General features: G+C 38.7%; 1 protein-coding gene across 1 annotated transcript; it reads left to right on the top strand.

Annotated features, from left to right (window-relative positions):
* The first annotated feature begins 41,479 nt into the window (after positions 1-41,479).
* Positions 41,480-70,671, top strand: hs3st1l1 (heparan sulfate (glucosamine) 3-O-sulfotransferase 1-like1). Its single transcript, XM_007566801.2, has 2 exons — positions 41,480-41,763; positions 69,389-70,671. The coding sequence occupies exon 2, from the start codon at positions 69,562-69,564 to the stop codon at positions 70,501-70,503; it is 942 nt and encodes a 313-aa protein (XP_007566863.1). The 5' UTR covers positions 41,480-41,763; positions 69,389-69,561; the 3' UTR covers positions 70,504-70,671.
* The last annotated feature ends 1,418 nt before the right edge of the window (positions 70,672-72,089 follow it).

The following is a 72,089-nucleotide window of genomic DNA, read 5'->3' as shown; positions in this document are numbered from 1 at the left end:
AAGCTTAAACTTTTGCACGTTTAACCGTAAAACACAATACATATTGTACAGCATTATTCAATGAGTGTTAGAACGAGGTACAAGAAAAAGTGCAAATGAAAAGCTAATGTGAGCAAACACTTTCCCACACTGAGCTTTATGAAATAGTCACGTGAAACACAAACGCTGTAAAACATTTGAAGGTGGTCAAACTTGAAAATGAAAATCCACCTGCTGCCTTGAAAATGCAAGAAAATTGTTTTGGTTTTACCAAGAAGAAATAAGTTGTCTTGAATTGAGTTTTGACTTTTAAACCAAATAAAAAAATTACCAGTTAAAGAGCCACATTTCTATATTATTTCACTCACAATATCAAGTTAAAATAGCCACTTATTTTACTTTAGAAGAACTTAAATTTTAGTTTCACTGCATGAACAAAATTTCTGATCTGATCATGAATTTTATTAAACATCACAGTAAATTCTGCTCAGACATTTAGTGAGAACAGGACATAAAAATGAACATTTGCCTTAATAACACCAGAGTCAGATCAATGTAACGCACTCAGGATACAGAAACACACCACTAAGCATTCTGGGAAATAGTTCCAGTGTCTTTTCTTCTTTCAGTCTTTTAAAGTGCTAACCTAAAAGCTCTTGGAGGTTTGACATAATTAATAAAAAAAATATCACAACTTACTACTGTTAAGTTTATCTGCCACTAACTCACATATTTAGGTTCAAAATGTAAAACTCGCTGAATTTATTTGACTTAAAGTGTAGAAGACGGTAACTGAATGTGGCTGAAGCGTTTTACAGTGAACTTGTGTGCAGACTCTCAGGTCAGAAAGCCTTTTTTTCGTGAGCACTCATTGTGTCAATCCCGTTGATTGCTGCCTGCTAAATGGATGTAAAAGAGGAAACTGATGTTATAACTTGGAGAATCCCAAGGCATCTTTAAAAGTCAATCTGGCACAAAATGAGCCCCTGTCCTAATTTATTTGACTTAATTTATCAACACACTGGCGTTGCGTTCACATGGGAAACGGCAGCAGTTGCATTAGTCTCTGCCCACATGCTGTTACACTTTGCTTTTAATAGTAATCGTTCTTGAGAGCTGACGAGACACTTCTTCCTGCTCCATTTCATTACATCCATTCAGCGCTGATCACAAAGTAAAGTGTTATTTAGTCCATCAACTTCAACGCAGCCGATGTTAGGCGGCAATCAAACAAGAAGGCCGACATGGACCAGACACAGCAGTCTCAAAGCTCCCACTCATATTTTACTTGTCTTTTTTTCCTTTCATCTCATTTTCTTTATTCTTCTCTCTGTCTCCTCTAATCCTTTTTGCAAACACAGATTAGCCGAGCAGCAAGAGCTGATAATATTTTGCTTGATGCAGTAATGGCATCCTCAAATCTTTGGCTCTTCAAGGGGACAGAGCAAACATTTTCTAATGAGAGGGATTTTGTTTTTTACCAGCCCTCTTTGACAGTTATGGTAACAGTAAGTATGGATGAGTGTTTCTCAGTAAATGTGTGTTTATTTTTATGTTTGAATTCCATCCAAAGTTGAAACTCCCCACAAAACTGATCCAACATTAAAAGCAGAAACAATACAATTATTTTGTGTACAAGGAAGGAACGTTTCTATAAGGTGGAGATTAAAAACATTAATTTCACATGGAGATCAATGGGCTCAATAACTGGAGTCTTGGAGGGGAAATCAAGAAAACACACAAAAGTCATGTGGACGCCTCGAACTCCTTCAGACTAACAGGAAACACCAAGAGGTCACTGGTTCTGGTAACTGTTAAATCATGTTTTCAGTCGTTATAAGTAAGCCATGGTTTGTTTTCTAGGATCAAACTTAGTTAAACACATTGTGGATATAGAGATAATGAACTCTTAAAAAATCTTTAGACTTAAAAATGCTTTGTGCACCAAATCGATAGCAGAAATGAGTAGTTATTGTTCCAGGCGAGCAGTAAGGTCTCCTTCACTTTGTCTTGAGTGTCGCTCTCTCTGCTGATGTTTCAGACTGAATGGATTGTTGTAAATCTAGAAATGCTGCTGTGCTCTTAATACTCGCTAAATATGTTTCTCTGCTCCTTCCCATCACAGAAAAACAAGGATGTCTACGTTACACCATAGATGCACATTTTTTTTGCCGTGGTTGTTCTCTTTCCTATGAGAGAATTTCTCTGCCATAATTTGAGAGCACACACAGGATTTTCTAAAAGCTTTAGGTCACGGTTTATCCCTACATCCAATGGGCGGTGCAGGTTGTTACAATCGATAGTAGCCACACAGGCACACCCACTAGAAGAAAACAAACGCACCCTGTATAATGCTTTCATTCTATTGGCTGAGAGGTTGCCAGGCGACAGCTCTCTTGTTCCAAGCCAGCAGAAAATTATTCACAAGTGAGCAGAGAGGTTTGCAAGCAGAGCTTTGATCCAAGTAGAGACAAGTTTTGAGAAAGCACCGAGAATATTAGAAAGAGACCAGAAGAACTTTTGAGAAGAAAGACATGAAGTTCTGCTTTCAAACTGAAAATGTGTGTTCTCGAATTACGGCAGAGAAATTCCCCCACACGTTTCCAGATATATGCAATTTTTATGTGATCTGCAGTGTAAAAAGCAAACAACCTAAACGTATTCTGCATGTGCAAGTAGAGGACAGAATAAGGTCACACATAGCGAGTGTGCTCAGTGTTTGCAGAAGTAAAATTATTTTCTGGTTTTTAAAGTTGTTATCCAACCACAGGCATCACGTCAAAAACTTAATCTGCATGATCGTCCAAACAGACTCAGGTCACATGTGAATAAATCAGACGTGTCAGATTTAGATCTACATATCCAAGTGGCCTAAGTCGCATTTGTAAAAATCAGATCTGTTTTGTTTAGACTGTTATTAAAGTATCAGACATGGGGGGAATAAGAGCAAAAGAAAGTTGGATTTGGTGACTTTATGCTGCAGTGTGAACGTAGCCTCAGATTAGCATCAGTGTCTTTGGTTTCCAGTTTCTTTGTGTTTAGTTCAGCTCGTTTTGTGTTAATTATTCACATTCAGTCTGCCTGTTTGCTCTCCTCTCGTTCTCCACTCTTCCTTCACTGGTTTTCTTTTTGGATTAATTCATTTTCATTGTCATCAATAAACAATTTTGTATTCTTGGAATTTGGGCTGCTTTGTTTAGTGCCAAGTTATGAGGACGTTTCTCCATTACATCGTCACTCTACCTTGTCACTTATCATTAATAGTGTCTTTTATGTCTGCTTTTGTGCGGCAATAAATTCCTTTACAATAAACCATAAACTTCACTCAGACTCATATTTCTTTTTTACAGCAGCAATGTTTCATCACATAACTGTCAGATTTTGCTCAGCCGTAAAGTTTTGTGTCATGAACGCACGCCTCTCAAACTAGTCAAATTGAAACTTATGCTTTGCTGTTTTTGTGGTTTTTCCTTCCTGGTTTCTACAGATTATCAGAGCTGAAATAAAACAAAGACCATGTATAACACACTGTAACATGTTAACACGTATAAATACTTCCTTGAATCCCTCGGTAAAAACACTCAGTGGCAGATTTTCCCACTCAAGAACAATTGATCCTTTTCCTCCTTTCAAAGCTATATATGTGCTTTTCTCGACTTCTATCCGTCATTATAACTGTCATTATAACCCTTTGCACATTACGGGCCCTTGACTGTGCGTCTGCAGGCTACTGGGTGACAGCTGAAGGTAATTCACTTTGCCTCGTTTAGCTTGCTGTTAACAGCTCATGGGATGATAACGGGAGAGCAAGAACTTTAATCATATTCCTCCGCCTTCAAGAGAGATATTGCTTTTGCTCGGTATATTGAGCGGATGGGGGTATGTGTGTGTATTACAGTAAGAAGGCATGGCAGAGTGGATGGTGTGTGTGTGTGTGTTTGCTTTGTAGGTGTCATGAATGGCCTGGGGACATGTATCATTGATCCGTTTCTCCAGGCTTCCTGTACATGGACTGGCATTAAAATGATCCATGGCCCCTTTCCTGGGCTAATACCGCTGATATTAAGATATCAGCCTGCTGCTTTGGGTGGACAGGGGGAGGGTTGGGGGCCAGAGCGAAGACACAGAGCAGGACAGGAGATTTCTCAGGTAACAATCTAACAGGGACGTCTCGTTCTCGCTTTTATCTGCGTTTGGAAAACAAAAGCTTTCTCCAACTCCGGGCTCCCTGCTGCCCCTGTGGCGGATAAACAGCCAGGCAGCAGCAAAACGAGTGTAACATACACCATCTGGCTCTGCACCGGTGTCTGCCGCAGTCACAGAGATAGGCAGGAGTCGTGAAAGGAGGGGGAGGCGGTGGATGAGCTGATCAGAATGGCATCTCCTCCTCACCTCGACAGGGATGCCACACCGACGCCAAATTCCTACTAACACAAAACATGCAACTCTTGGATGCTTAGCAGGGAAGTCAGTGGGTTAGTGAGAGTTCATTACAAGGTGTATGGGGTACATCTTCTGCCATATGTATGATTACTGTTGGCTGCAAATCAAATGAGTCTCCGTAAATCTGTCCACAAGCAGGATGTGAGCTGGCAGCCTGCTGCCCACATGCAGTGGAGTTTTCCACATTTGTGGGATTAACCAGGTAGCTCTCCTGCTGTTTTGGCTGAAAATAGAAGCTGGAAATGAAGGATTTGTGTTTATTTTTGGTTTTCTCCCGCTGCCGTGTTCCCTCTATTTCTACTCCATCAAGTCGCACCACAGAGAAGCAGCAAGAGCTCACTGTTCCCACCTGTAATTGTCCCCTAACATCATCTCCCTTAAATATGTTACCATGATTGTTGCTCATCACTTAAATCCAGATCCATCCCTTCAGCAGAGCATGTTCCACATGAAAACTTTCACCCGTAGAAAGATGTGATATAAATTAATCAAATCACGCTTTTGAGGTAACAACCTTGTTATTCTCTCACAGCCAAGTGAAATTAGAATCTGTTTGTGTTTCAGGCTCACTGGATGTAGGAGAGCAGACATTATGCACAGGTATTGATCATATGTGAAGACAGGAATACATTGTCAATACTTGCAGGTAATGGCTGCATCCTGTAAGTCTGCCCTGACATTTGTGCTATGTGAGAGCTTATCTATCCTGTTTAAATTGCTTGTTTGCTTTGTTTGCCTCACTCATTTACAAGGACGCTGCATGCAGCCAATCGTATATAAATAGAAATAAAAACCTATGAATACAGTGTGTGAATAGAGTGAAAATAGCAGAGACTTACAGTTGTGGTCAAATATTTACATCCACTCATCAGCATGATGAATGCCGTTATTTTAATAATTTAGTTTAACCATTGCCTTTCGTTTTTCAGTTGTTTAACCGTGAAAAAGTTTCTGTCGTTACTCTGAATATTTGATCACTCTGCATGGTATTAGCTAAACATCTTACAAACTTTCATCCCTTACAGTACACCAGCCATTACCACTTTGTCTTTATTTCTCAATCTGACAGATTGTATTACTGATAGAAAGTGCATGTAAGCACTCTCACAGCTTTTCTGAAGCATTGCAACCCCTTACATCTTTATATTCAGCTCAGATTTTTATCATATTGCTTAAATCAGCCAAGCAGGAAAAAAAAGAGACTTCACATCCTTCCACACTTTGGGTAAAGAGCTGCAGCTGCAACTTCTCCTGGGTGTCTATAACAGGACACAGCCACACAGCAATCAGCAGGGAGGAGGCAGTGCAGACAGCACATTTAGCTGAAGTGAACATCTTTACCAGACTCATCACTGGAAGTGCTATAAAAGCCTCGCTAATGAGAGGCCAGCCCGAGTCCTTGGAACAACAAACTGGAAAGAGTAAATAAAATAGTTTTAACTGCTGCTGCTACCTTTCAATCAAAGCATAATTAAAGTTATTATTATGATCTCCACTGGGAGTGTGAAATGCTCATGGGAGGACACAAAGGCATCGTAGGAAATTCGGCGCAGCTGTTTCTTGGAAAAAGACCATGAAACAGAATAAGTTTGTAGCAATCACAGCCTGTGGTCTCAGTGAATGCTTCCCTGGATGAAATCAAAACACCTTCTGAAGACGCTGGAAAGAAGGTTTTATTACCCACAGTGAAATTACTCTTTCACTGACACGCGTTCAAAGGCAACTCAGCAAGGAAGAAGCAACATGGCCAGATTACAGTCTGGGAATTCAGACAGAAAACCTTTCATTTGTGGACTCATGTCCTGAACTCTGATGAGACTAAAACTGAAGTGTTGGGCTTGATTTAAAGAAAACCAGGTGAAATTACACTGTGCTAAATGGAGGATAAAGCTAATTAAGAATTAAATGTTCATTTTCTTATGTGGAAGCAAAATACAAAAATTAAAAGGCATGGTCTACCTTCAATGGAAAGAGAAAACTGTGAGAAAACTGGCAGCAGTAGTGCCGTGTAATTTTTATTTATTTTTTATCAATGACACAGACACAGCCAAGAAATGCTGATTCAGGCAAACCTTCTACGGAAAGAAAAACCTGTCAAAAATAACACACAATTAGTCCTTAAACCGAGAATAGACGGGATAAACAAATTTAATGAAGTATGATTAAAAGTAGCTGTTTTTTCTGTAATTAAAGCTATCTTTAAAACTAAATGAGAATTCTCAGCAGATTCTGTTTTAGCTGACTAACACTGTAGCGTGTTGGTGATGTGTAAATGAAGATCTCACTAGTGTTACGGTTTTAAGTACCAAGATCATTAAATATTATTTGTCGCTGGAGACTACACAACACATCTCTGTACCGAAATAAAAGCTCATCCAAACATCTCCCCTCTGCATAACCTTCTGTGATTCAGTTGTGTGTCAACATAAAATATTTATTTTTGAATGTCATTAAATGTACTTCTACACCGGTTACGATATATTTATTTATTCATTGTACTGTGACTTTTTAACAGGTTGAATTTCTGGGTGGCTGGTAATGGTTTTGAACATCTTTTTGTTGTGTCATGACCGATGAACAGGGTCAAAGGTTAATGGGCAGTGAGGGCGGGTTCATAACATGCCCATTAAATTAAACTCAGGGCAGAAATGCCTCCATAATTAGCAGTAACAATTTTAGCATGTAATGGTTTTTTTTTTGACAGACTTGTTAAATATTCAGACGCTATTACAACCCCTGGTCCCTTTGAGTTATTCTGCTTTGGAATAATAAAGTCTTTATTCTGGAGTTTGCAGATGTGAAAAGGATAAAAAGAGTTGCAGTAGTGCAGAGACAATCTGTTTATGTGACATGGTTTTAACAAGTTTCACTGCAAAAGGAAATTGCATTTACTGAAACATAAGAAATGCAATCCATCATCCTAAAAATCCACTTTTACATCAACAATTTCACATTTATTAAACAAAGATCTAATAGAAAAGATGTGTGAAAAACAAATTACATTCTATACCTCAATAGATCATAATAACTTGTAGTATTTTTTTAACTGTTGGCCTTTTCTATTGTTATGGAGGAATTTTGGCTTTATCACATTGCATCAGCTCATATTTTTTTGCTCTCATCCAAGAAAATTAGTTATTGTAAGAATCTGAACTTTGACTGGGCCATTACAACACACTGATTCTTCCCTTTTGAGGCATCCAGTTTTAGATTTGCTGCTGTGTCCTGGATCATAGTCCTATTGGTGACCCAATTCAGGCCGAGCTGCAGCTGCTGGACAGATGGACTCACATTTGCCTCTGGAATATGTCGTCATAAAGAGAAGTTAATGGTTGGCTCACTGACTGCAAGGCACAAGGTTCTTATGGCTGCAACGCAAGAAAAAGAAGAAAACATTATTTCTTTACAACTGTGCCTTATTGTTGGAGATTTTTCAAAAGTCTTAACCGTCATTCAGGTGCAAATCTAAGTTATTCTGTTTTATTCTCTTTATGGATATGTCCACAAAAGTTCATTCATGTAAAGTCCGTTTCTAATTTTCTTCACATAAACTGTAACATTTCACATGATGTGCGAAGAAAAGAATTAAAGATTTTTATTTTTTATTTTTGTCATTTCTCTGAATTCTGGCAGCTGTCTTGTGGTTTCTACTTTAAAAGTAATTTTTCATTCTTAAAATGATTGATCAAAATTGTTTTGTAATGCCATTTTATCCACTCTCAGATTGAGTGGGAACAACAGGTCTTTACTGATGTCTTTCTCCTTGGGATTGTGTTAGTACACATCTATATGCTCCGTACCAGAAAACTGAAAAAACTCCTGCCTTTATTACACAAGTCAAACTGAGGATAATCATTTATGTAGTGTATATAATTAACAAAATGGTTCTGTTCCTCTTGAATCCTATACAAGAATACCAAGGGAAAAAAGAACATATAATGTATTCCAACAATAATCCCTCACTTATTAATTTTATGTATGCATTTTATTGATTTATTTAATTTCATTGTCTTTCGTTTTTATCCCGAAATCATTATTTAAACAAGAGCTATGTAATAATTTTGAGAGTTTAGTTTTATTTTTGCGGTCGTAATCTGTGACGTCACTTCCTGCTTCCGATCGAGGCCGTTACGGAGGAAAGTGAGTTTCTCGCGGAGCTTCAGTTGATTTGCGATCTAAATGTTGCAGTAGGGAAGAAAATATTTTACAATCTTTTAGCTAACGTGCTTGTGGGATGTTCGTTTATTTTTTTTACATATAGTTCGGTGGAGAATGGAATGATTTTGGCCTTCCTGCTGAAGCATGTGTGAACAAGCCGCTGGTTGCAGGTTTTTATGTGGTTCCTTTGTCATGGGCAGGTCAACTGGTGCTCTAGATATTTTATTTTAACAATATTTCAATTGTTAATTACAGATATCAATTGGTGGTGATATCTTTTATTTTTATGTGTCAGTATTGGCTGTACTCCAAAGAACGAAAATAAGTAAGAGTGTGAATGTTAGCTTCTGTGGTAATGCCAAGATGGCTTCCACTGGGCGCCATCTTTATGGTACATTTGTTGTTTGAGTTATTAAATAAAATAGGTGGCTATAAGCATTTTTAGAGGGGCTGGCGTATTCACAGATTGACACTAGTGGATCCACTGTACTTAAGTTTTCCAAATGATAATTAACAATTTAATTTTTAGTTTGGTTATATGTACAATTAGTCAAGATAAATCTGAGTCAGTGATTCATAAATCTTGAAGTTTATATAACAGGTGTTAATATCTCATTACATCATCAAGCTAGTCCTGTCGCAATAAGCAATACATCAATTAATCGCATGATAAATTAAAACTACCTCAATCATTTTTAATTGCTTAATTTATCATTTTTCTCTTTTCTCTCTCTTTCTACCAAACACTGGATGACAAAAGTCTTCAGTCTGGCAAATTGGTCTTAAAATTGTCCAAGTTTGTTTAGAGACTTCATGATTCATTTTATTTGTTGTATCTGTTGTTTTGTTTATTTATTTTGGATATTTAAATTGTATTCCAGTTCCAGTGTTAAATATCAATCAGAATTTAAAGTTTATTCATCTTGCCATAACAATTATATCACAAGAACATGGTTTTAAAGCAGCAATTTTATCATTTATTTAGGTAACTTCTGGAACAATTTATCGTCCAGCAAAAGTTGTCATTGTCACCGGCCTACATCAAGCTGTACCTGATTCAGTCGCTCTGTCCTGAAGAGATCTTTAACAGATCAAACTTGCAACTTGAGACATTGAGATAATAATATAATTTATGAAGAGGTTTAATAAGTGACACAGATGAATCGTGCCTGTAACTTGACGGGTGAAAACATGCTAAGATTTATTTTCAGCCGTGTAAAAATCAATTTACATCATTTGAGCTGCTGCAGTTTGATTCCTTTGGGGACTCATGCATCCAGTTAATATTGCTCAAGTGTCGGTGCAAACGAATGACAAATTTCAGTGGCTTCCGAATTAATCAAAGCTTGCTCGTCTCACTGGCTTACTCAAACCCAACTCTGCAATATTACATAGAGAAAATACACCAAGTCCTGGAGAGGGAAAGACTCAGGGGTCTGTTTATGTGTTTGATTTGAGGCGATGAAAATGTAGAGCGATAAAAGAAAAATTGATATAGAGGAGATGAAGCAGAGATTGAAGGAAAGCACATTCTTGAACATGGAGTGTTTGGACTCTCCAAGTCATAATACTCTATAAACAGTGTACAGTCAGGAAGTCAAATATTTATCACTAATATTTGCATTCCTCTCGTCTTGCTGCTGGTCAATTTATTTTATTGCCAGAAGAAGAAATGACAGGAATGTGTTCGGGGTAGGTGGGTTATTAACATCACCTGTCTTAATGTTATGTCTGATCAATGTAAGTTTTTATTGTAAACCTCAGATGTGAAGGGAATTACCTTAAACTTCACATTCTTCTGTGGTGACTCATATTTTGAAGGATCTGGAGTTACCCTGTTAAATTAACAGTCAGAAAATAAAGATTGCTCAAAAGTATTCATTAACCAGCCATTACAGGCTCCAGCTAACTCAAATTAAAGCAAGAAATAGGAATAATTAAGATAACTATGCAGCTGATGCACCTTAAAATATCATCAGGCACTGAGCAGATCCATTGAACAAATCAATGCATTGATGTGCCATAGAAACAAAACGGAAGTAATTATTTTTGACCTGAAGAGGAATAATAAAGAGTCAGCTATTACAACTGGAAACTACTTATCAAAACTGACAAGAACTGATCTGGAAGGAATGACTTGAATCTCCAGAGACACATAAATACAGTTACAAAGTTGGCCTTCTGTCACCTGAAGAACTGTTTGACTCGTTTGTTGTTTTATCTTCTAATTGTGTAAAGCACTCTGATTCCCCTTGTTGCTAAAATGTGCAATACAAATAAAATTACCTTCCCTTGACTGTAAGTTTCCTGCAGCTGACTAACTGTTATGTATGTGTATGTGCTGCTCACGCCCTCCGTTGTGCTCTCTGTTATGCTAGCTCCCCAAAATGGAGCCTGCAATGAATGCTGGGCTAGTAAACATGGCCACCAATAAACCGTGTTCCTGTCAGTTGTTTCTCCACCATTAATAAATTGATTGGCACTGGGAGTAGATGGAGGAGCTTAATGTTTTTTCACAGATTATCTGTCTCAAATTGTACTGTCACGACATAGTTTTGTATAAAAGTAACAAACTGCAACTTTAAAGTTGTTTTACATATCTTTTTTCAGGTAAAGTAATGCTGGCACATCGGTTTGTATATTTTCCTTATTCAGATTAGTGAATATCCACGTACTGTGTGTCTCCACTCTCGTATTTTGCCTGCAGCTTTTCCTATTCTGCCTTTTAGGGTTTCCATACCTCAAGCGAGCATCATGAATCAGCACCCATGCCTAGCCCACCTGCTGTGTTCCCTCAAGATGCCAGAGGCTGGGAAAGTTACTTATATTTGAAAACGGTGAAGGGATGACCTCCATTTGCAGGAAATGTCTCTGCAAGGAGAAACCATTTTGTAAAGCAGAGCAGAATATTGGAATGTTTGTAAAAAGCTGGGAAGTTTTTCACATTTTAGATGAGATCCAATGATCCAAATGTACACTTATGAAGTATCAATGTTAACAGGACCAGTTGTGTCTGTTTGTTGATAGGCGTACGTAGTATAATCAGAATAAACCCAATGATTGCTGCGCTAAATCCCCCATCTACACTTCAAGGAGAAGCAGGTATAGCAATGAATGAATGGATAATCGGATTTTCTCTCAAGCATCGACTTTGTCGACTTTGTGAGTAAGATGAGTAAAGGTTCTGGGAAGTAGGAAGGAAGAAAAGCTCGTCTTTATCTCCTAAACATAGTGGTAGTGTATACAAATTTATGAGTATTTTTGCCAGAATAAACTGCTATTTGAATTTTTTATTCTGATTTTGAGTTCTGCATTAGATAATTCTAGTCATGACATACTTTTGCTCAAACAGAATAGCTTTCAGTGACGTCTTGTTATATTGAAAATCTCACAGCCAGTTTCACATTTTTGAAAATGAAGATTGAAGAAATTAACACTTGAAGCAGATTTACATATGGAAAACTAATTAAATTCTGCAAACACACTTGCTGAAACTTTGTAATTATGTTTAGGCAACAGCAGTTTATTTACAAGTACAAAAGATTACATGACTATGAAGCAAATCTTTTCAACAATAGATTGATTGAAAGAACATCGTCTCTCAGCAGTGACTGAGCCCCTCCAGAACTTTCTCACACTATATTTATCTTTGTGCAGCAGAGAGGATTTTGCTGCTGCGACTGTGTATTGTGACATTAATTCAGCAGCAGTATACTATTTAAGTGGAATAATTACATATTTGCCTGTCAGTTTGACCGGCATTAGGCTGTCCACAGACATTTTTAGGCTTCCTCTGCGATTCTCAATGACGCTTTAAATTCAGCAACATTGTGGGAGTAGTGGTGTTTTAGGTAAAACTGTTTTCTAAACGAAGAGTGTGATGTCCACCTGTGAGAGCAAATAGCTTCAAACCACTTAAAACGGCTCTTTTTTGGTTTGTAAGTTTGTAAGAGTCCATCCAGAAAAGCTTTTTCTTCAAGTTTTTAAAGAAAGTGTGTCTGTCGACAGCAGAATTATAAAGACTAAAATGCATCCACTGGCTCCAGGATCCAGGGAGAAGCATCACTTATCACTGCTTATTTTAATATTTCAAACACTAAATATAGCTTAAAAATGACCCATTATGCTTCCTTGAACATGTTAGGATTGCTCTACGGGTAATAAAAACCTGTTCATTACACTTTTGTGATCAAAAATCATTCTTAGCTGATGAGATTTCAGTCTGCTCAGTTCTGCTTATGTTGAGCTCCCTTCAGAATGAGCTGTTTTAGGGCCTCCTGTCCCTTTAAATCAAAATGAGCTGCTGCTGGCCATTCCCCCACAATTCAAAGTTTACACTCAAACTCCAAAATGGCTGCAAACAGATGCGCGATTATGTAATCGTTTGTCTCCTCCTGCACCACCAACAAGAACGCATCAAGTGATTTCAGCATGGTAAATTAATCCAGCAGCCGTTGTACACCACATGCAGCAGTAAAACCTGCTGTAATTCTGCTTGGGTTGCTAGGTAACGGGGCAGTGACGTTACATTCAGAAGATTTTTGAAATTTCTCACTTTCCAGACACCAAAACTACTGTAGATGCCGAAAGCCACGATCCGCCTTAAACATCTTCGTTTAAGGCGGGGCTAGTTCCAACGAGACGTTTTGAACAGCTGAAGGGTTGCCACGGGATATTAAATATTTCTCCACGCTTGGGGAAATATCTACAAATTGGTGGATTTTCTAAGACTAATTTATACCTTCCACAGAAAAGATAAGGGGCTGATAGTTGGGTAGCCCTGATCATTGTGCATTGGTGTTGTGCTAGCCAGGCTGCGGACAGGGATGTTGGCCTGGAAAAACTAATTCCATTATCTGGCTGGAAAAACAATGGCTCCAGTAATTAATTGAGTTGTATGATGTTTAATTCACTGTCTCACTGTCACTTTTGTGGACACAGCTTATGGTTTTATTAACTGCTCAAAGATATTACAGAGTTTAAATCTGTTCATTGTTTGCAGTACAATATCTGCTAAGCCACACCATCAAATGTCCAATTTGCTGGGGATGGAAAGCAGACTGAAATTACAGCCAGACAAGAGTTGAGACTTTAGGTCAGCTCTGTTGTCTTGGCTGAACCTTAGTGCCAGTTTGTGCAGATGGTATGCTGCCATATACACAGAGCAGTTCCCAAGGAAAATACCAAATGTTTTCCAAAAAATTCTGAGATATAATGTGATATTGCACAGACCTGCACTCTTACTTTTTCTTAATTTCACATTCTCTGTCACTGGATATGGCATAAGTTTAAATTAAGGATTTTGTGGGAAAGATAGACATAGGAAGATATCACTTGATTTCTACAACCAATAACAGATGGTATGTTATGATGCAATTATTAAAAATTAACGTCATGTTGCACATAGTAAACAAGGACTCCTTTGCATTACAGTCAAGCATTTCTTAAGATTAGCTTAATCTGTCGTCATGAGCAACAATCTGTGCTTAAAGAAGTAATTACATTAATCAGCCAGTGCCTTTGATCCAACCCCATTTAGCTCCAAGTCCATCTTGTCCAGGAAAAACATAGGCCAGAGAGAGAGAGGGCTTCAGATTACGGTCACACTGAGTCACATGACCATTTTAATATTACTGGATGACAACATATTAAACATAATTTCAGTGTAAACACAACTATTCTACTGCTCTCTTAGGTAAATAAGTTTTTGATCATCTTATGGCCACCAGTATCAGCATTTATATCTGCAGTATGAGAGAATTGAAGAAAGTGAGTTTTTTTTGCAAACATTCAGTAAAACATGACTTTTTTGATATCCTGGTGAGCGAAATTACAAGGAATAGTTCACATCAATCAATATTTGTTTTTCTGGTATCTGTAATCCGATCACTTCAAGGTTCTAAAGCCTGAAGTGCTTTTATTTTAAAGATTTTGATAGACTCTAGTGGCTTTTCTGAAACTTGTCTTCTGAAGTGATCACATTCTTCCTCTATTAACCCTTTAACAATGTTTTTACCAGTGCTGAATTTGCTCGCATAAAGAGCTCGGCAGATATGCAGTTCCAGCAGGTATTTGCTAATTGCTTCTAGCTAGTCTGAAGGAGCATGAAAACTGCAGCTTAGAGGAGGAGCTGCGTCTTGAAGGCGGGGCTAGGTCCAACCAGGCGTTTTGCACAGCTGAATGCTTGGTTGATTAGAAGATTTCTCAGACATTCATGAAGGAATCAAGGCAACACTCCAGGTATGTTTTTAATAAGGGAATAACATTATAACTAAATATAAAGTTAAAAATGCAGATTTTACACAATACTGCCCCTTTAAAACTAACAAATTTCTTTCAGTATATCAGTAACCATATGCTGGAGCTTGGACCCAGACATGCTGCCGCACTGGAACATCATGAATTTTGAGCATGCTGAAAACAGTCAGGTAATTTTCATTTTTTATGTTGAGGTGTGAAAGGTGGTGGAGGTATAGACACAGTACTACTGCACCATAATGTGATCCTATAAACTTCAGGCTCAAACTGTGTGCTTTGTAACATCTTTTTTGTGTTTTTCTAAAGAAGGTGTGTAGAGAATCCAACTATTTTAGCTGGAATGCTTTGGGAAGCAATTAAGCTCAAAGGCCAGCTTTCCTTTTCATTGATCCAGAGCCCCTTGTGCAAGCAGGCTGCATTGAGTTGTATAGATCTGGGTTTTGTTATTTATAGTTAATTTGCGTCAAAGTCTTCTCCTGCCTGGAGAAAAAAAATATGTGCAGGGATATAGCAACTTGATTAGCCATTGTCTATGTGATGGAATCCAGACTAATTGGAACATATTTTTGTTCAAATTATAATTTACACTTTCCATGATTGCATCAGTCTTGTTTAGTTACTGAAAGGTTTAATTTCAAACTTGTTCAAAATTAAAGCAAATAAACCGAGCCTAATCGAAATATGTTAAATATTCCTCTATTGAACCGTTACAGCATATAAAAGAGGATGAATATATGATGAATTTATGGTTAAAAATGTCATATTTTTAAAACATTTGATCATTCTGCCCTGCTGCTTGGTAATAACATCTGCCACTGTGTTAGACTCAGATGACAGAAAGTTGAACTTCAACAAAAACATGCCTACTCAGCACTGTCTCACTAAAGCTAAAAAGGAAAAGAGAGAGAGATATTTCTCAAGGGGAATAAATGGGACTATCTCACTGCTCTTGTAGAATAAGGGCCTCATACTGTTAGTGCTGCTGCCACTTGCTGGGACACTCTTGTAAGAGAGATTTTTAATCTCACGGCGTTTCTTTTTTTAATATATTCTGGTTAGATAATGGTTGATGATGATTAGGCACATCTTCACTTCTGTCTAATGTGGTTTGGATTGAGTTCATATAAATGTAGAGCAACTCCAGGATGATTCAGAGTGATTTCACCCTTGCACTCTCCATTTACTGCAGCTTGTGTGGACACCAAACAATGATTTAATGTGTTATGTGCTGTACAGAAGAGCTTCAAGTAAATAAATTGTGCAACTGTGTAATACGATGCATATTTGCCTGCGATAGAATCTATTTGTAACTTATCTTAATGCCATGAACATGTCAGGGTCAAACAGGAGTAAAACATACCCAGGAAGGAAGTGTTGGTAAGTATTTATTAAGGCCTTTTTTATATAAATCCTTTCCTCTGAGGGTGATTTTGGGGATTTAGAGTCAGCTTTTTCCTTGGTACATCATCAAAAAGTGGGGAGAGTTACTGCTGAGGCTCTCAATCTCTTTTAGATTTTTGCACTTCTAAAAGGAAGAATGATAAACAGGACTGCAATTAAGGATGCAATTTGCTTGCATCCCTCGGCCTGTGATCTCAGAACCAATCCCTGGTGCCTTCCACACATGTATAAATCTATGTACAAATATTCATCAAAACTCTAATATTCTCAGTCTGCCACTCTTGTTTGCATTCTGCAGCAGCATGCTCTGGGACCTTGGTTGACCAAGAACACTCCATGCACAACAAGAGAAACATCATTAAATCTCCAAAGTACATGAATTATTCACAACTGAAAATAAGCCTCAACAGGAAGTCATTGTCACTACATGGGTGTATATACAGCTCTCTGTATGTGGCTCTCTGAGTATGCCTATATGGACATCCTTATGGTCATATTCATGTGTACCTAATGGAGCCTGATTCATAAGGTGGGAGTGGAAACTGCTGTGAACATACATACAGTCTTATTTTAATCTTCCACAAAAGCCAAAAATCAAAAAAGCACGATGGTGTTATGTTTCAAAATGAACACCAATTAAATTGGACATTTTACATGTATGTCTTTAGAAACCAAACTTTGCTAAATCTATATGCATATAGAACTCAGTAAATTAGATTATCAACAAAAAGCGAAACGTATATTAAATATATGTCTACTGTAGTACCCACAGAGAACATGCAGAAATACACCAGGCTGGGGTTTAAACGCAGGACCTCCTTGCTGTTTTCAAAACAAAAATGACATGAACAAAAAACAAAAAAACAAACAAAAACTGAAAATGTTGTATCTCACAGACTGTCACAGCTAACAATACACGTGGAAGTTGACCTTTTAAATGACCGTACTAATATTTTCTGCATCATAAATTGGTTTATAAGTCTTTATTCTTCTTCTGCAGCAGTAACACAGTAATGCTTTTATTTTGAAAGGGGATTTACGTCAGGTGTCGTAAATCGATTGTCGCAAACTTGTACAGCAGCGACGAGAACGCCAGTTATAGACATAATATAAGAATATAAGCTCTTATGTTATAATATAAGATTATAAGCTCTTATATTATGTTATAATATAAGAATATAAGCTCTTATATTATGTTATAATATAAGAATATAAGCTCTTATATTATGTCTATGCTCATAGAGAAGGAGTGCTCGACAGTTAGAAGTGGAAAATGATTAAGTTAAGGTGCAAACGGTTTCTTAGCACCTGGTTGATGGAGGAACAAGGTTGGTATTTGCGTTTTGTTACATAAATGTATATTTATGTATATTTCACGGAGCATACAAGTTGCTATTAAATGTAGCTGCTACCGTTTTGGCCTGTAGAGGGCGCTCATGTTCTCTGTTAAGTTATTTATGCTTCGTCAGCAATACAAAGGTTCACAAGTTTCAATGTTGTTTGCTGTGTAAAACCACAGACAGTTGGAGTATGATTTATTTCATGGTACAGGCAATGTCAGCAGAGGTTTGATAACATGATAAATGCATGGTAATAGCACTCAAAGTAGTGACTGTTTAGGATAAAAGGCTGTAAGATAAAGAATGAATTCATGGTAATTTAGTAAGTCAAATGGTTAAAGGGGTCATACATTTTGTGTTTTTATGATGGCATTGTTATTTTTTAGCAAATTGATTGTTTCAAACAGTGACACATGCCGGTGTGTTCACATTCAAGATTGTTCAATAAAAAGATTGTGAACCATGGGTTTGAGAGACCGTCGTTTCCACTAGGTCTCTATAGACCTCACCATCGTCCAAGAGGTAGTGATTTTCACCCCAACTAGGAGAACCACACAGTGCAATCCCTAAAGAAGTTGGCTGTTCAAAGTGTGCTGTATCCAAATATATTTCTTGGAAAGTTAAGTGGAAGGACCTAAAAAGTAAAGGAAGATGAAAGAAAAGAACAAAATCAACAAGGATAAGTGTAGCCTTGTGATGATTAGCAAAGCCAATTCAAGAGCTTTGTGCAGATACATCCAGGTTATGGTCAGCGACTGTAACATTCTTCGTATTAATCTGAACCACAAATATTGTTAGATGTGTCCCATCTGGGCTAATGAACAAAAGGACTTCTGCTGTTGGTCCACTGTGTTTTATGAAGTCCAAAGTTAGGGCAGCTGCATACCAGGAAATTTTAGAGCACTTCATTCATAAACCCAGTGTTGATCTCCTCAAGATGCTCTGAAGACCCAGAACTCAGTAATACATCGAGAAGGGTTAGATTTTAGTGTGCAGTTATTAGGTTGTTTATTTTACTGCTTTCTTTTTCTCTGACAGATAAAAGTTTTTTTTTTCCTGACACCAAGAAAAAAAGGAGAATTAATCAAAGTGCAGTGTTGTGACAACTAGTACTGCTTGATCTACTGATATGTCACTGAAAATTTAAAAATGAAGAATTGTTAAAGATTTTAATACCAGAGATGTTAAGAGAAGATGGCTGTGGGACAATTGTACCATTAAAAGAGACACAAAAATCAATCTGCTGCAGCCTCGTTGTCCTTGTAACGCGTTTACTAGACATCACTAAAGCATCTATGCTGGAAAACCTTTAATCAGACAGGCTTTTCAGAGCGTATGTGCTCTTTCTGAGAAAAGTCTAAAATAGAAAGAAAGGAAGAGGATAAGCTATTTATCTTTGGCTCATTACGGCTCCACTTTGCCTGTCTTCATCTGGCAGAAAATCTCTTCTCTTCACCGAATCAGAGAGCCATTCATTTTTAATGGAAGACCTTCAAAAGGAGGAAAAAAGCACTTCTGTATTCCTCTCTCCTGTGTTCTCAGAGCCAGGCCAGGAAGAAATGGAAAATATGAATAGATTAGCTACAGGAAGTTTTATGCTGTACTGTAACAAGAGACAAGTTTCTGTGGCGCTGAGAGGACCCTGTGATGGAACCGAACAGGCAGAAACAAAATACCACCCATCAAAGGAGTATGTGAAGAGATGTACCACTGATAAAATGACTGAACTCTGCTCTCATGTTTGACTAGTGAAACTGAAAACTTGAAAAGGTATTTGGATGAAAACAGGTATGGTTTTAATTCTTACCTTAGAGAGGAATGTTTTCTGACTGAAGCTGGGAAGTACATATCTTGCTTTACATTCTGATGTTTTGGTTCAAAGGTATTTCTGCCAACTGACTTTGCTTAAACCAGATACAGTCAAAGCTTTGCAGTGATAACACAGGAAGCCTTGCAGTCATTATTCACTTGATTTCTAATTAAGTGGCTCAAGGGCCACTTAATTAGACACACCTCTCGTTAAAATAAATGGTGAATCAGCCAATCAGATGCCAACAACTTAATGTATTCGTGCTTCTAGATTTGCTCAAGTTCAACCCAAACATAAAAATAAGTGTCTTTGTACATAGTTGTTGGTGTAAGAGATGCAAGTGTGAGAATTTCAGAAACTGCTGAGGTGATGGGACTTAAAACACATTAATTGTCCAGTGAGATGCAGTTGCATGGACAAAAAATTAAATGGCTTTTTGATTTCAGAAGTCAAAGGAAAATGAGCATACTGGTTTGAGATGACAGGAAGGCAACAGTAGCTTTAAAACTACAACTAGGCAATACCATCTCTGAAAGCATGCAAACATTATTCTTGACTTTTTAAATGTCCACAGCGTGGCTTGAATCCTCCATAAACCACTTTCTAGCTGCAGGTTTGGGGATAGAAGTAATTTAACTGTCCGCAATTTAAATTTCATTGAACAAACACAGTCCAATGTGCTGAAAAGTGCTGCCAATACCTCTTTTGGTGTGTTTGTAATACTCAGTGTTGTATCAAAATTACCTGTAAAATTTTCAGCTAAACTTGGTTTCATCAGACGTTTTTGGGAGATTTTAGCTCATTCTTGTTGCTTTGTTTGAAAGAAAAAACTTATGGTTTGCAACTTTACTCGTTAGCCTACATGTACAGAAAGTACAGGCGCTTGCTGAAGCATGGGGACTGCAGCTGTTTTGTTTCTGTGTATTTTGGATTCTCCTCCAGGTTTCCGTCACCTTCCTTTCTGATTCGCTGCAAATCAGAACAGGCTTTGATATGGGACCAAGACAACCAAAAATGTTAAATGTCCAAGATTTTAGATCCTTAAGATTGTCAGAAGACGGCAATCGGGACGAAAATTAGCATAAAAATCTTGCCGTGTGAACTAGGCATTACTTGTAGATGCACCTGCTTCCTGTGGACTTGCAACTGTAAACAATCCAACCTGTTAATACTTTTGCAAGGCACTGTATATTTGTTATTGACCTTTGGCAGCTTTGCAACTATATTTCATTACCTTGTCCTCAGACAATTCGTACATCCTCACGTTTTTGTGTCCAAAAAGAAGAAAACAGTCCAGAATCTGAAATGTATTCTTTTAAGGATGGCTCTCCTTGCCTCAACCCATTGGCAAACTTCATTTTTCACATTGACACCAGCTCATGCCACAGATAGGCTTGTCTGACACAGAGGTAATTGTCTGGCCTCTCATCCAAAGGGAGCAACCATAAAACTCTGCCTAGAGCTCAGAAGTGACAGGCAAGGTGCTGTTAACCCTGACACGCATTCCTGCACTGCAGTTTCAACCAACAGACCAAATGCAGACGTTACGGTTTAACACGCTAATTGCATTTCTGAAAAGCCAGTGAACATAGTTAATGTAAATCAGTGTGGGAAGAGTAGTTGTCCCACAAACAATTTCACCTTTATGTTACATGTTGATGTGCCACTGGGCAACTTAGCCTCAAGTTGACTGTGGATCTGTGTCGGTTCATGAGTGTTTAGGGATTTGTGAGTGCTTTGAGTGTTCAAAACACACTATTTATACACATAAATTCAGTCCACTTTCCATATTAAAAGGCAAAACCACAATGGTGGTGTTAATAGAACACCATTGGACATTTCTGTATAACTTTATGCTTTAAGGTTGTGGAGAAATAGAGCCTTGCAGTGCAGCTTTTACTTTAAAAAGGTTATGAAACCTAATCTCTGCTAGAAGACAGAAACACCTGATACAATTCAGTCTCAAAAGACTGCAGAAATGAAAAACCTACAAAAAATCACACAACACTAACTCAGGTTTATGTTCAAAGTTTCTTTTAAGTTCTTTAAAGATTTGCTATTATTTTTCAAGGATTTTTACAAATATACAGCTCTATTAATTCCTTGTTGAAGTGATACCCAATTGTTAATTTGCAGCCATGAATAATAATCCAAGACGAGAAAGATCAAGCAATGAATATGTGCTCATTTCCCTCTGCATCAAACCACTAGTTTCCACCGCTCTCTACTTCAGTGATCAAAAAACATTGTATGTTGTGCAATTTGGAAATGTTAGCTGAAATGAGACCCTGCTGTGCAAAAAGATCCGCCTTCAAAACAGTGAAACAAAACTACTGTCAACATTTGCTACTCCTAAAATCTAAACCACTTGCCACCTAAACGGCAGCTTATTATGAAAAATCTCTTCGCTTCAGGTTAATTTGCTGCCATTAGTGCCGATTGGAGCTGGATCTGATAAATAAAATCCTGCAATCACTGCAAACCAATAAGCATGTAGACTTGCTCGAGGCTCACCACTCTTCGCTCAGCTTCTTACTAAAGTCTCCCAATCATCTCAAAGCATATTCCTTGTGTTTAACAGCTTTGAGAGGTAATGGTTTTCATTCAGTCCATTTTGCATCCTTCTTGGTTTGCTGCCGTCTAGAATCACTTTGTCAAAGTACTGAGGAGGAAAGCTGAAAGAGTCTGTTGAATTGTCTGTTCCATTGCATTCTGCTCCTAGGAAGTTATGTCAGATCTTCTGTAACCAATAAGATGAAGAGATGGGCAATGTTACAAAACTCTATACATTTATTTTAGAGGTGCACCGATTGCAGTTTTCTGGCCGATCGTCGATTACCGATCTTTTAAAAAGCCTAACTTACCGATAACGATTTTGGCCAACGCCATCTTTTTGTTTGAAATATTGCTCAATATATCAAGAAATTTGCTGAATTGGCAACAATGGCTTGTTAACTGTAAATGTGCAGACATGACTGGGTCGGTCAGTCAAACCTCTCATGAGAGAAATGAAAAGCAAAGTGGTTGATTGTTAGACCTTTGCCAAGGTTGATAACATCGGTGGATAAGATGTAAAAATCGGCCGATCACCATTCACCCAAAATTAAGGAAATCAGCACCGATATTTTATCTGGCTGATAAATCGGTGCACCCCTAATTTATTTAAACATTTCTGTTTTTCAGTTAGTTTTTTTTACTTTGAATTAAATTGCTGTGTAGTAATCAGTCATATTACACAGATGTGAAGGTACTAAATGGCCTTAAGAAGACTGAGTCTGTTAAGAAAAATATATTTAACGTAGGGGTTTGTAAGTTATACGGCTTTTCAGCAAATGCAAAGACTAATGACCACAAGTCATGTTGGATGCAAACACTATTTCATTTTATGTTTGTCAAGGATTAAGTCTCATTGTCTAGTTTTTCAACTGGACAAAACATTATCTGATTGGATTTAATCTCCCTTCTTCATTGCTCAAAATTTCAATAATTTCCATTATTTAAGGTTTTTCTAGTCAAGGCTGTGCTTCATTTGTTGGGTGAATGGTTTCTAATTGGTCTGATAAGTTGATGCATCCACCCACTGAGCAGTAGCTCTGATTTAGATGTGGATGTGTGGATGGAGGTCAAGCTGCTTACACTAAATAGTCTGTGGAATATTTTAGGTTTTAAAATGCATGACAGAAAAGTTCTGACATTACCGTAAAAACAACTGTTAGCTTAAAAAAACATTGATGATCATTTAAATCTCACTGAGCTTCACAAAGACAAAATAATGTGGCTTAAGAGAAAGAGAGCACCATATTTAGTTCACACTGGTGTTTCTTTTTCTTTTTCCATGGCGGTATTAAAGTAGATTATTGATGTTGTTGTTCATCAGTTGGACTCTATAGAAACCATCAGCCTGAGTCAGAGAGTCTGAACAGTTTGGAAAACAGGCTGTCATTTATTAGATGCATGATTTGGAAAATCTGTCATGCGGCTCCAGCTTTATGACCTCGTTTCTTTCATCAAAGTGGCCCTGGATGCATAAATGTGGGCCAGTTGCGTTCGCAGAACGGAGTGCATCTTCGAAGAACTGGACCCGCATGAGCAGGCAGCACACAAATTATTCTGACATGGATGCTGAGGCGCATTCACACGTCGGTGTCACACAGAGTTCAGCTCCTCGCAGCGCTGTGCAGGTGGACTCAGGAACCTCCACACATCGCCCGAGGGCTTATTGGCACCTGCTAATTTGAATTTGACCATGTTGGTGTCTGCATGAGCTGCTTTAAATTGTTGTGGTTACTGTGAGCAGAGTAACATTTGAATTTTTGTTTGAGAGTACTTCAGTGGATATGGCATGCAGAGTTGTGTTTGGTTATATTTCATAAATACGTTTTTATGCAGTTGACTCACATTTTAAACTCTAGTCCACTATCAAACAGAAACAGATTAAATAACTTTTATCCAAGTTTGACATGTTTATTTGCATTTTACTAAACATATGCAGTTTGACAACAGGATCGATGACCTACAGAAAACCTTACATGTTTTAGTCAATGTGTAAGGCTGAGAAGATTTATATACGGATACAGCTAATGTATATTCATGTTGTACACACTGCTTCTCATTATAATAACTCAGCTTGTACGATCAGGAAGTGCAGTTTAAGGTGTATTCACAGTGCTTGATTTTTATTTTTTGTTTTTTTTTTCCCCCCCACATTTTGTTACATTTCATCCATATTTCAAATTTAATTTAATGAACCTCCTATTCTATACATCAATACCTCATTATGAAATTGTGGAGAAACGTTTTTGAGATTTTTTATTTATTTATTAAAGAAATAGAAAACAAAGAAATCACATTTGTGTAAGTATTCACAGCATTTTATTATCACTTTGTTGATCCGACTTTGGCAGCTTTGTCAGCCTCAAGTCTCATTCAATGGTTCATTCATCTTTGCAGCTCTTCTCCAGCTCCATCAAGTTGAATGGGAGACATTTGTCAGCCACTTTCTGATCTTTTCAATCAGATTCAAGTGTGGACTCTTGCTTGGCCACTCCGGGTCGTTCCCAGATTGGTTCTGAAGCCTTTCAGATCTCCGTCATGTGCTTCGGGTCGTCGGCCCAGTCTGAGGTCAAGATTCTCGGGAACTGATTTTCATCCAGGATGTCTCTGCATTTGGCTGCATTCATCTGGCCACTCTACCATCCAGACCTGATAGCTCCAGATCTGGTTGTCCTTCTGGAAACCTTCCCTCTCTTAAGACCTAAGTTTCAAATCTCCTCCTGGATATTTTTGCTTATTTTATTTGTACGCACTAGTTCTTTAAATGTCCTGTGAGTATGTATATTTGCCCATTTATCCATAACAACTAGAGCTTTCAATATCTAGAAAGTTATTTTCGCAATTTACCGTCTATTAAAAGTGCCCTTTAGATTAATTTCACTCCCTGGAGAGGGGGTGAAATTATCGTAATAACCTGATATTGACTGGAAAGCGCAAGCCTCCCCTTTCAGAAACTGCTGGATTTTCTAGATGGCGCAAACTTTGGTGGAATTTCGGTACTGCAAAGTTGGCTGTATTGTCGCCATCATGTTTTGTCTGGAAAGGTTAAACACCTGGCCAGCTCTAGAAAGAGTCCTGTGGGTTTAGTGATGGATGACGCTGAACTTACCGGGAATTTAAAAGCAGCAGAATAGTTTCTGAATCCTTCGCCAGATTTGTGCCTCGAGATAATCCTGTCTCAGGTCTACAGACAATTTCATGCTTGGTGCTTGACCTCTGACCTGCATTGTCAAATGTGGGACCTTATTTATACAGGTGTGTGCCTTTCCAAGTCTAATTAACTGAATTTACCACAGCTGGATGCTATTTAAACTGTAGAAATTACAGGGGGTGTGAATACTTACATAAACGTCATTCTTTGGGTTTCTTCATTTAAAAAATCCACATTGTCTTAATTTACATTTACATTTTTAAAGTTACTATATTATGATTGATATTTATTATATTAGGGGCTGGAAATACACCAGCAATGTGTCTCCAGTACATTGCTGGGCTAATGCAGACATATTGCATTTCTTTGGCATGTGATTTGAAATGAGATCACCTTCAGACAAAAGAACTGCCAGAACCTCTGTGTCACATTAACACCGTCTACCATAGATCATACGTTTTGTGAGATTTTCTTTGTCTGCATAGTTTCTTTTTGATAGTCTCTTTCTACTTCAGTGTTAGTGTTTGAACACCAAGCTTGATTTACATCTCTTCTTTTTTCATCACTATATCCTCTTTGATGTCTTATGTTTCTCTTTGAGCTTCTTATCTCATGTTTGCATTTAAAGCACTTTTACAACAGCAGGTATTATAACAAATGTGACACGTTAAAATAAAGATTTGCATGTGAAAATCAGTTTATCATCCACAATTTGTTTTAACTCTAAATGTATGAGGCTTCAAGTGGCAATAATTATTTTCTGAGACTGTGTGTCGTTTAAGTGCTTTGTTTAATAATCAGTTGATAAGCACAAGGACTTTTTTTTCAACATTATTTTCGCTCCAGTTTCATCTCTGGTATCAGAATGAGTCAATCAACAATTTAACAAAGCATAATTTAATATTTTAAAAGTTAGAAGAGGATTTAGGAGGATGTTAGTGTGACAATTTGGAAGGAGAAACACAGTTTCAGTGGAGGTAACAATATGACTGATGAAGCTCTTTGGATCTTATTTTACTAATAAATCACATGGTTGATTTAGTTCTGCAGCATTTGTTATAGAAAAAACCCCACAGTGGTTGGTTAATACAAAATAAAAAATGGGTTGCTGTAGGAATAATCAATCTAAACAATTTCAATATGACTTGAAACCAGTTTGCTTGGAATATAACCTGCATAGCAGGTAATCTGTTTTTCAGGAAAGACAATCTGACTGCACAAACTACTGCTCTTGTCACCACTGATGGTCAAAGTTATGATTTTAATTGGTTAGATTTGCTGAAATGATCTGTTCTAATTCAGTTATTATTACTAGAGACTTTATGTTCTGTTTGTTTGTGACATTTTCCATGAATGACAGGTGACGGAGCAAAGGCCCTGTCAGGCCCTGCCTGCTCGATTATAGATTATAGAAACTATATGTAGAGATTATAGTCTCTACATAACAGATGTGAAATATACACTGGGTCGTGTTGTTGGGTTACAGCTTTATTTAAACTGCTTTTTTTGGGGACTTAATGGTCTATTAATAAAACCGAACTACGCCTAATGTTGAATCACAAAAACAAAAGGAGCCTATTATCAAAGAGAGATGGGAGGAGAAACGTCTTTTGAAATCCGTTCAGGTTTGAAACAAAGCATAAACACTAGTGTGTGTCTGAGGTGAGATTTGCAAAGTGCAGCAAATTCTTGTTTTAGTTTTATTTATAGATTTCCTTAAAAAGGGGGTGTTGTGGATTTTCCTGGCACATAATGACATTTCATAGCATAATTAAGTAACCATTACCTTCAGGTTTTATAAAAAAATACTGTATATATCAAACATGACTTAAAAGACATTTGACTTCTTGAATCTGGGCCACCGTCTCTTTAAGAAGCTCCTATTCTTTCCGACGCGCTGTCTTCAACACATTATTTTGATTTCCAACTTCGGGCTTTGCACAATATATTATCAATATTGATATGGGCCGATGTTAGTCATTTTTAAGTTATCACTATGAGTCCAGTAAGTAAAACTGGGCCGATATGAACAGCTGGTGTTTATTTCTACAGGGTCCCCTGAATGGTTGCCACAGGAGAATGAAGGATTCCTCAAACATGCAGGAGAGAATCAAAGTAATCCTGCAGGCATGTTTTGGATATAAAGCTTAAAAAACTTTATTTTCACATTATAAACTTTTCTTTTATTCCACTAATGTCACACATTTGATCAAAATGAGGGAGACCCTCTAAACCTTGACCCTCTAATTAGTTACATTTTTGTAAAAAAACTAAATAGTTGTGCACCTTAATTTTAGATTTTTCCGAACGAAGAGCTGAAGAACAGTTATCCTTCATGTTTTACTACATTGAAATAAAATATATTAAGCAATGAAACCAGGCATGTTTGTTCTTTGGTCTTACAGCAGAACTGATATTGTAAACAGTTTCTTTAATGCAGCTGTAGATTAAGGAAGTGAGATTGAAGCAACAACTGGCTGTAAAATGAAGGAATCGAACAGAAACTCGGCAATAACGATCATGACGACTCATCTTTTAATTTCGGTGTTTGATTTTCTAGTAAGAAGCAGAATGGTGATTTCAGGTAGAGAGTGTATTGTCTATCGACCTGTTTGCTGATGCTCACTTGGTTGTGCACATTATGTTCCACTTCATAATGTTGTTGTTAAGAAACTGAAAGACTGAAGAGGTAGTTAAATAAAAATAAAACCTTCATGAATGAAACATGAATCCAAACACGACATTTGAAGCAAACAAGAAAAAACATTTGACATAAAAACGGTATGTGACCATAATAAAGAACCAGAGGCAGATCTGTTGTTTTTTTTTTAACTGGAACTTAATATTTCAGAGACTGAAAGCAAATCCAAATGAGGAAAGTAGGGACAGAAGCAAAACATAAAAGATAGAGGTACAAAACATAAACTTGGCAAGACCAAATACCGAATGCATTTATCTTCCGAACACATTTTGTCCTTTCCCAGCTGTGAACAAGCAGAGTTCAACCTGAACAGGCCACTGCAGTGCCAACACAAAATCCTGAAAGTTAAAGCAAAGCTTCTACAGCTGCTGGAAGTACAAATTATATGAAAAAGAACAAAAATAAGAACAAACTCACACCAGCAAGAACGATTCACGGTTATTTCTACAACCAAATGACATAGTTATCAAAGCACTGGGTGACGTTGGAAATTCTTGAATGTCTTTCAAATGGCACATTTGAAAAGACATTTGCCATTTCACTGATACTTTTAGAGATACAGAAATCTTGTTGCTTTGATACCACCCATAAGCTACTGATTAAAGAGGAGACAATTGCTTCTTCTATATTGACTGTATTACCCATAATATTCACTCTAATTTTATGTGGTACTAAGGATAATTGTCCTAACACTCTATGCATTTACAGAGAACAGCACAGCACTTTGGGGGGAAAGAGGCCTCTGCTTTTCACAGCTCTAATCTACTTTGGTAGATCCTGTCTACTTACAAGACAAAATGGTTCCTCTGCAAACTAAAGTTGATGTTTTCTACTCTGGAAGAAGTACAGTACATTCACCGTCCTTCAAAGAAAGCTGAAGTGTGACAGGCATTTCTAACGGACTCACCACTTTATTCCGTATATTTCGCTACGACTGGATTTTCTCTGCAGTGACACCTCAGGTTAGGTAGTGTGACTGCAGCGAGAGTGATTCATAAAAAACTAACAGTTTGCCAAAAGCAGTAATTTGATTTCATTGTGTACATTGAGGTACTGGGGCCACAATCAGTGGTAATCATTCCTGGAATGATTCTAGTACCTCGATTATTAAAATTCCTCAAGGAAAATTACCTGCCTTGAAGCTTTGTTAAATTATGTTTTATTATTTAATGCAACGTGTTCCAGTTGGCAATTATTTATGTTGCGCAATACTCTCATCTCCAACTATTTGTTGCCAAATGCTAAGTGTTAGCAGCATAACTCCCCAACTGGGGTATTTTATTGATTGATGATAATGTTTGGGTTTTTATTGTTTTCAGGGGACCAGTAAGCATCCTTAAGTTGACTGCTCAATGCCTGGAGTACGGCAGCCTGTCTCCTCCCAGAGCTGCTGCCTGGTGGCGTTGAAGAGCAAACGGCGGTGAAGTGCGCGGCGGGTGTGTTTGGTGAGCGGATAGACTCAATATGGCTGTGCTGTAGTTGATGCTAAATGTAAGTGGAGCTTTATGGACTTACCAGAAAATAAATTTATCACCATCCTGGTTGCAACAAATAGCTGGTAGATGCGTTTCTGTTTGTGATGAAGGAACCAAATCAGTCGTTCACATGGATGTAAAAGCTATAAATGGCTGGGCAAGGTGAGAGTTAATCTATTAAATTGACTGAAAATAAATACATAAACTGAAGACTGGAGTTTAGACATTTTTTCAGAAGTGTCTGTGAACCTACTTCTTCATTATGAAATTGAATATAATTTCAGGTTTTTGTATAATTTTTGTCCAGGTTATGTTAGAAAGTGAGCTATTATTGTTACAGGCTAATTTTCTAAACTTCAGAAAAGTTGTTAGTGATGCACAAAAAATTGGGCCAATGTTTATATCCAATAGTAACACTGCTGTTGTCGTAAAATTTACTGATATTTTATTTTATTGATTGTTTTATTTGATTACTCGATTAATCATCAGAATAATTGATAAAATACTTGATTACTAAAATAATTGTTTATTATTCACTAAGCTGAATGAATATTAAATGCAATATACCATTATTACCATTATAATTTAAAAAAATTGATGGGTAAGAAGAATAATTATGACAGGATGTTTTTCAGTCGAAATGGCCTCTGGGCCCAACCCTACTTGATATGATTTAATCTTTGTGACACGGTCCATTATCCTACATATGTTTGTGTTAGTGACTGGTTATCTGTACCTCTGTTAGCTTTCTGTCATCTCAAACCAGTTTGTCCAGTTTGCTTTAACTTCTGACACCAGCAAAGCTTTTTAACTGCTGTTCACTGGATGTTTTCTCCCTGTAAACCTGTGAGAGGATTGTGTGTGAGGATCCCAGCAGATCAGCACTAAGAGCAGTCTGTCACGCACAAAAAGTGTACATAATAAAGTTGGCAGTGAATGTCCTTTCATTTTATTTCTTCTTCCTACAATAATTTGATTTACGGTACAATAAACTGCACAATGTAACAACTGCAGTTTGCACATACAGTGGACTAGCTGTGATTCCCTGAGGCTCGACAGCCATCACTGTGTTTGAAATGTGCTGCACAGCATAAAAAAGGCTGAGAGGAGAAACAAAGCACAAAAACTAAATCATACAGCTCAGAAAAAGGCTATACAATTTTGCTTTGCCTGCAGATAAAAATAACTTCAAAGATCTGTCAACGAAAAAAATAAATAAAAATTTTGCCTCGTCTATTCCTTTATTTTTAGGGGCGAGGGCAAACCTGAAAACTCTCATGTTTGGTGATTCCTCCGCAGTCATGAAATCAGAAGTGATCAAAGTTGGTGTGAACAGCTTCTGGCTTTGCTTTGTGAGCAATCTGACTTCAGATAGTGAGGCAGCGACGCGCACCTGAGGCGATTTCCAACTGAACCAACTGGACTTGGCCACGTTTTCCCTGGTTCTCCCAGCCTAACAGGAGCCAGTTTAACTATGATTTTTTATTTCAGTGAAGATGAATATAAATGAAAACGACATTTAATTCAGAAAGTCATCTTACAAAATACACAGTTATACAGAATGTTTAAATGTCAATTTTGGCTTTTATGATTTGCATAAATTCACTTTTGAATTTCTTTCTCGTCTACCTGTCTCCTTCACAATAGTACAGAGATTCTCTGTTTGGTTTAGGTCAGGTTTTTCCCATTCCTAGGTCAAAACTCCTTATTACTTTCAAACCAAAATCACATAACTCATAATCAACATTAATTCATAGTGCATTTAAAACAAGGATTACATAATTTTCAATCAACATTAAATCAGAATACAAGATAACTTGTTGCCTCTAGGTTTCTGTGACCTGTTTTCTGTGTGTCCTGGAAAAATCTAATTCATTCCCAACCAGGTTTCACAACAACATCAACAAATGTTTCATATTGTCTCCATCTGTTTTCTTCTTTTTAACATGCAGATCATCTTCAGAGAGAGAGAACATTAACATATAGCAATATCTAACCTAACAAACAAACATTATAACAGGACCATAAAATCATTTTCCAACACTATTTTGTAAACTCATATTGTAACCTTGTAAGCTTCCTTTACTTGTAAGCTTCCTTTACTTGTAAGCTTCCTTTACATGTAAGCTATAATCATCTAAATAAAAGTTGTTTTAATCTATATTAGCTTCACTTTTGAATGTAAATGACCTAAATTCAAGCTATTATTACATTCCAGTTGATTGAGGTTCACCTGTACCAGAAATACTCCAAACTGCTTTTCTGTTTGTTCACATTTGCACTGTTGTGTTTCTTAGGCACTTAAATTATTGGCCAAAGAATGGATTCCCAGAAAGATGAGTGATAAATGTACTTGTAGTCCATTTGCAAAAGTAGATACTTTGCATAATCAGAAATTTATTGAATCCTCTGTGAGCCATCAACTCTGCTTTTTGCAGAGCCTTAAAAGCAAATAAATATGCACACACAGCAGATTTATATAAAAAAATCCTCTTTACATACCATTAAATATTCAGAAGCTCTGCATAAAACAGTTGCAGACTATGTAAACAATACACGCCAACACACAAGCGCCCACGCACGTATCTACAGTCATCTATACTTTCATTTCCATTCCAAGCATTGCATTAAATCAGCAGGTTTTTATTCATGTAATAACCTTTCATCCTCTTACCTGTTTGGTTTCTCTTGATCTACACTCTTACCTGTCTGCAAAAGATAACATCACCTTTGCCTGCAATGTTTGATTTTTGTAATATACACATCTAATCTGAACTTGTATTAAAGTAGAAGTCAGAGATCGCCTTTCTTTTTAGGAAATCTTATACGTCTCACATGTTTCAGGTGAACTTGTTCTCTAACTTATTTTTTTCTGTTGTCTGTTATTGATCTATTAGTTTTTTAAACAGCAGCAGTGAAACAGGCCTAAGCAGATCTCATTTGTTGACTTTAAAAACTCGGTGCATTTGCTGCGTAACTGGGAACTAAAGAGGCAACGGAGCAAAAACAGCATCGCTTGCTGAATGAATCATCTAGAAGGTTTGCCTTTCACATTCATTTTGTTTGGAAATCAGAATACTTTTACAATGAGGCGGTGCTCTTTTAACATATCTTTGCCCTACTGTGTTGATTACTAATCGATCAGGAAGGAGACATATGCTGTAGTCTTGTCAGATTTGCACACATCAAACATCACACTCCTGTCAACTCCTCTCTAGCTTAATATTAGATTTTGTTCAGGGTTGTATGAAACAGACTTCTGCAGATGGAAGTTCTCAGTGAAAATTAAGAAAACATCTTGGCTTTGTCACGAATGTAAAGGCAACACACTGATCTAATGAAGGTTACAGCTTCAGTGATCAAATGCTTTGTTTCAGATTCCTCATGGCAATTTAATGATACGACTTCAGTGAACAAATACATGTCTTCCAAAGCTGCTCCTCAAGAAACAATTATTTTCTGCGTCTTCTGTAAGCCAGTTAGCGTAGCATCTCTGACACATAATTGATGATAAAATATGAAACAGAATTTCTCTGAAAATTGAAAGTGCAGATGCTATATTATCACTGAGGGATTCACAGGCAGCAGCTGTGGATGTGTGAACAAAAGCACAATTATAACTTCGCCACATCACCTGCGACACATTACCTCTGCTGATATTTCTCTGTGCAGGACACAGAGGGGAAGTAACAGCTTGGAGAAGATTTCTATCTCACAAAAAGTGAGTCATTTAAAGAACACACACACCACTGTGTCACTATGAAACATTCGAAACACAAACATTTTCTCTTGCTCCCACAAATGCGTGTTTTATTCTATTTCTCATAATTTATTAGCATCATGGTACAGATTTGACGTACTTGAGCATTAAAATGTTAAGTTCTCAGTTATACTTTCAGCATTAATGTGAAATAAAATAAAAAGTCATTTCTCAGCATTCTGTCTGCTGATGAACTAAAATATGTTAGCATGCAGCCTACCTTTATCTTTCAAAATAGTTTTAATGTCAGTTATTTTTTTGTTTCAATAACTGTGATATTATGCAATATGTTTATATATCAGCTAACTCGGATAGACGTTATCCTAGCTTAGCTAAACAAGACTTTTACCAAGACTTAATTTGAAGCAACTTAAATTATTTCCTTTGAGGGACTTTAAATATTTTCCCTAACAAAACCAAGAACATGAAGAGTGAGAAAAGGGAATTTTAATGCTTACATTTTCAAGGGTAAAACGCATTTGCTACATATTAAGTAAATAAATATGGTCACATAAACTGAATGCAACAGGTCAGGAAATGTGGTTTTGTTAATTATTTTTATCTAACTCTTCTTCTTGGCAACAAATCAATCCATTTTTCACTTGAGGATATTCCAGAATTGTAAGGAAAATGCATTTCTCAGTGTGTGTGTGCTGAACAAACGCTCTCCGTCAAAACCAAACACTTTCTGGTGGATGCAGTTTGCCCATATGTCAACGGTTAGGGAACAAACTCTGTCATTCTTCCTCCAAGATGTCAAGGGTCAAAGCCCAAAGAGCAAGGTTTATAAGAGACTGCTTTCAGGATGTCAGAGTTGACCCGTCTGCGGTTCTGAACCCTACTGAACCCTTCTGGGGTCATCTTGGCCACAAGAGTGTGAAACAAAACTGGTGTCTTGTTTCTTCAAAATTCAATCATCCAATCAAATAAACTGAACAAAAAAAGAGTCAATACTAGAAAAGGCACAGAGGATTTGACACATTTTTCATGGGTACTACCTGAATACTTCGCTGCTTAACCCAAAAAGTGCATTTTCAGTGAGGAAATATTTACCGGTGAACAAACAGTATAAGATTTACTGCCAAGGAGAAATGTAACCTCAGAGAAATAATTGACTAAACACGTTTTCTTTTCTCGTCTGTTTGATCGGACTGCAGATACCTGTCATGGTTTCACCGCTGCTCTTTGTTTGGACCACTTGGCGGATACTGATCAGTGCTGCCTGGGAACACCTCACTCTGCTCTGACCCCGTCATCAAGCCCACACACTAGCAGACTCACTCAAGTCCTTGGTTCCCCATCCCACTTCTAGGTCATCAATTTTAAGCTCAAAATGTTCAGTTGCCACCAAATATATTACACCCACCAACAGGTGCAGTAATGAAGAGCTACTTAGTGTTGCACACTTTATCTGTCACTGGTCATAATGTTTGCCTGATGGGTGTATTCCTGTATTGTTTCTGTGAACAAAATGGGCGGACATTTGTGATTAACTGATTTGAAGACGCGTGATAAATAACATGTCTGCTTTTCATCCGTTTACAGCTCAGCCTTCCGACGCTCATTCATCTGGTTGGCCAGGTTTGTCTGCCTTTTCATTCAGACTTTTGAATCTGAAAAGTTGAGTGGGTGGTGACAGCTCTCCACACTGCTGGTCAGGCAGGTAGCATATCTCAATGCAATGTCAGTGTGGGATATTGCAACCTCCTTCCTCTGTCACCATGGTGATTAAGTCACCTCACGCCAGGTGGTGGCTTTTGATCACAACGTTGTTCTCATACTTACTAATTAGCCCCAAACAATCACAGTAAATGGGCTGCAGTATCGACTTTATGTCTTATAAAGACTTTTCTTGAAAGGTCATGTCCTTCATTATCGCAGTTTCACCATAAATATTACAAAACAACAGCAGATAAAAGCACATTGTGTTATTTACGATGCGTATGCACTAACATCTGCCTTCAGGTCTTTGTTTCTGAAATAAACTAGTCAGAATAAACTATTCAAGTGAACAGATCTACCTCTGCCTTTTTGTCATTTGCACTAATGACCAACATTTCTGATTCATGTTTCTTATATCTTGTTGAAATGAGAAGCTGAGGCTGCAGGTGAAAGGAAGTCCAACCCAGTGCCAGCAAGGCGTACCTAATTTAGTGGCTGATGAGTGTAGCTATACATACTGGAGGATAATGACAAAATGCATTACAGGTGTGGAATGGAAACCCACAGGAAATGAGCAGAATCAAAACCACTCGCAGCATCTTGCAAGGTGAACTACTGCAGCAGAAAGAACAGGGAATCAAAGAGCCACATAACCTTCTTCAGGGATCAGACTACGACTCCACCTTAGCAAAATGAAGTGTGGGAGGAAGTTTTCTGCAAAAAGTAGCTAAAAAGTCCTGAGACAGTGAGGTAAGTGTCTCCCACTTAACACCACTTTTTCCTAGTTTTGTGAATATTTTGTTTTTGCACTTTATCTTGGATTTAGGCAGGAATATTTCATTGTTACTTATAAGAAAATAATCTAGATTTGAACTAAGCATAGTTGTGTATTTCCAGGTGAAGATGTAAACTGGCTGGAGTGGCTAAAAACATTTAGTTTTTTTGGCTCATTAAATATTTTAGCTTCTGTCTGAAGAGATTGGCCTCTTTCTGGGATTGTTATTGTAATTATCTGTTAATGGTCCAATCTGACGTTAAGCAGTCAGAAGTCAACATTTCTTTGCACTAAGCTGATAAAATTACATGAAACATCTTTCCAATCTGAGGATTACTTGTTGATAATCCATGTAATATTTATTGAAGACACCAGCTGTGTTTCCATAAACAATATAATTTTGCACAATGGAATTATGAAAATAAATTCACTTAATGGAAGCACTTTTTTGCATCACAAGTCATGTGATCAACAACCAGATCCATCCATCCATCCATCCATCCATCCATCCATCCATCCATCCATCCATCCATCCATCCATCCATCCATCCATCCATCCATCCATCCATTTTGCTGGTGTCCATCTCCAGCTAACGTTCCTGGCGAGAGGCGGGGTCACCCTGGTCGCCAGTCTGTCGCAGTACCGGATGTTACTACTGGTGGAAAAGATGAAGAAGAGAACAGGAAGTGGTAGGAGTATGATGGTGCAGCCTGTTTTTAATGACTTATTACATGAGCATACTAATTCTCGTAATTTTAATTGCCTTTCTTATTTAACAGAAACATCACAATTGCAGAATTATGTTTTTTTCAACATTAGCAGAATATCGATAAAATTTTGCGCACATTGCAATCTTCCCAGGAGAAGCCAGATGGCCAACAAAGCGACTCCAAAGCGTCCCCATCAGTGTTGACCCTAAACATCATGCTTACAGTCAAACATTATGGTGGTAGTTTCATTGTCTGCGGTTGCTTTACTTAGGAAATGATCTGTAAATATTAATTCTGCTCTTGAACAGAAACGTTTGAGGGAGAATGTCCAACTATGTTTGGATAATGCAGCAAGAAAATAATCCAAGACAAACCAGGAAGTTCACATCCTGGACGGTCAACAAACGCAGGTTTTCATGTGGGCTTATGAAAGTTTAGATTAAACCAAATGAGATTAAAAGAAATCACAAGCACAGTTGGATTACCATGCAAAAATCTTCAGGCCAAAATTCCTCCACAGCGATGTAAAACATCTTTTTCTCTGCAGTGTCTAGACTTACACACCAAATGATAAATTAACCATGTGTGCATGTATCCACTGGGAATAAGCCAGAGTATTCAGATTAAATTGGACCTCCTCCTGTTCACGGTTCAGCATTCTCTGATTTTCATGAACAGAACTCAAAATTAATGACTGAAAATTCACTTCCTTTTTACATTTCATCAAAATTTTGTCACATCAAACTGTCACCAGACAGACAATGAAATATTCTGGAGGAACAAAAAAAAAAAGTCACCTTTTCTGAAAGCAAAATCTCAGTCATGTAAAGCAAAGCCCCCGGATAGCAGGGATTTAGAAACAGAAAAACTTCTCGCTGTGAAGACATGGAGCTTGCTTTTGGCCCCTGATCGGATGGTGTCGGCACTCGCTGATGCAACTCTCTGGGGAACCATGAAACAACGCTCAGCTTTGTCTGCTCAATAAAAAATTAATCAGTGGGAGTCTTTTCCAGGCCACGATGGGACAAGTGTGAACAGCATTGATGCAACTGTCTGGATGTGCCGCAGAAAAAGGCTGACAAACGCCATTCACATTAAAAACAACATGAAATGGTCTCAAAGTATACACTGTGTGGTGAGCATCGCATGTGATCCATCGTCCCTGGGCTAAAACAAAGCTGAAATATGAGTAAAATTAAGACAAAGGTGACACGGAGTGCTTAAAATTAATGATAATTTAAGCTGCATATTTAAGTAGTTATTGTTTGAGGGAAGGTGAACAGTGATAAATGAGCCTGAAAGAGTCTACTGTTTGATTCTGCACCTTAAATTCCTTTTTAGCTGCAGCCATTGTGAATGAAAGTGTCTTGCTTGCTTTGGGCTTTAGGTTATCACTTCTGCTCCGCGCAGACACCAGATAAATTATCAAATACATCTGCACACTGCCACAGTACAGCCTGCAAGTTTTCCCATCTCTTACACTCCAGCACTCCTCAAAGTATGCAGAGAAGCCCCGAGGGTTTCAGATTTTCCATTTTCAAACATTTCCCTTTTTTTAATCGAGACACAGTGCTCTCTTGTATCTAGAAGGACAGAATTTCCATTTCCACTCCTCAAACTGTTACCCTATCATTTTAAAGTCCTCTTTTGTGCTCAATTAGAGCTTAAGCCTTCTTCATTTAGTCACATTTTCATGTCAGCTTCAGTGCTGAGCTGAGTTATTCAGTGTCCCAGAGTAAATATCTACACCCAGCTGCCATATTTTGTCATAACACACCATTCCTTTTTAAGCCATCACATATGATCCCTTTCTGTCTGTCCTTCCACAAACCCACACTGAGCAAAAATAAATATGCCCTTCACTTGCCCTCTCATTGGCTCTCATTTTAGGTATATCCGGCAGCAGCAGCCAGAATTATGAGACAGCCTCCTGCAGGTAGCCCAGTCGATGGGGATGTTAGACACACACACTGTACACCTCCATTATGAATGGGGATGTTGCTCCCAGGCATATCTGACCCTTTCTTTGTCTTCTTCCAGACACTATACCCTACCAGCTTGATAATTGCTGTTTTTATGCAAATGGTTAAGCTTCGACCTCTTCTCCTGCACAAAGATTACCTTATTTTTTTCACTACAATCACAACCATGGAAGTAAAATGTCACTTTTTTTTTTACTTTTGACGTGTTAGAGGCACACCCCAAAAGATCAGTGGTTGGTTCCATCAAAAGGTGGATGATGTGTACAAATGCACACCACACCTTTAAAAGTTATATTTATAAAATCACTCATCTTTTATCTCTCCGCTCCATAGATATGTTTGTCATCTAAAATAGTGATAAAATTCATCTATGTTTGTGTTTTTAACAAGACAAAATGTGAAACATGTGAAAGGTTTGAAGCCCTCGCAAAGCATCGTATTTCAGTGTTGAGTGTGGGAGTGCTCTGGTCATTTCCCAATATTACAGAATAAAATGAGAAAATTAGAGGAAAACTGCAGGTAATAAAGACTGTAGCCTTTTCCTGGTATGGATTGGACCCACATTAACGTTGTCTATAATGATAATGATGATTATACTGCAGAAAAGCAACTATACTATATTATCACATTTCCTCCCAGCACATTCAGCACATTTCCTGGTCACAGCACATTTCCTCTGTTAGAGTCCCAAGGCATCTATAATGAAACATTCTGTAGAGACAGGAAGCATGGTTTGATGTATGTGCAAATGTCTTGAGTCACAGTCTCTATCAGTGGCTGGAATGATGTCTCACATGCAGCCCTTCAACAACATCATCAACATAACAAAGTATGGCCACCGTTTGACTACTAGACATCTGAGTTCATTTCCTCACTAGGCTATGGGGCTGACATCTTATCTCATCAAAACCAGCCTTTATGCTCGTTTTAAAAACTTTTCATGCTGATAAAAAACTGTAACAGTTCAGTTTACAGCCACTCTTTTAGCATTCTTGTATTTAAATGTTACATTTTTTCCTTTTCCTTCTGTGGTTGAATGGCTTTAAGATGTAGCATTAAGAAATTCACAAAACAAAAAATGGCAGAAATATTAGAATTAATTAATTACCAGTCTTTCTAGCATTTTCTCTGTCATACTTTTAAAAATGACTTTAAACTGGAAGGTCTAGTGAAAAATGAGTGGAATTGAAACCACAACTTTTTAAAAAGTTTACTTTAAATCAGGAAAGCAGCTCATGGCTAATCTGCAGTGAACCCAGTTCATAACTTCATAAACTGGGACAAACAATAAGACGCCGCTGATCCAACATAAACACCTTCAACCTCCACTGAAATTTGCAGCTGCCTACATAGAGCAGAGAAATGTCTGCTGGAGAATAGTTTTATGGTTTGGCAAAACAAAGATGGAGCTACTGACACGTTGCATAGAGAGGACGGAATAATGAATGACTTTCCTTTAAATCTTTGGATTCTCCTTAGTTTAACAAGTTAAAGGTTGAAACTTAAACTCAGCTGGATGTTTTAACAGGATGTTTGGTCAAATACTAAACCAGAAATATGTCAGAAGTTTGTTGACGGCTACAAAAAGAATGAGTTAGAGGTGCAACTTGCTGTTGGATTTCATTTTTTGTGGGCGTGTATGCATATATTTTAACCCAAATGATTTATTTTGACCCAGAGGAAATGAGTGAAAATCCACAATAAATTTTAACCCTTTTGCTGTTTGTAAGATCAGTGAAGTTGTGCTGTTAATAATTCATGTAATGCTGAGATTTGGAAGGTGAGTGATTACTTTTGTCCCCTCCAAAAACAATATAATATTGTTTTGCTGCAGTTAAACACTGAAAGGCAAAACATGGCATAAAGGAAGAGATGAGCATTTCTGTTTTTTATATTCATGGTTGAAAGATTTTTAGTTATAGACACATACATGTGATATAACTTCTAGACAAACAGGAGATTTGATGTTCTGAATCCAGTTCAAGAATCCACATGTTTCATGACAGTACAACATGAAAATGCCTGAGTCATCATTTAGAGGCACTATTCATTTGAACAACCAAGCTCAACGAGCTGAATGAAATGATCTGTTGTAAAATATGGCTCAGCTTTGGTTCAGTCCCGGCCGTTTGGAGCGGCTCTCAAAAATCTAACCTGTGTCACATACAAGCTGCTCAGCAAGGCTGTCTCATCTTTTTCTATTAAAAGCCTTTCCACAGAATCCCCTGAGCAAGTATTTGATCTGTAATGTGAATAAAAAAAAATGAAAGTAGAAGCCTGATAATGCAGACAAAAAATACTCTATTGCATTTTTTCTAGCTACCTTTTTGAATCTGATAAAATTTTAAACCCACTTTTGAAAAGATTTGTTTTTCATAAAATCACTTGTCAGTACATGTTACAGTAAAGAACTTAATGTATATGAATCAGTTTTGTCCTGTAAATGGAATAGCATTTTCACACGCTGATGGTGGGAAGCTACTGGACGGTAGCCTGAGCTGCCCGGGGCAGTCTGACCTCTCCAGAGCCACAGGGTCATGCAAAAGGAGCCCCGAACAAATACTGCTTAGTACATAGATACATTTTTCAGTAGACATGGTTCTGTTACTACTTTTGCTGCTGAAGAACTGAACTTTTAGACTTTCACGCGCTCAAAGCCAATCATCAAATCAACAGAAATAAACTTAAAATGTTTTGCTCTGTAATAAATCTACAGAATCTCTTAATAGCCAAACCCAAACTTTGGAAAAGTGCTAAAGGCGATCTGAGGGGTTTCCAGTCTTCTAAACGGATGAAAGTTTAAAATAACTTAATAAAATTTTGTGTGTCACATTTCAGCAACACGCCAGTTTAAAGTGCTTCACATGTTTCCACGTGTTGGTCAGTGTTTCATTAATTATGTTACAAAAGCAACTCTAACCAGGTGGGTTTTAGTCTAGATTTAAAGGATCTGTGTTTTTCTTTACCATTTTCCGGAAGTTTGTTCCAGATTTGTGGTGCATAGAAGCTGAATGCTTCTGTATGCTCACGTTGTTTCACTACCAAGACATGTGAATCTACAGAATTTTAGATTTACTTTTTGAATTACTCGTACATAACTGTTGCAAACAGTTTGGACTCGTTGGTGGGTTGCGATGTACATAAAACCCAAACACAGAACCTTCAAACAAGCCGCACAAACTATTTCAGGAAATACGAAAGACAAGCTGAGCAGAAACGGTTCTGCTGAGGCGCATCAGTGAGGGGAGCACCTTGCCCTGATCGTCAGACGGGAAACGGCTCCTCCCCGCTTCCCTCCTGTCTGCCACGCAGCGCTGAGGCAGTGGCGTGGCCACGGCGCTCCTCCTGAACGCAGCCTCGGAGACGGAGTCGAGTCATCTGCTCTGAATGAACAAGCGCTTCGTTCTGGCAGCTGGTAGTCTGCTCGCTTCCGAACCGACTCAGTGATGACAGTGGCCGTGGGAAGGGACGGACGCGTTTGTTGTGCGGGGACCGGCGGGACGCAGGAGCGCGCTCCGGTGTTCAGCATCATCTACATCCTCCGCTCCTGAGAGCAACCCGACAGGCAGGCGCGCTCAGATCGGCACCGAACCCGCCGGAAGAGGTAACCAATGTTTTATTCTACTTTATCTATGTGAGAAGAGACTCAGCGATGCTTCCGTGCAGCGTTTGACTAAAAGACAATTTAACATCTAATGTGCAGAAATAAAATTCCAGTTATCCGTTTTGGGGTGAGCTGCGTCTGTTGTGTCTGAGCTTGTCTGTCACTCAGTTGAGCGCTTTGTCTTCTCTCTGCAGTTCACGTTTAAACCCTCTGTAATAGAGTATTGATCAAGCTAATTAAAATGCTACATTCAATAAATTAGCTCAAGAAGCTGCGAGGAGCACATTGCTCTGTAGGATTATCCCCTTTTCAGTGTGGCACAAACTAGTTTCTTTAAAAGTTTTCCCTGAAATTCGTGAAGTTACGGCATTTAAAGATGAGGCAAAGTTCTTGATCCAACCCTGAACTGCTGCAAGTATAAAAAGTGACTAATCTCATGCTGTAGTTGCAGGGTAGACTCAATCAGACAAGAGCAGCTGATGATAATTACCACTCTCCAGCTCTTGGTGGAAATGTGGCCCTGCACACACTGCCTACCCTTCACAGCATCACATCTCCTATATCTGATGTCAGACCAAGCCAAGTGAATTTCCACTGGATGCAAATTGCCACAGGCTGTGCAACAATTCACCTTTGATTATGAGCATGTGGGTGTTGGCTTTATTCGAGCCGGTGCCTTCAGCTCGCTCAATTCCTCAAAGGCATTAGTTGGTATTTGACTGGAATAAGTTGTGTAATGAAATTTAAATGAAACATAAGGTGCTGTTTATCAGCACCAGCCTGATCCTGTCCTGCAGCTAAAAGTCGTTTTTAATTGGTTTGTATTTAAAATAGGTTCACCCTTTTTGTAGCTGTTCAAGCTGAAGCTGCACAACAATCCTCCAGAGGAAGAAGTGGGCTGATGATGTTCTTGCAGCTCCTCATAGGTTCAGACAGCTCATTACTCTCAGATATGTTAAATCTAAATGGTAATTCACAGCTTCTTTTGATCTGTACGAAACTGACTTTCAGTTATGTTGCAAATTTGTCAGAATAAAAGTCTCTTGTTGTGAGTGTATGCACAGAAAGATGCATACACTACAAAATATCTGGCTAAATATACTAACGGCATCTAAAGCCTCCCTTAAAAAGATGCAAAAACCCTTAAAATGAACTAGAATAAAAACATTGTATTGTGGTTTATTCACACAGGACATTTTTATTTGGGTGGAAAAAAAAAAACATGTATAGAAATAAATGTTTCAACCAAAATCACTAGTGGCACCGTTATTGGTACCTTTTAATTAACCTCTAAGTAAAATGAAACTGAAGCACTATTTTAATTTATACTTCACTTTTTGAGGATGTTAAGCCTCTAGGAACTTTGGATTAATAATTTATGAATTTCTGTTCCTCTTAGATATAACATTTCCCCAGGGATGCCTCCACAAACTGATTCTAATTCTAAACTGGCCCTGAGCTAGCTTAGCGCCGTTCTTTGTGTTTCCTGCTGTTGTGAGTTCTGACTCTGGCACCAGTGGTAAATGTTTGAATACATCTAGATCAGTCGATATAGTAAAGTTTGACATTTAGGCTCTGAAATCATCACTGGCTGTGGTGTTCAACCGTAGGAATGAGAGCATCTCTGCACCCCTGAACATTTCTGTCTTCTGGGTTGTAGAAAGTTGATGGTCTCTGACCTCAGAGCCTCAGAAACGAGGAGAATCTCCACATGATGTGCATCATGCTTTGCATCTCAAAACGGCCACCCAAACTGGTTATAGAGTCTGAAACAGCAGCACAGCTCGAGTTCACTGCCTAAACTATCTTCCATTTGTCACCTCGTTGTTGAACGCCAAGTTTGAAACTCACAAGTTAGTCCAAATATGAGAAAAAGTTAGATTAGTTGTGGAGTAACATGAACTCAGTCCTCCTGTTTCTTTAAATCCTCACAGAGGATTTAAAGAAAGACCAGAGCGTTCGGCTGATGTTTTCATTGTAAATCCTGCAGTGAAGGCTGTCTTTGTTTGAATGCTGCTTCCTTGCAGTTCCACCAACACAAAAATACAAAATAAAACAGTCACAGATTATTTATTATATGGTACAGTTAAAGTAACCGAGATGCTTGTTGAAAACTAGTTCTTTTATAAAACCAGTTGCATAATGTCTCCAACATCACCATGGTCCACCGTTCTGACCCAAAAAGCCGATTCTTTTTATTACTACCACCACTGGTAGTAATAAGTGAAAGTCAAAGTGAGCAGGATGTAAGGAAAATTTAAAAACCTGCAGCATAAAGACACAAAGTGCCACCAATTATCCAAAACCAATGTTAGACATAGCGTCTGCCAAATAATTGTTTGAGTTGTGATTCTGTAAAAATAGACAAAAAAAAGCACTAATGAATAAATGTTGTGCAGCAAAAATAATAAAGTTTGATTCCATGAATTTTTCCAGTGTGAGTTTATACTACTACAACAAAATATTTTAATGCTTTTTACACATCCTGATGTTGCAACAGATGAAAAACTGTTTTATAAATGAATAAAACAAAAGACTTATGTAAGAGGAAATAATTTGGTAAGAAAATGATTTGTTTAATGAATGTAAAGGACAGCAGCTCATCCTCATTATTTTTATACCAAACTAATCAACCTGGATGGATAAAGTGTTTCCTCTCCTTAACCAGAAACCCCCCCACTTTCATTTGTTTTTATTTTTTCCTGAAGCTAATCGTTAGAAGCAGGACTGGGGGTCCAGAGATGACAAACTGACAGTAAGAAAGCGTTTCTGATTCTGGCCGTAAAGATGGCAGCGGTGTGAAGATGTGTTATGATTTCCAAATCCCCCCGGGAATCCTCGAGGTGTCTTTGTGATGTATGGCTGGACAAACACGGCGGGTCAGTGTACACAGCAATATGAGCAGAGTTCCATATGGGAGTGACAGAAAAGAGAGCGAGAAGAAACCATTTCTTGTGTACAACATTTCGTTATTAGGTTTGTGTTTGATGGAGTTTATCCAGTTGGCTCCACTTGAGCGGAGAGGAGGGGAGGAGGAAAACAAAAACAAAACAAAAGTGCATTTTCTTTTCCACATGTTCTCCTAATCACAAGCAATCCAAACTAACAAGAGAATGGGATTAATATTTGATGAGTTTCTGTTTGCCGAATTAAAGGATGAAAACTATTAGCTAGGGCATACATGAGATTTGTTAAAAATGCAAATGAATTCCAGAGTTGTTCTCTTTTCCTTATTGTGGGGGCTGATTAAGATGCCTTTATGGAACCAGCTCTAGATGCTGTCAAAAGTGCACAGTAACAATCTGAGGTAACGTTAAGATGTAGCTGCAATAAATAGAAATGCAAATCATATGTGGCTGAATGCAGAGGCAGGTAAAAAGCTTATTAATTATCTGGGTCAGATAAATACATTTGCATTAATTATTTGTGTGTCTTTATACATCTGGCACAAAGTGTAATGTTTTCTTTCTACAAAAAGTTGGGGAAAAAGTTATCAAAGTTAAACCTCTGACATCTGCAGCTGAATTAATGTTAAGCTTTAATATCACACTATCTTTGACAGGTGATACCTCCTTTCAACAAACGGCCACTAGTGACACCTAGTGGTGAAACTGTAGATTGCAAACAACAGAAAACAGTCCACCTCAACTGTAGGACTAATAATGGTAATATTTTGGGCTTGTCTTGAATTTCAGTGCCTTGCAAAACTGTACATCACTAAGTTAAAAACATGTGTCGCCTTAGCATACGTAACAAAACTAACAGGCAGGAGTTTGAGGTCCTCCAGATGAGAACTCATGAATGTTGTACCACTTTTTTATTTTTAGTGTGTTTCTGGGCGCAGCATAAAATGTTCACATGAGGAAAATCTGACACTGATACAGAAACAGACAAACATTCAGCTAAGCGTAGCGACGATGATGCAGCTCCAGAGATCAACATGGCAACAAAATGACTTCCCGTGATAAAAACAGCAAAGAGGAGAATAACAGGCAGAATACACAAGAACTGATCAGAGACGAATCAGGAGTGATGAGGAAAATGTTAATACTGTTGTCAGAACACTGTATTAACACACATTATGTTGGTTAAGTGAAATAAGACGAACATTTTGTAGCTGTTCAGAAGAGAAGTAATTTTTCTTATGGGGACTTTGTCTTAAGATTATCACAATTAGCAGCAGATGCTTAGGTAATGAAACAGCATGGGGTTTCCCAGAGGAGCTCTCATTAAGGTGTCACTTACAGTTCTTAAACTCTTCCCCACATAACAACAAATCTAATCACAATGGGCTAAGAATGTTTTTGTCCTAAACTGTTAATGAGCTGAATAATGAAACAGACTGAAGCGAACAATCTGCAGGACAACAGATGTCAGCCAGCTTAGAGCACAAAACGTCCTCAGCGCTGCTAATGTGGCTCCATGTTAGCTTCCCAACGTAATGTTTGTTTTGCGGTACAAATCTGATACTTTGTTCCCACAAAACTTGGCTTTAAACTTTATTATAAATACTTTTTGATAGGTTTTGTAATTCTTCTAAAAAACATCTCACTAAAACTCACTTAGTCTTCACTTTGTAGCGACGTCCACACAGAAGAGTGTTGCTGTTGGCACGTTTGTTTGTTTTCCTTTGACTGGCTGATGAACAGTTATTGTCTATCAAGCTGAATTTACCTGCTTCTGGTCTTCAGTCTGTTTTTGGGTGCATTTATTCTGCTCTGCTTTGAGATTGTGTGTGGAACAGGCATCATGTTTGTATGTTTTGAAATTAATACAAAAGTCGTTATTAACTTCACTGTTAACAAAACATTGTTTTAATAAGTAGAAATCCAAGTACTACAGTGTGTAGGTTCAGTGTGAGTGGTGACAGTTTAACTACAGCTGTTAAATAGAAGCAGTCTGCTCCCATGTGTCTGATAATCGGTTGATATTCTTCCCAATATTCATTTAGGTCACTTTTAAACTTCTGAATTTAGTCGTCACTGCTCTCTTTTCTTGCATGATGCCATCAGTTTTTGCTCCTTGCCGTTCCTCCGTTGTGATGGCCGTTTGTTTTGGATGTACCTCTGTGATTAGGTCGCCCAGGCACATCCCTCACCCACCCAGCATTGTGATATTCATGTCATACAGAGGTTATTTTATTTGTTGACTGGATCTTCTGTCTGCCTCCCCGGTGGAGTGATTACTGATCAGACCAGCATTTTCATATCAGCCCTGTGGGAGGAAATTAGAGGATTAGCAGCAACTTCTGCGTGTTCCCTGCGTATCTTCCAGGCCTCCAAATCCTATGGAAGCCATTGTTATTTTAAGTAGCTTGGCAATTGAGTGTGGAGGCAAGCTTGCACTCCCCCAAGCCTTCAGAGGAACAGAGCCACAGAGAGTTAGCATTTTTGGAGCTAGCTTTTCCTGCTTTACATGTCCTTTCATGATGTGAAAATGAGCAGCTGAGAAAGGGCTGTGAAGCTGGCTGCCAGGACCTCTTCACTCCCGTCCTTTAGTTCATGCATAATAGATAAGTGACTGCAACTTACAGTACCAGGGTATAACTAGGCTAATGCTCAGATTTGCATATTTGTGCCAAATTCCATAATTCATGACTGCGCAGCAATCCACGGTGCAAAGTCCCACATTTGTCCATGTGATCGTCACCATACATCACCGGTCATAATTCAGCGTGACGGCTAACAAAAATGTAGGAAAAAGGTAGCATACGGTGTGAGTGTGACACGCCGCTGCTGCTGCTGCTGCTCCTGTGTCCTCATTATCAAAAGCCTCCGTGTCTGAGCTCAGCCTTTAGGGAAAGGCTTATTAAAGACACAAAGAGTCTGATGACGGCGTCATACAACAGGTTGTTTTCTGCTTAATTTACTGCCATTCTGGAAGTGAAGGGACGGAGGACTGGAGTGGGCGGACGAGGAGACGGGAGAGAGTGCAAGAGCCTTTGAGTGAATAGATCTCACAAGCCACTTTTTCATCAAGAGGGCGAAGAAAGGCTGGATGCAGCCTTCGTTGCCTTGTGTTATAAAGTGGATTTATCATTCCACTTGATGATGGGCAAAGTTATTTATTCATTACTTTTGTTCCTCGCCTGCCGCAGATGAGACAGGCCCATGCCAGCTCTATTCATCATTATTGTCATATAGGCTTTATTAAGAAACATCTATATGAAAAGAAACACTCTGTAGTGCAGAAGTTTAAGTACACACATCAGGGATGTGATTGTCTTTCTCACTTTTGGGCCTTTAATGATTTACTTAATGATTTTTCTTATATGTGGAGTTTAATAAAGAATTGGGGGAAATAATTTAAATAATTTGAAATTATTGTAGATTTTCTCAAATCTAACGAAGGTAAAGATTATATATGCAGGCTTAGATTTTTATACAAACGGCTTTATTGTGTGGTGAAACGTCTTTTAGCTCTTTTAGCCAATGGCGAGCATCTGACATACTCACAGTTCAGCATCTAAATTATTCTGAACTGGTAGCTCCTTTGTTTCCTGATGTGGACTCTGGTTTTAAAGTTATGGAGCGAAATTGATTTTTTTTTTCTTTTTATCTTGTTTTATAGTCATTCTCTCATCAAAAACATACCTGGAGTGTTGCTTTCCATCATAGCGCCGCCTCTTCCCACAAATCTCCTCTTCAGAGCTGCAGTCTCCTCTAGACTAGTGGCAGCAGCAAGTAGCAAACACCTGCTGAACTCACACAAACTACAACATTCCTGGCTGTAAACTCCATCATGAGATGTCGGATATGTCTATGTTGCAAAGTCAAATTTCTTAAGTTTTTTATATATACAGCATCTTCCTAACAACTGAGGGCAGCATAGTTACATGACTGTGTTATAAAATGGCACCATGTGGCTGGAGAACACAAACCGCCCTCTAACACGGTTCACTATTTGCAGATAATGTCATGTAACTCTTAACTATTAGTGGAAAATTTGCCTATTTGTGGATTTTTTTGTTTGTTGAGCTAATCTAAAATATTTGCAGAAAGCAGGAAAACCTTTGGCACAATGCTGCTGCTCACATCTCACCTGGAGGCTTGCACAAAGATGCAGCTCTTTGCTTCCTATTCTATATTGCTGATTGAAAGTACGACCTGCAAGAAGCTTTTGTCCCTCTTAGCACCAAACCATGTGACGCCAGTATTGGTTGCAAACTTTAATCATCCTTGAAGGTGTTGATTTTGGAGCTTGCGCTTCTTTCCATGTCGGCACTTCATCAGTTTTCTGTCATCTGAAAGTAACGCTCTCAGTCATATTCTTGAAACCTGGATGCAGGTAGTTGTTCCAACCAGACCTTGATGCCGATGACTCATAAACTTGTTTTGAAAAGAATAAAGTGTGTTAATATAGAGGTGAAACTCTGCAGAGTGAGACTGAGCTGCCTTTTACTCAGGGTCATTTAACCAACATGCCTGCATGTTTAGTTTTGAGCCTGTGTGGATTTTAAAAAAACACCTAAAATCAACCTTGTGTGTTCAGAAACATGAAAAATCCATAATAAATATCAATAATAAAATGACTTCATAGCCTGGAGGATAAAAATGAAAGAAAAGACCCAAGATTATCGCTGCTCACACTTATTAGCAGTTACAACTATCAACAGTCAATAATTAATATTTGGAAAATCTGCTTCATGAATCATAATTTTTTTTTTTTTTTTACAAGAAAGTCACAAAAAAAACTCTGTTAAACCTAAAACAGATTTTAAAGAAGTGGATTTATTGGAATATTTTAACTGCTCATGTTTTACCACATTTAGTGGAGAATTAGAGATAAAATCTGCCTTTTGACAACAGGATGAGAAGAGTTCTCATTTACCTGGACAGAATCAAGCATTTTTAGATTTAAAACATGTTGGAGTTAAGAGACGAGGAACAAGATGAAGCTTTGCATTGCAAGCTATCAAAAAAATGAAAATATGAGCATTATTATAAAATAAGAGCGCAGAGAATTCGTAATTAAAAGAACCGATTTTAACTGATATACTCTGATTCTGACCCCCGCAGACTCACTGGCTGCCCATCAGTTATGATCCAACTGGGATTTGTTAAAGGGTGCATGTAAAAAAATAAACAGAAAATCAGATTTAAAAACATATTTAAGTTGTGAAAAAAAATCTGACTTTTGAAATGTCAAATGCCAATGAATTGACCTCTGACCCAGAGTGGTGAACAACTTATATTTAGGTTCTTCTCCTTTGTCAAAATGGGCCAAACAGAGAATTAGCAGACACAGAACAATAAAAAAAATGTTAAAACACTTTTTAAAAAACTGCATCATTCTCAGCTAATAAGACATAGTCATTGAAAAATGAGACATTTTGCTGCATATCGTCAGCACACTTATAAAAATGCACAGAAAAGGAAGAACTGAAAGTTCTAGAGGATAATTAAAAATGTAGCTACTGGGCTCGGCTGGAAATGTTTAGAGCGAACAATGAAGAAGTCAGGTGAGCTTCGACCTCAAGGCTGGACTTAGAAATGCAGTTTAAGGACAGATTTTCTTCAACTGCAGTCTTTTTTAGTACAGATACTAAAAAAGGAGACTCTCTTTTATTCGGCACGATGTGCTGTGCCAAGCATCCTTCTGGCCTCAGAGATGACAGAATAAAGACACGACTCGCTTTGTGTTTCGTTCTGAATCATGAGATTCATCCCAGAAAAGACGGTTCGGTTCTTCAGCTCTGGATGAATGTAGTGATACTGGGATGTAAAAAGTGTCAATTTTAATAGTTCAGTTGTTAATGAACTTAATTAATCTCATTTTCAGATAAATGAGTAAGATGACTTGTGTTCTTTTCTTTTTATTCAGTTACATAATAATTCTGCACATTGTGATTTTCCTAATAACTGAAAGCTAAAATAAATTCCTCATGAGAATGGTGATTTCCTTTGATATTAATATTCAGGATTAGCAGTGACGGCTTGTATTTGTTCCATACTGACAGCAATACTGAGAAATCCAGCTTGCAAAATATTTGTGCAAGTTGAGAGACACAGAGTTTATGTTTTCACTTCATTTTGCCTTTGGGTTTATCTTGGCCTCAGGGTTAATTTAGTGATTTTTACTCTAATAGTTTGTTTCAGATCAGCACCAGAATATTTTTTAAAGCATTTGTTTCCTGCTGCAGAAGTAGTTTGATTTCTTTTCACAAGAAAAAAGAGGAATGTTCCTGAAAATAAAAGAAAATCTGTCAGAGTTATGTGCAGCGTATGCATGCTTTGTTTTACTTTATGTGCCTAAAAGAAAGGAGTATGTACTATTTTACAAAAATAAATGTTGAGATGACAGGAACTGAACAGGAATGCAGAGCCTTGTCAGGAAACTTAAGCATATCCATGTTTCAGAACGGCCTAGTAAAAGCACAGAGCTACATCTCAGAGAGAATCTGTGGAAAAACTCTAACTCAACTTAAAAACAAAACAAGCAAAACAATAAATAAAAGAGTGACTCAAACACTTTGTAAATAAGCGGAGCTGCCCAAAAAGACTTCGGGGCAGTGGATATAAATCCATAACACACTTTTTTGATTTTTATTTGTAAAAAATGTGTAAAGCATATATTGGGATATTATATTTCTTTGATACATTGTGGTGATTTTATTATATGAAATCACAATAAAGCAGATTGAAGTTTGTGGTTGTAACATCCCAATGTTAAAAGTTCACAGGGTAAATAGTTTTACAAGTCCTGGATATGAGCTCAATAAAACCACAATGCACATTTTAACAAATATTTCTTTTGTGGCTCTGTGGCTGTGCCATTTTCTGCCTGCAAGCCTGAACACACACACACACACACACACTCCTGGCTGTCGATGTGCAAACGTGTGTTTCTTTGTGTCTCTTCTCTGCCGTTAGCCATAAAAAAGAAAATGAGATAAAACCAAAGGCAGAGTAACAACATCTTGGAAAGTTCAATTTCAGTTTTAAGAGGAGCAGTATTTCCCTCTGGGCGGCAGAAAGGCAGGAGCTCTCCAGGGCTTTCTCCTTCCAAAAAACAAAAAAAACAAGATGAACAGTTTCTTTCAGCACCTCGGACAGCTCCCCGCGAGGCTCCGGAGTTTGTTGCAAAACCCGTTTTTAACAGCATGAATAAAACGTCATTAATCCAGATGCTTCTGTCTTTGTTCCATAGTCTTTGTGTAAAACTTCCTTACAGAGCATATAAAGCTTTTGAAAGCTAAACAAGGAGTTTTTCACCCTGATCATATATGTTTTTATTTATTTTGAGGAAAAAGAATCTTCTCTTATGGCACAAATGTCATAAATGTCTTCCAGTTTAATTTTGCCTAACCTTTCCTTGAAATGTTACACAAAGCCAAACGGAACTACGTTTTTAACGAACAAACAAAAACCAGCGTGAAAACATTTCGAGGTGAAACAGTGAGCTGAAGCTGGAGCTCCTCAGACGCATGTACAACATATTTCACACCTCGCTATCTGCTACATTCTCTTACTCAGCTGCTAAAAGATCAACTCCAAAATAAACCAGCACATATGGCAGAAACGAGAGCTCTGAATCCAAGCAGATCTGCTTTCATGCAGCGGAGTGACGCACCGAGACATGAAAACATGGAAACACCAAGACAACAAATGTAATCTAGTACATTTGAAATGAACTTACCACAGTTATTATTAGTTGTACAGATGTATGAAATATCATTAAAAAGTTAATTTATTTTTGGTAATGCAACTCAAAATGTTTTCATCTGTTGACCTTGGCATTTTGTTGGAACGATTGGGAATATGAAATATTACGAATGTGACCTGAAGCCCAAAACAAAAATGCAAACTGAACGATTACTCCCGAGTTTTAAAGTGTTTACAGGTTTGAATATTTTTCAGATTTCATTTAGGTTGAGTCTTAAAATGTAACACATGTTAAAGCGACAAACCAGCTCCTGCTCTTCTCATTGTCCATCAGATTAATTTTTCTAGAGGTTGGAATAATCTCAACTGTATAATCCAGAGGTTCTTTTTTTCACTTTTTACATAATAATCTCGGGAAATCTGTGGTAAAGTTAACACAAACTGTTGCATTTTGCTGGGATGGCCAGAGACCTGACAGACTTTGACCTGGACTTTTTAAAGCAACATGTCCGCCTCCGTATGTTATATCCATTTAATGCAAAGCAATAGGATTGTGGTGTGTGGGCTGTGATCCGCTTGGCTGCTCCGGATTTCTGTGAGGATTGGATTAAGCTGCTGTTGATGCGCTAACCTCTTTACACCCATTGTCTCAGTTGGTCTCAGAGATGATGCTGAAAGGTGAGCCTCTGTTGTTACTTTGTTGCTTTTTATATTGAAATAATATATATTTCTAAACTGTCAGTCTGTTAACTGGTCCTAAAATGAACTGATTATATTATTATAGCTGTTTATACTAAAGATGGTCTTGGTGTCCAGTTTTTGCATCAAAATGAGATTTTAGCAGTAGTATTTTGGAAAAAAACAAAAAGTTGTCCCTCTTTTTGTTTTCACAAGTTGAGTAAATGTCTCACTCATTGAACATGTTGACTTTATGAATCTGACATCCACAGGTGTGACATATTTTTGCTCGTATTTTCTAAGGTGGAAGTTGGACAAAAAGCCAGATAAATGACGTAAATGTGCGAAAGGTTTCATCAGTGCGTTTGTAACTCAGTGAGGCTAAATTTGATGAATCATCTACATTTACAGGAACAAGTTTGTGCACATGTCAGCTTTTTCAGCTGCTTGTAAATACTCCCTGCTGGTGCCCCGTTGCACATCCAGTGGGTGGTCAACAGAAAACCTCAACATGCATAAAATATTAAGGTCAAAAACGAAAACAACACTTTTTAAAATCAGCTTCTGTCATTCGGTTGCTAAATTAGCATCTATGTTGCTTCTTTTAGTCCAACAGAATGGAGAGTTTTTAAAATTTAGACATATAACTAAAGATTTATCATCAAATTATGTTTGCATGAAGAATATTGGACAACCTGCTGTGGAATGCACTGTTTGTTGGCTGCAAGATGCTAAAGGTCACTGAGAAGATTGGAAACAGTTATAATTTAATTTCCTAATATTGTGCAGCTCAAATGTTGCTGGAGCCAAAGGTAAAGCAGCTGTTTCTGGGGGAAAATGACACAACTTTCAAACAGTGAACCTTAAAATAACATTACATCAATATAAATAGACCTAAAAAATCTACAATTTAAACTTACACGACATCTTCCATTTTATTGCAGTGGCTTTTGTTACACAGCTGATGTACAGAACCAGTTGATCACTTTTTTATTAAAAGGCACATTTGGAATTTCTTCAAACTCCTTGTTGCACATTTACATCAGAGTTGAAATAAGGTTCAAATTGACTTACTGGCAGGAGAATTTGGACTTTATTGAATAAATGACTAAATGCATTATAATGGAGCTGATAATGGACTCTGAGGTTTATGGTGAGAAAGGCGAAGAATTTAAGTAAATTACTTGCAGGTCTTCTCTTTCTGAGCTGCTGGTGTTTGAAATGATTGGAGAAAAAAAAGTCTTTAAGCTGAATGTTTGTTGGAGCAACAGATGCTGTGATTTAATCCAAGGCGCACCCGCATGGGAAAACTCATTGCCCAGTAAATTAAACCATTACCTCCCCGGTTGAAGTTAAATATGGAGAAATTACTCATTTAATGTCTGATTACGGGCTAATACAGCCATCCAAACAATGGCTGCTCCCTATTCCCGTGAGGACAATCGACTGTTTGGCAACACACAGCCACCAGTCGCTCGTCAGGGTCACACTGGAGTTTTATTAAAAGATTCACGCTAAGAAGTCAAAAAAAAAAAATCATCTGTTAGGATTCATTATGAGATGGTTCCCTAGTCTGGAGATTTGTCTTCATTATCCAGCCGAGCAACGGCCAGATAACGCCGCCTCATTTGCTTTCCGAGCTTCAATTTTCCCCTGAACGATAATGCAGCGTCTCTTTTGTGGGCCGTGGTAAAGACAAGCAAGCCATTTTCGATATGCTTGCAGGATTACAAAGGTTAATCATCAATTTAAAGCTAATCTTTGTTAAATACCAAGAGAAGCGTGGTCTGCGCTCGAAACAGATATTATCAGACAAACTGTGGAGCAATCCAGTGCCTAAATGCAGAGAGAGATGGTTAATCTGGGCTTTGGAGCAGGAGCTGATGGGAATTGCAGCACACTTCCACTGTTTGCTAAATTTAGGACTTCGTTCTGGAGCGGCTAACCTTCTGGCTTTGTTTTAGAGCAGGACCGGTGTGACAGAACTCCCTTTCCCCCATAAAACGCAGAACTTTCTGCCGACCTAACCGGTGCCTCACTGCGCGGATAATTAAGGACTTTTCAAACTATGCAATCAAGGACAAGATTCCACTGTCTGCGTCTGGGAAAATAAGTAATTAATTTTCGGGTTGTTTTTCCCCCCCCTTTTCATATGCGAGCAACTTGGGAACATAAGATCCTAGTCATTATCTCTCGACTGGTTAAAGATGTCTGCCAAGCTGGCTAATTAAAATCTGAGTGACTTTTCGCCTTTTATCCCAAACGCACGTCAGTCAAAGGTGGAAGAAAAACTAAACACCCCCATTTAAATTCTGTGGTTTTAAGAATATTGTTGCCTGGTTACAATTAATTTTTCATGACTTATTTTTGTTCAGTACCTAATATTTATCTTAAAAATCATCTATTACATACACAGATGTCAAGTATGATGTAGCAAGAACTGCATAGATTAAATTTTAAAGGTTGCATAGATGCACAGCTATCCTTAAGATATTTTCTAGAGTTCCTAGTAAATATGTTTTAAAAAGTCTTAAGTTATGCTCGTTTAAATGCAACAGCTGGGTGAGTCTATCCACTGAGATGAGCACGGCATATTGTTGTAAACAAGAAAAAATTAGCGTCCAGAAATTTCAACGTTTAAATCCATATTGTGTCTGCATCTTGCAGGCGCTGAACTTCTATCTCATCTTAAATAGACAAAATAACAGAAACAACAAATAATATGAATTATGAAGGCTGTGGAAACAAAATTGCTTGACAAAAGGCTCGTTGAGACCAAAGCAACAAACTGAAAACTTTTATCATCCAGATTTTTACTAGAAAGAGAGACGGAAAAGAGAAAAATTATAAATCATGGAAATGGTTTGAGCTTGTTTTAATTCGTCATGCAAGGGATTGATTTATTGCGTATTGCAACAGGACTGACGGTGTCATCCTTTAAAAAAAAGACATGGAAACATGAAACTGGTGTTTTGAAATTCAGTCTGGAACCAGGTTTCAGAAACGATCGTTTCTGGTCTCCCAAGACGCCGAATCCGTGTGGATTTACATTCTAAACAACAAAAACGTTTGCAGATACACCTGAAATCGTCTCCATGGAGACGGGCTCTTAGTTTGGCCATTGCACATTTTTTAAATCAAGTCGAGACCTTTGGTGTCCTAAATGTAGGCAAACTCTGCCAGCTTCATATGCGTCTTATTTGAAGAATAACTTTTACTCTTTGACCTTGGTTGTGAATTATAAGTGGAATATGAATATGATAAAAAAAAAAATACTGAAATTATTCATGACACAAATTTCTGCCATGTTTTCAAGGCCATCTCAGTCCTGGACCATAAGGAGGCCTTCTGCATAAATGTAATGGAAATTTTATATGTATTTTTTTCAGTGTTGGACCAGTAAGTGCTGTGAGTGTTAGATTTTAATAAAATGAAAGAGAACCAGCTTTATATTGTCAAACTTTTAGCTAGTTTGAAACGTTGCATTTCCTCTAAACTCAGCCGTTTAAAATCTCCCAATAACAGGAAACCAAATCGGCTCACCTTGATGGGAAAGGCAGTAATTCCATTGACAAGGCAGGCTCCTTTAATAAAGATAAGCCTCCTAGAAAATCAATAAGCTGAACTAATTTTAAAAAAAGGAGTCAGGCTTGTCTAGACAAACATAGCTCCAGCACCTAACCAAACATTTTAAAGGGCCTGCTTCATCGCGCCTGTTGTCTCTGCATCGCTATCAGGCACAGTTACAAAGCAGCCCAGTAACTCCACAGATGCCCCCTCTCTGATTCCTCTCACTCCCCCATTAGGCCCTTTGCTGCTGGGTCCACAAACTCCTCTAATTAAGAATTGGTTTCCGGCAGATTCGCACATAAAAACGGCCGCCGCTGCAGAACCCCGGGTGATAAAAACAGTTATTGGACCCAGGACCTCTTTTGCCTCTTATCTCCCATAAACTCTTTAGCCGGGTTTACGGGGCAGCGGAGGCAGTGGAACGAGCAATAAGCCTGAGGGGAATCGTGAGCAGGACTGATGACTTATTCATGAACAATGGCACAACAAGATGGCACCGATAAAACAGACAATGAGAAGTCCTTATACTGCAGTTTGCCGATGAGGCTTCTGTTGACCAATCTTTGACCGGTCATCAGCTCCGCACGCAGAAGGATACAGAGTGCATGAGGGAAATAAAGAAATAATAAGCTACACTCATTAGCTTTACCAGGGTACTAACTTAAGCTCTGGGGTTTAGCATTACTCTGGCTTAGACAAAGCTCTGCTCTGCTATTAGAGTCACCCTGCTGAAGTGACATGCTGTTTTATTCCCTCTATCTTCTTAACCTGATTCTGTCACAGTGCCAGATCCGCACATGAGTGGATACTGCCATTAAGTCACAGACGGCTCCTTGCAGCTTTATAAATGAGTGAATTATTTACATGTTCCTTACCTAACTACCATGCTGTTCTTCTTGCATGCCTTGAATTAAGGTTAAACCCACAGTTTGGACATTGACCGGGTCTTTTAAACGGAGGGCGAGTCTTTAGAAGTGTCATGTTCGTCTAGAATGGAACAACAAAGAGCGGTGTTCTGTCCTTGGATACATCGGCAAACAGAGCCTTGATGCCTGGAGAATCTCAGTTCTAAGGCAGATGTTAAACCCAGCTGGCACGGGAGTTTTCATCCGCTCTCGGGCAGAGTTTCAAGCTTGTGCAGAGGAAAGCTAAAAACAGCTTAGTGCCACTCGGGCAGCAGTGTGGAGTCCTTGCAAAAGCTAATGCTGGAAACAATTAGGAAGCCCACGAAACGGAGCCACAATAGGTGGAACTGGGATGATTTGCATTCTGCCTTTCTCTGCCCACTGAAGCCTCTGAGGTGCTCTCTTGCCTGAGAGGCAGAGCATCAGCACAGGGAAATGGAGCTGCAGATTGTTATTATAGATAAACACAAATTTTACAGTCTAGTTTGCCCTGCAAGTAGGAAATTACAAGGCTGTTTCTCAACAATGAGCACAGAGGTGACCGATTTTATTTGCCTGCATGGTGCAAGTGAGCACGCTCACAGTGGCGCTCAGACGTTATTGGACGGCTCCGGTGCGTTGTTAAAATGCTACAGGAACTCAGAGATGCTTTAGTTGTATTTTTCCACACAAATATCCAGTTTGTTAAAATTAAGAATGTCAGAATAATTTTTTCTGCCTTATTACTGGCAGTATTACTTATATGCAAATAAATTTTAGACAGAAACAACATATGGATGGAAGTCATCTGCTTTTATTGTGAAACGGTTTTTGTCTGAGAGTAAATGACTAAACTAACAACAAAAGATACTTTTCTAATATGACAAAATATGCAAATACAGTCAATGTTTAACAAATGTAATTTGTGTTTATTTTAAATGATCTGTAGACAATGTGGAACATTCCAGTTTGATCAGTTTATAGATCATAATGTGTTTTTTAGTTAGTGCTGTGCAACACAAATAATACTGAAGATTTCCCAGAATTCACCAAGTAACGGCTTCAAGACTTCATGAGATACTTTCTACGAACACACCAGTTACTCTGCTGAAACTTTCATGAAACTTTCCAAGCACTTCCATTCAATTTAAAATAAATTTAACTTGTACTTTCCAGAATTGACCAGTTCGGTATTTTCCTCAAATTCATCAGGAACTCATCGGATTGTACTCAGTCCATTTCAGAATCTGCCAGGTACTTTCCTGGAACTTTCCTAGGACTTACCATGTACTTTAGTCGATTTTACCACATACTTCCATAGAAAGATCTGGATACTTTACCAGGTGCATGTGGAACGTCAAAAACCTTTCTGAAACTTAGCAGATACTTTACCAGGGCCTACACTGAACCAGCCATATGCAGTCAAATTTAATTAATTAGAATATTATTCAGTTCAAATTCAGTTTAAGAATACTTTATTAATCCCAAAGGCAAATTAAATGTTGTTGTAATTTATTAATTTAGATTCTTCAAAGAGTTATTGAAGATGCTGATGGCTGTGGACAGGAAAGATCTGCAGCAGTCTGTACTGCACTGAATCTGAAGAAGCCTCTGACTGAAGATGCTTTGGGAACATTGGGAATATTTGGATTTTTTTCTTATAATGAAAAAAGAAAAGAATATCACATCAGACCAATTGAAACACCAAAGTGAAAATACGTCCTTAGAAAGCTTCGTATAAAAATTTGTGGCAAACTACTTTTATACGTTTCATAAACGTTTCCAGCAAAGAACTTGATCAGTTCCAGGAAACTTCTGCTAAGTTTCAGGAAATGTTTGTAACGTGGAAAAGTGAGCAGGGAATATATTTTGTAGTACAACTATATTGTTTGTCCAAATGTCAATCTATTTTGATCCTGTTATGTGAACAAACAACCAAACGCTCTGCTTCAGGCTCCGCTCACACAGCAAACCGGAGCACCACCCACCTCGCTGTCCATCCATCTCCTGCTCCATCCCACCATGCATGTTTGGTAATATTAGATATTAACAGCAGCAGAAAGGAACAAAGCATCTCCTGTGGTGAGCAAGACAGACTAGCGGAGCAGCAAGCTGATTATTTTTCCTACTTATTAAAACAAACTTATTTATTTTTTTACTTAGATTTTTAGCATCTAAAGTGTGCAGGAAGTCATATCAATGTCTTTCTCGTAGTCTGACAAATTACTAACCCCAGAATCTCCAACAAAATATTTCTTTACTTGTGTCTAATATCCACTAAAAGCAGTAGAAAATATTAAATGGACTTTCATGACCTGCTTTAGATAAGCATTTTGATTAAAACAATGACTTTGCAAGTTTTAAACTTAGCACAGATGAGCGACTGAGTCACCACAGTCTCTGATCCCGCTGATTATGTTTCAATCAATGACCAGCATGCAAGGCGACAACTTGAATTACTTATGCAGATGAGGTAGCTTGATACTGAAAATTCCCATCCAAGGTCAAGGTCAGGGTGAGAACTACATCCCAGAAATGTACAGCTGTCACTGTTGGTCCGAGACGTTCCTCATCTGCATACCTCACAGGTACGCTTCACTGATTTGTCACTCACATTCACCGGGGAAAAGAAAAGTAACCTTTATCACTGCGTCTAATTCAGAAGTCCAGTCCGGTTAGTCGCTGGTCAGTCGGATGGTCACAGCAGAAAGCCTGCGTCTCTTTATTTAGTGTTTGAAAGTAATTCCCTGCTGCTGCTGCATGGTTTGGTTTCCTCTAACTTTTTAACACACAGACATCGAATGCAAACACTTTGCTCTCCTGTGGGAAGCGTTTGCGAGTTAAATACATTATTACCAGCTCGCAAACTGCTGCCTTGTGTAGAATCAATTCAGCTGCTGGCAGGCAGAAGGTTCGAAGACTAAACCTGGAGTTCTGCAGTGTTGAATACATATTTGTGATGATATAAAAAAAAAACCCTGGCAGATCTGAGCAGCAGTCCTTCCAGTTGGATATGTATGTGCCAGGGTGTGGAAAGATTTCCAAGTTATTTAGGATTGCATGCACACACCAGCTGTAGTTTAGGAGACTGAACAAAAGATATCTTAGTTAATACCTTTAAACCTGAGAACACACTTGTGATATTTGCAAACCTTAGTTAGTATGTATTATGCAGCTGCATTGGGAGAGCAGGTGCATAATTTAAACCAAAGGTGGTATTTCTCTGTGTAGCTTTTAAAAGATTATACAGTACAGTGAAGAAGAGATGCTTATATACACTAGATGTGCATGGATATAATAATTTATGACTTAGATTAGATTCAACCACTTTTTCAGGATTGCTGTTGAATGCTTGTGGCGCTGACTCGTTACACGATGTGGAGTATTTGGCAGAACCTCCATATTATTTAGCTTCACCTCAAATTAACAGCTGAATGATGAATGTTCAAACAATAATCTCAAAGAAACTCCCAAACTTGCTTTGGAATCAGCGATGTGTGGAATATTCTTCCTTAAGTCCCAACCTCAGTTGTTTAAAAATGTAGGACTATACTTAAAAGCTGGGTTTGTTTCAGGAAACTTCTGACAACAAGAGCATTTTCCATTTCTCCAGCTATTATGCATGAGGTTTGTTATCGGCTTTAAAACAGCACGCGGCTGTGCAGCTTGATAAGGAGCATTTATACAAATTTGATTGAGTTTTTGTTAATGCAAAAGAGCCTGTCTTTATAATTTTAACCTTGAAAATATAAGATTAAAGGAGTGGTATTGTTTACTTTCCAGGCACTTGGTGCCATTTCATAGCAGAATCAACTAAATGTTACTTTCAGGTGTTATAATGACTTAAAATAAATTTGAGTTCTCAGTTTGACGCCTTGAAATTGGGCCTCTGTCTCTTTAAGAAGCTCCTACTCTTTCCAACATTTTGCCTCACCATGTTATCGCCACAATGCTCTTCCATTATGCCGCTTATGACCGTTCTTCGGAGCGTTTGACTGAAAATTTGTCCCTATGATGAGCTCAGAAGATGTGCAGCTCCACCACTAAAAGCTGCTGCTGCCGCTAGTCTAGAGGAACCATGTGGAGAATCAGAGGCAGGAAAATTCTTGTTTTTAAAAATGTTGTTGTTATTCCACCGTAGCAAAAAGATAAGGTAAAATACATTATTAAACAGCCAAAATATTATGACATTCATATGAATATAAGCTTCTCATCAGCACATAAATTCTCTAAACATTGTCTTTTTCTTTAATTTGCTTATGTCTGTAGCGTCTCAGTCAGTAAATCATTAAACTATTTACCACATCAGCCTCATCAAAGATTAACCACCATCCTCGCAGTTCATTACACGATGCTCTGCTTTTTATTTCATAAAGCAATTCATCCATAATGCATGCGTACACTGCAGTGTTCAGGATGCCTGCGAGACCGGAGAAGCACAGTGGAATCCAGAGACCCACACCAAAGTTGGTGCATTTGTTTTGATTACGTCCGCATTTCACAAGCCTTCCCTCTTGTGATAGACTGCGGAGTAATTACTTTACATGGAGAAGATCAGACTCATTGTGCGGAGCAGGGAACGTACGATGTGGGAAGCACGATAAGATTTACAGTAGCATTAAATTGGCAAGATAAAATTAGCTTTATCTGCGGCGCTGAGTGGACGGCGATGCGGCGGACAGCATGGGTGCTTTATCAGAAGTGGCAGGTTGAATGAGGCTCATCAGGCCGCTCTCTGATTGAATCCCCTGTCCTAGTCTGTTGTTTCAGACGGGTTTCAGCGATTCAGAGTCCCTGGGATCCGTCTCCTCCACTCATCCGAGGGATCTGAGCAACTTGGCCTTTTTTTATCTGCAGAAATGCCTTCAGGGAAAGCAAGACAACATCAGCTGATTTCCTCAAATAAAACCGAGAGCACTGACGAATGCCATAGCTAAACACGAGGAGCTCTGGCCAACAGAATGCTCCAGGGTAACCATGCCTGCTAGCGAGAGAACAATGACACATCTAAGCTAGGTAGCTACAGGGCTGTTGCCATGGTGAGCTTCACACCTCTCTGTGTTTTTGGTTTGACTCATCTGATTTGTATTTATATCAGAAAAACCGAACATCCTCATCCTGAGTATCATGTTAAATCGCTCAAAATGTTTGTTTGTTTTTGTTTATTCAAATTTTGCTAATGCAGCGTAAACATATATTTGTTTATGAAGCACATGAAGTTGGGTGCTTAATGCTTGATGTTTGCACAGATGGCAGTGGGCAGAAGGACTGGTAATTGGAGTAGCCTTCCTTTACACAGAGAAATAGTCTGCAGGGACAAAAGTAGCTAAAAAGAAAAGTATGCAGGGAAAGTTTAAATCAGCGAATGAAAGATCAGAGTTAAGCTGCTGTAATTAGTGCCTGAGGCCGCTTGTTTCTGGGTGCACCAGGAAATGACACATTACACCGTCTTCAAGCTTGGTAATGAATGCCTTTGCTTACATGTGGGTGTGACTTGGGTCATTGTCTTGCTCATACACTCCACAAATAGCCAAATATTGCTTTCCAATAGAGCTGCTCTATAATATTTTCCCACTGAAACAAAGGAACATGATTCTTCCTACTTTAAGTATCAGTGGTAAACCTACAAGAAATTTGTGAATTACAGTCAAGTTTGCTCGAACGTGCAGCAGCAAAAATTTAAGGACAGGAAGGAAGATAGAGAGCGACCTTTTGGATGTTTGCAAAAAATCTAAAAAGTGTGGAGTGTAAATGAATTCTGCCCCTTGTTATTCTGCTGTCAGGGCAACAGTTATTTATGCTTTAAATGGAAACATGTCGGACGGAAAACGTATCACTTCATCTTCATGTGGGAATCAGTTTTTCTTTAAAAATGTGTTAACCCAACAACAGCATCACTCCATATGTCTGTGTTGGAAAGATGTGACGATTCCTTGATTTTATATGAATGTATTTCAAGATAATCTAACCAGAAAACCAAATCCATGTTTTATCAATGTTAGGGTTAGGCTGGTATCAACCGAGTTTGGTTTGAGCAAAGTATTTAAATAAAACTGAAGTTAGTCCGAGGTTTTCCATCCACTAGGTGGCCCCAGAGGAGAATATTCCTAAGCTTCATTTGCTGTTCTCAGTCAGTTGTAGAGTTCATGTAATCCTTAAATCATTTTCTTTACAAAACTTTTGAAAACATCCTAACCTGTTTGGAAACAAGATGGCCTGTTATGTGTCATTTGATGGTTCACAATCTAAGGTTCTACTTTATTGTGTAGCTATATTGTTTATTTTTATTTAAAAAAATGATTTCCCTGCTTCTTTAGTGCAAGAGATCACCAGGAATTTGAGGTGGGAAGGGAAAGAAAAATAAAACCCTTCTCTTTGATGAGCTGAATGTTTAGGTTTTGTAATATAACCTGTTAAAGTGAGCCAGGAAGCCCACTGTAAACCAATATTCATCCATAATTTAAAGACAGTCCTGTATGTGGGAGAGCTTCAGATGGATGAGTGTAGGTGGAAAATGTACTATGTGTTTTTTTTCCTGCCAACCGGTAGGAGTAAGAAGCTACGGAAGAGATGTTGGAAAGAGGGGAAAGTGCAGGATGAAGGTGCTTGTGTGTTTTGGTCCCAGGAGGGGGCTTATTTGGAGGAAGGGCCAGAGCATCCGACAGGAGACGACCTTAACGATGCTTTAAACCAGTGAATCAGAAATAACTGGAAACACAACAGGATTCAGGGAACTGCAAAGAGAGCGAGGACTGCGCGCTGTTCTGCCTCTGATTGCATTTTATTTAGTCCTGATGAAAACAATCCCATTCCCAGCCAGCAATAGTTATTAATGTCTTATAACTCTTTAAGGTTTGACACCAGAAAAATGAAAAGTCTCTCATTAATGATTAACTTAATATATTGAGTACAATTATTTGATTGATGTGATTTATAAATCCCTTTCTGAACCTATTTAATAAAGATGCTCTTTGCAATCAAGCATTATTGGAATAATAATTATGTTGCGCTAACATCTAATGAGCAGTTATTAAAACGGAAAACTCAGCCGCTGCTTACAGTACCTGCTGCCAGCCACAGTTAATTTTCCGGGGTGCTGAATATGAATGAGGAATAGTTCTGCAGACGTATAGAGGAGGTTGTTTGGGTTAATTAGAGGGAGCGAGGCTTCCTGTGGCGTCTGGAACCTCTGCAAGCCTTTCTTTTAGCCCGGAGTGATGTAACGGCTGCCTGCCGGCTGCAGGCAACGCTGCTGCTCCACTCACTGACTACTGAAAGTGGTCAGCAAGTCGGCCTCCGGTGTGTGTCGGCGGTCAAGTGGGAGCGAGGAGCAGGTCTGATTTTGGCATCTTAGTGAACATGCAGTCCATTCATTGGTGTCCAGCAGAGGGTGGATAACATCCCATGTGTGAACAGCAGGAAAACATCTTGAGCATGAGTGGACTCTTAAAGGACTAATTTGTGTGAGGATTAATTCAACCAAAGTGTGATCTCTGCTCCCTGGCCCCCTCACTTATTTTTAAAACTCGAGGAGACAGATCTTTTAAAGCTGTGGCGCCTCGCCTCTGGAATGAGCTACCTTGTACCATTCGATCTCTGGATTGTATAGACACTTTTAGGAAACAACTTAAGACCCACTTTTTTAAACTTGCTTTTTAGCGTAATACTGTGTTTTATTGTTTTGTATGTTGCTTTTAATTTCTTTATTTTTTACATTTTGTGCAGCACTTTGTGACCCTGGTCTGTGAAAAGCGCTATAGAAATAAAGTTTACTTACTTACTTACTTACACTTCCAGTGTAATTAAAATATGTCAGCTGTTCTGCAAAAGAAAAAGAAACAATACAGCATGATTCAGGAGAAATGCTGTTTCCTTTATAACTGACCATACAGAGGATTATAAATGTGTGCAGATCTTTGTCAATTTTCTGTTGATGTTGTAAAATCACAACTGCGGTTTTTCTACTAAGTAAGAATCACACGTGAATAATCTTATCCACATGATGGGTCATTAAAATCCTGACGACCACAGATGGAAAGGGTGACATGATGTATTCATAATTCAGCCTTCATCATCTATCAGCCATCAGAGGAAAACTGAGGTGACAAACCTCTTATACTTGGGAGCGGCTGTGAATGCGGCGTTTCAGGGAAACCTTATGCAACAAACTTAGGCTTGCAATAAAAGACTTGAGACTTGACTTTGGAAAAAATATTTTAGATTTGACTGAGAAAAAAATGACTTTGGATGAAAGATGATAAACTTGAGACTCAAGATTTCAATTGGATTTTGGACACAAGACCTGATTTGGGCTTTTTATGAAACACTAAAGACTTGGTTTTGGGAAGTAAAGCCTGAAATTGACTTGAACTTCTGATGAAAATGTGTGATGACTTGGATTTGCTAAAGAAAACCATGAAATATGACCTGGACTTTGGACGAACAATTCACGGTTCAGGTCTAGAACTTATCCTGTAAAGAACTGAGAGTTGTTCTGTGCACACATGAATGACTTGTGAATGTTTTCCTTTTTTTTTTCTGTCCATTAAAATTCATCACTGATTCTTCAAAGGTTTTATTGAAAGAATAGACACAATCTTTGAGTTCCAGGTAAAGTTTTTCACTTTAATCTAAGTCATGGGAAAACGGTTTGATCAAAAGTTCAGCATCCCTGCAGATCTGCAGTGTGTTTTATAAAACAACATCCATCACTGAAACCACACTTTACATCACTTTATTTTCACCTTTCTAACCTCCTTGCCTGGCTGCGTTTTTTTATGTTCATCCCTCAGTAGGATTAGAATGGTGCACCTCAAGAGTGCCTGAAGGACAAGTACGAGTAAAACATGCAAACTCCAGAAGCATAAAAGTGCCTGGAGCTGAGATCGAAATCTAAACTGTCTTTCTGTGCAGCTGCACGGAGCCACAACAAACCGATGCTGTATCCCACTCACAAGACTCACCGGGGCCATATTTCTGCCCTGCCAACCTGTGCTGTGCAACACTCCACGGCCCTAACGGCGTTCAACGGATGCACTCCTGGTTAGGTCGACTGCCAGATAACATGGCTGCCATTTGTCAAAAGCCACAGCGATATCCCAAAAAAAGGCCGAATAAAGCCATAAGATCCATGAATCTGAAGCAGCAGCTCCTTCCAGGTGGTTCTCTGCAGGGAGGGGAGCAGGTTGGGGGATATTGGATGAGACAGAAAGCTCGTCTGCCTGCCTGGCTGCAGCCATTGGACTTGGCAGCTCTCTGCCAGGGAAACGCTGACAGGCAGGCGCGCCTGTCACAGCACATAAGTGCCTCCTTGCACAACGCCGGGCCCTATAGGGCATGTCGGCTGCTCTGCGTTCAGAACCGTCTCACGCTCAGGCCAACAATTGAAGTGTGAAGAGAGGGGCATGTGTCATCACCTTTATATGGATGAAAGCCTCTGTAAGGTGAGAGAAAGGCCAGCGGTGATATCATAAGAATGCACAGCGCTCGTTGGCACGCGCCTTCATCACAGACGCTTAATTAGAGGAACGGCTTCTGTGGCTAAAATGCACACAAGGCAGAGTTTTTCTGCAAGCAGAGAATTTATAATTACACTGGGTCAATAAAAGCAACATAAGTGCACAGATTTCAGCAAAAATGTTTCATGCACACTTCACGAACTGCTGATCCTCTTTTTATATAATTTATGGACAGACGGAGATTGAGGGCCTTCCTGCTTTCTCTGGGACTTTGAAGCTTCAGTGAGAATTAATTTCAAATACTCAAAGCATCAGTCATGGGAGGACAATGACTAATGTACCCAGAATAACCTGAAAGTTATCAGCAGTGAACCTGATGTTACACTTTGTTAGCTCGCAGGTCACATTGGCAAGACGGATGAGCTTTACGTTCAGTTTTCAGGTGATTTGTCGCACTCATAAACTTCATGCCGGTTTTCTGTGACATATGTGACTTCTCTCAGTTCTGGGGTCATCGCTGCAAACTTTGTCTTCCACATTATTTACCTTTGACATCTCAAGTGTAGTTATAACTTATAACCCTGTTGCTATGAAGGGTATATTTATATATATACATATATATATATATATATAAATATATATAAATGTTAGGGTTATGTTTTCTTACTCTTGTGCCGTCTCTGAATGTGAATGTTCATATTTTTTGTAGGTATTGGTTAAAAAAGTAATTAAAAATTGTAGTTATTACTACATATACCCATGCAACAACTTTGTTTTTTGTATAGACAGTGTGAAAATGTGGCTAAAACATCTTAAATAAATTAAATATCTTCAAGAAAAACATCCAAGAATAACCCTTAGACTAAACATTAAAAGTAGCTAAACTACGAGGTTTTATTTTATTTAGAGGTAAATGCGTTGAAAGCTTGACTCCGTTTTAGATTTAAACCACAGAGGATTGAAGCTACTATAAGCCGTTTCTCTTCCCAAACCCTGGGAACTTTGTTGAGTTCATGGCATCACAGACACCAGAAAGCTGGAAATGGGTCAGTGGTCATGACCTTAAGGAGAGGTAACGGCACATCGCATCACCAACGCCTTGAAATACCAGGACCTTTTAAATAAAAATCTGGAGGCCTCTGCCAGAAAACCGATGACCTTTCTGCCGCTGAGTTCAAAACATATGGCTGCGTCAACACAGAAACAATTTTACACAAACTAACGCTGCACCAATGATAGTGGAAAGAATATTTTCTTCATCTTCTTGTGAAAATACTTGTTTTTTAAAGAAATTGTGTTTCCTTGAATTAAATTGTTGCTTCCAAGTAAAGATTGTGTTATTTTATTTTATTTTATTTTATTTACTTTTTCACATCTTCACCACAGTGACTTACATAGTTTTTACTAAAACTAATCCTGAATGGAAACAACCTTGAAATAACGTTAGCGAATGTTCAATTTCTGCCCTGCAAACACATGTTGGATGTTACCCGCAGGAACATCAGAAAATAAATCAAATTATTCTAAAAATCCAGCCAAATTTGAAGTTATTTCCACCTGAGCTGGCCCATTTTCAAAATGTGTTTCAAGGATTTGTAGGCAATTTCTCGGCAGCATTTTGGTGGAAGGAGGCCTGTCTGCTTGGTTGTGCATCCCTGTTCCCAGGAAGAAAAGACGACCTTTCTGTGACCTTTGCTGTCGAAGCTAGGTGTTAGCGTAGCTGGGCCCGGTTGTTTCGACCAGAACAGTGATCGGCATCTAGTCGGTTTTCCATCGGAACGTTTCAGTTTTTAAAGTTAATTCCTTGGCATTAATTCTTTGAGAGGCGTCTATTGAAGGCAGAAAAGGCAAATTATAAAATATTTAAGAAGCCCTGTAGAAGCATATCTGGACTCTGAGATCCAAGGTGATGAATTAGATTTTTCCCAAGGTTTCTGGAGCTCCATTAGAATTCATATTTAACAGCCCAAATCCTTCAGCCTCTCTGTTTGCTGAATTTCATTGCCTTGCTATTGATCCCTCTTGACATGAATAGGAAATCAAAGTCACCTAGCTGTGGAAACTTTTCTTTTGGCCTTCAGCTACACTTGCATATCTCCGACAGATTTTCTGATGAGCTGTCTGGCTAAGTGTTTTTCAGCCAGAGAAATTACAGTATCAATTGAAAGTGACTTTATAGAGTGAGGAGGAAAAAGCAGATGTGAAGTTGGGGGAGGAGGGAGCTGGGAGGAGAGTAAAAGACCGACGATGTGAGATTATCCCTTTGAGACGCAACACTTATGATAGACATGGATTGTATTTAAGGCTGGATTGCTTTTTCAGGGGAATGAGGAAAGTGCCATTTCAGTATAATAAAGACATTCATTCTGCTTCATATGCCTGAAATCTGAAAGCCTTTTCTTCTTCTTTTTGTCTTTGTTCCTCTCCACAGATGTACTGCGGACTGCCAATGATTTTTCCTCGCTCCGGTTCAGATTCAAAAGCAGGGAAAGTCTGCATTTCTGACTGCTTCTGTTCCCACTGAGCGCCGACATCTCGTCCACAGCTAAACCGCTGTCTTAGTTCTCCTTTATCGCGCCAGTGTCCGCTCATCCGTTCATCCCCATGGCTTCCTTTCTGGTATCATTGCTTCTGCTGGTTCTCCAGACATATGCTGCCCCATCTGAGCTCATTAAGGCAGGCTTTGGTTCAGCCCGGGACAGCATAGACCCTGATCCAGTACCACCAGTCAATGTCTCTGAGGATTCGACTTCATCCCCACCGCCAGGAACAAGCAAGCGGACCCCACACAGCATCATCATTGGCGTGCGAAAAGGGGGCACCAGAGCGCTGCTGGAGATGCTTGACATTCACCCTGAGGTCGCGGTGGCTGCCACCGAGGTTCACTTCTTTGACTGGGATGAAAACTACGCTAAGGGTCTGGAGTGGTACCGGGACCTCATGCCGTACTCCTACCCTCATCAGATCACGATAGAGAAAACTCCGGGTTACTTTACGTCGCCTCTCGCACCAGAACGCATCTGCGCCATGAACTCGTCTATAAAGCTGCTGCTGATCTTGCGAGACCCGACTGAGCGGGTGATCTCCGACTACACCCAGGTGTACTTCAACAGACTGGAGAACCACAAGCCGGTGCAAGCCATTGAGAACCTCCTGGTACGCAACGGAGCCCTGAACATCCGCTACAAGGCGATCCAGAGGAGTCTGTACGACGTTCATATGCGCAACTGGCTGAAGCACTTCCCCCTGGAACAGATACACATCGTAAACGGGGATGCTTTGATCCACGACCCCCTGCCAGAGCTTCAGAAGGTGGAGCGATTCCTGAACCTGCCTCCGAGGATAGTGTCCTCCAACTTCTACTTCAACCAGACCAAAGGGTTCTACTGCATCCGGAGCGACGGACGGGAGCGGTGTCTGCACGAGTCTAAGGGACGTCCTCACCCGTCCGTCAACAGCACCGTCCTGCAGCAGCTTCGCTCCTACCTGCGGGAACACAACCGGAGCTTCTTCAGGATGGTGAAGCGCACCTTCAGCTGGCAATAAGAAACCTACGTCACAAACCGGACTCTACCGAGCCGAGACGCAACGAGGAGAAGAAACAGCACTTTACACATACATGAAGGAAGTCCTTTCAGGATCCTCTTATTGATTACTTTTGTGATCCGGTTTCAGCAAAACAGTTCTATATTTACACACTGAAGACAAAAAAAACAAAAAACTGTAATTACAAAAGAAAACATTCAGGTTTATTTCTTTCTGTGCTGAAAGCATTTAGCTTGTCAAATAGCAGTGAAAATGAGTTAGCTAAACTGATGGACTTTTGCCCTACTTTCTTGTTTGATATTCTTCTTGTTCTTACGAATAAACTATTGTTTTAAAACGTACAGGAAAATTTGTGTTTTTTCCCTCCCTATCTTTTCATTTCCTAAGCGCCTGATCCCAGCAGCCGGTGTTACTCAGGAAGCGTGAGAAATGGGCAGCGGCATTACAATAAGCCTTTGATTTGCTGTGGTGCAAGGTAGACATTAATGCAAGGAAATGGGTACCCTGGAGCAGCACTTTAGTTGTACAGGAATCACTAATAGCTTTGGACATTGAAGGTGGCCTGCGCCTGCAGCTACAGTCAGATCTTCACCGTCAGCAAGCTGGAATCTGCAAGAGCTTCTGTTGCATTCTGCTGCTGCGTCGCTCAACAATTTGCACAGGTGTTAAATGTTGTCGTTAAATCATACGCCCAACAGCCCTGTAAATTATTTACAAATGACACTGTATCTGCATTGATGCTTTTTGCACATATTCTCTCTTTCCTGAATTGCACAAAGCATGCAGTTTTCCCAGAAACAGCTTGTCGTCGTCTCCCACAACAAATAGACAGGGGTCATGTTTCTTTCATTGATTAGACTTTAAACAGCAGCCAAAGCTACAGCTCCACTGGGATCTGATATTCATGTGATCTCTCTGCTCTGTCTGCTGGAATAAGCACTGCTCCCCTCCCGAAGGCAAACAGTCATTGATGCTGCACTGAATCCATATCCTGGGCTGAACATGGGAGGGGGTGCAAAGCCACAGGCGATATAGAAATGTGCTGAATGTAATTACATTAAGAGTCTAGTTCAGCAGGGTGATCTGGGGTTTAGGATTAAAATTAGTTTGGAAAATTATACTGTACGAGTAGACAAATTTTAGCGTGATGACAATGTAAAAGCTAAATGTAATCATTCTTAAACAATCTTGCTCTGGGACTTTTCTCTCCTCTGCTCAACAGGGGGCACTTGAACCCCAGGGTACGCCCAACACGAACGATGAGTTCAGACTGTCTGGTTGTGCTCCCTCCTGTTGTTTCAGATAAAGGTGAAGGGCCTGGGAGAGTTACTCTGTGACCTTGGCCGATATGTTCCTCTTCGGTATGTGCAGCCCAGCTGCTCATCCGGGAGATAAAGCGACCAGAAGTATTCCACACACATTAACACACACATTACGGATCATTCCCAGGGTGCTGGCATGGCAAAGCCGTGTTTTCTGTTCCTCAGGTGGGTAAGAAAGACAAAATGTTTGGTATGCAGCACACTTTTAGTCCTTATGAGTTGAAGGAATGTTGGGTTTGCTTACTGAGAGGTGCAGCACGCATT

Source organism: Poecilia formosa, unplaced genomic scaffold, assembly GCF_000485575.1.
Source record: "Poecilia formosa unplaced genomic scaffold, Poecilia_formosa-5.1.2 Scaffold199, whole genome shotgun sequence".
NCBI classification, from domain to species: domain Eukaryota; kingdom Metazoa; phylum Chordata; class Actinopteri; order Cyprinodontiformes; family Poeciliidae; genus Poecilia; species Poecilia formosa.
Note: the sequence above shows the minus strand (reverse complement) of the source record. Positions and strands in the feature narration are given on the sequence as shown.

Excerpts from the sequence above, each read along its gene's own strand:
- hs3st1l1 (XM_007566801.2), top strand. The coding sequence starts at position 69,562 with ATGGCTTCCTTTCTGGTATCATTGCTTCTGCTGGTTCTCCAGACATAT.